Raw genomic sequence first — 72,089 nt, forward strand, 5'->3', positions numbered from 1 at the left:
CCATGACATGTGAAGCTCCCTGAAAAATAGATTGTAGAGGAGGAAGAAGAGAAATACCAGTAGAAGAGGGAACATGGGCAACCCAGTGCTATGGAAGTTAGTTGACCTGTACAATGTGAGAATTTCCTGGTCAGCTACTTTAAAGTAGTGGTAGAAGATGAGGACAAAGCCAGGAAATTTAATAATGAGTTGAAAATCATAAAAGAGAGGAAATGAAGCTTGGCTTCTTCCCTTACATCATTAGTGCATCAGGGAAGGAAACGGACAGCTGGTTTGTGTGACGCTCCATACTGTTCACTGCTCTGCTCTCCTGGGGCACTGCGCTTGCTGCTGTTTAGTTGCTAAGCCATGTCCCACTCTTTGTGACCTTACAGACTATAGCCCGCCAGGCTCCTCTGTCCATGGGATTTCCAAGGCAAGCATACTGGAGTGGGTTGCCATTCCTTCTCCAGGGGATCTTCCTGACCTAGGGATCGAACCTGCATCTCCTGCTTGGCGGGCTGAAGATGAATTCTTTGCCACAGAGCCACCTGGGTTTTAAGCTGGCTCTGATGATACTGGTGGTGGTGGTGAATGGGCACTTTTGAAAAGTTTGGCAATAAAAAGAAATCAGGAAAGGGTAGCAGATTTTTCAAAGATCTTTTAAGATAAAAGAATTTAACAGAATGCCCAAGTCATGGTATTATATGTGTTTAATTATTCCTATAAAATTTCCAAGATTATGTTATCAAGATCTGTGTATCAGTCCAAACCCCACCAGAAAAGCAGAAACCATCATGACTATTTGAAACTGGGGGATTTAATGTATATTACTTATGTAGGTGATAGAAAAAGTTGAAGAGCCAAATAAAGGACAGTGGGACAACTTAGAAATTAGCAACATCAGGAAGCCACTTCTTTGCCAAGTCTATGATTTGGAGGGTCAAAGAAAAGAGGCTGCTTTACTGGACCAGTAAAGCAGAGACCAGTTTGACCTGCAGAAACTGGTAGAGGTGGGCCTGTGGGAAAGTTCGACAAAGAGATGCAACTGCTTCCACAGCATCCCCGGAATGGGGGCGGGAGGAGCCTCTAGCGTTTCAATTCCTCCCACTCCAGTCTCCCTCTGGCACCTCCCATGACCAAGCCCAGTGGGACATTCACTGACGGGGAGCCTGGAAATTCATCCAGGAGGGGTCAGGCCCCAGGAAACAGAACAAAGCAGGGGACTGGCCAGGGGGAGGGGGCACCTGAGGGCAAAACCATCCCAGTCCTGACCTGTGCTCGTGTAACATCTGGCCCATCGTGGGGATGGTCTCTTCCTTACCAAGGAGCTGCAGCTCATCTGAGGGTGATGTCATTTCTGTAAGAAACAATTAGGCTCATTCTTCAGCTTCAATTCCAGAAGAATCAAGGTGCCTATTGGTGCTTCTCGTGTGGGCACACGGTTTCTCCCAGATGGAGGGAGGCGAGCTGAGAGGTAGAGAGCAAAGCGTCAGGGAGGGGATCCCATGAGCACTCCCTACCTGCTTTAGAAGCTGTGAGAAACATACTGTGATGGGGAGCAGAGTGGGACAAACCTGGGCGAGCTGGAGCTGAGTTGTGATAGAAATAGAGACCTCTACCTTGTAAGCCAAAAGGTTTATATGTATCCCATACTCTCTCTTTGGTTTTCTTTCTGTGTTTTGATAAATTAAGAAAGACATTTGAAACCCCTACATGTGATGGTGGTGTTGAGGAGATGGGTGGGGTGGGTGGAGTTTTGTTCAAGCTTGTGCCACAGCTTTAGAGGGCGGTGGATTCCTGGGGCTGGTGGTCATGGGAGCAGAAACCCAGGCGGAAGTGAAATCCAGAACAGAAGCTCCAGGCAGAGGCAGGCAGTTGGCTGTGTGCCTGACTATATAACCCTATGAGATGGTTGGAGAGTATCACCAACTCAATGGACAGGAATTTAAGCACACTCCAGGAGGTAGGGAAGGACAGGGAAGCCTAGCATGTTGCCATCCATGGGGCCACAAAGAGTTGGACATGACTTAGCAAATGAACAACAACAACAAGAAAGCTTAGTGATTTGGAGTTTTTTTGTTTCGTTTTTCTTGGCCACAGCTCCAACTTCCCCAAACAAGGATAGAACCAGTGCTCCATGCAGTGGAAGTGTAGAGTCTTAACTATTGGACTGTCAGAGAAGTTCTATTTGGAGTTTTCTTTAATAGCTAAGAGTTATTGAGCACTGTCTAACTCTATGCCCTTTTATATACACTGCCTGTATTAATTAACTTAACCCTAATAACAACCTTATGAGGCAGATTACAGATTGGGCAATCAGGCTTAAAGGTTAAGTAATTTGCCCCGGGTAAATTGTAGAGCCAGGACTGAATTTTAGGCAGGCTGTTTCCAGAGTCTGCATGTTTAACCACTTTGAGAAAATCTGAGAACCTTGAAAAAGAAAAGAGAAGATGTCTCTGGGAAAAGAGAGAAGATTCTGGAAAAGATAAGATGAGGGAGGGAGCTCCTAGAAGAAGATGGGAAGGGCTGGAGAGGACAAGTGAGCGGTTCTATGAGAAAGTCTACGCTGCGCTGAGATTACATCAGCCAAGCTGGAACACAGTCGTACAGTCTGTGTCTGACGATTCTAACAGCTAGACTCCCTGTGGATCTGTGGTCTGTTGTGTCTGTTGGTTCTTATTCAGGGCCTTGTCTCCTCATGTTTCTGGCACTCATTGAGAGGTGGAGTTGTACTTGAAAAAATAATTTATGAAAATATTTTTAAGTCTAGGCTTGTGTTAATTATCCTCAAAAAAAGACTTTTGTTTATTTCTGGGAAGTGCTGGCAGTCTAGGATCAGCTTACTTCAAGTTCAAGGCCTGAGGTTTTCTGAACCACCAGGTAACGATAAACCATGCCTGGTATAAGCTGGTTTATTTCTGATTTACTCTTTCTCTTGTGGTTATGGGAGAGGTCTTTGGGGTCTTAGGCCATAGCAAAGGACTACTTACCATGTAAAAAGTGTTATAAAAATAATAAGAAAGCAGTGAATGAATTGATGTACATTTATCACGAGTTGGTTCTGCATTTCCTCTCAGACCTCTGCTTTCTCTGTTCCTATGAACTTTTGTTGATTGTTGATTCTGGGCTGTGGACTGAGGCAGGTGATGTTGGGAAAGCTCAGGGTGGAGTCACAATCAGTAAACTAGACAGAGAACTATAGAAATGGTTGAGTGTAAATTCAATGCTGAACTTTTAGAAATACCCTGAACAATCTAAACTCAATCTCTGCTTCTCTAGAGAGTCAACATGAGTCATGAGGGTGCCAAGGGCTGTGACATCGCCCACATCATGAGGAGACAATGAGGTGGGGAGAGGAGGTTAGGTGGTCCTTCCTCAAGCACAAAAGGCCCAGCTCAGTGGGCTCCCTGACCTTGCTTTTCCCACCAGACCTTCTCTTGGCTGCAAAGGGGGGCTCCCAGGGGCTGAAGAGGGCAGACTAAGTGCCGTGACTCAAAACTGGAAGGGGCAGGGATGGTCAGGGTCTGGGATTTGATTTTATCCTGTTTTGAAGCTATAAGCTAGCTTAAGAAAGATAATTTGGATAAAGAACATAGGGGGTGTATACACACACACACATATACACACACACAGTAGAATATTACTCAGCTATAAAAGTAATAGCTTATATACACACACACACATACACACACACATACACAATGGAATATTACTCAGCTATAGAAAGGAAAAATGCCATTTGTAGCAATATGGATGGACCTAGACATTATCATACTAAATGAAGTAAGTCAGAAAAAGAAAGACAAATACAATATGATATCACTTTTATGTGGAATCTAAAAAAATCATACAAATGAATTTATTTACAACAGAAACAGATTCACAGACATGGAAAACAAACTTATGATTACCAAAGGCACAAGGTGGGGGAGTTGGGGATTGACACATACATTCACACTACCATATATAAAACAGATAATCAACAAGGACCGACTGTATAATACAGGGAACTCTACTCAGTAACTTACATGGGAAAAGAATCGGAAAAAAAGAATCAATATATGTATACATATAACTGAATCACTTTGCTGTATACCTGAAACTAATGTAACGTTGTAAACCAACTACACTTCAATATAAAATAAAAATTAGCAGAGGGGAGATGGTCATGATCTGGGATTTGATTTTATCCTATTTCTAAGCTAACAAATTAGCCTAAGTATTTCATGAATGCTGGTGGAAGACATTGACTTGTGTTTCACCGAGACGGGACTTCAGTACCCATGGCATAGCATGACCACTGCCACATTGGCAACGACTTCTTGCCACTGGCAAGTCCCTTGGGGGTAACAGAGGGGCCTGGGATGGCCATCTGCGCAGGCAGTGAGTGGTGTAACAGGAGAGAATGCTGAGCTTGGGAAACCTGCTGTTTAAGAACCAGCAGTGAACAGCCTCCCCTTTACCCCAGGGGGACACTTGATCTCATTCCTCAAGGTTGCCCTTAGCAAACAACCCTGAGAAATGAGCTGGGAAAATCGTGGCCCTGCTTCCTCCACATGCCAGCAAAAATGCCCAAGGGCCTTTCAGGTTTCATGGTAGATTCCTTTTCAGACAGAGGTGCTATAGGGGGATAACTTAAAATGTGTATAACCTTAAAAAATTCTTACTTTCCATTTGCAATCTCTAAACTTGGGGTTGAAAGCCCCAATTGTTAGGGTTCTACTACTTGTGGGATCCCATCTATCCAGTTAGCACGGCCTCCTGCACTGTTCTCTCCTGAAGTTTGCTGCCTCATTTCAACACTGTACATGTTTTCAATCATGTTCTTTGCATGCTCTGCTGATTTTGAAAGCAGTGTGCACTGTGGCATGTTTGCTGATCTTGGCATTAAGAAAGCTGGGTTTAGGTCCAAGATCTATCATTTGCCAAACAGGAGACCAACATGGCTGTCAGGCAATTCAAAGTTGGGGTAACATAATACCTTTCCTTTGTTTAGTGAAGTACACTTCAAGATGTTCATTTTGATAGTCTAACTTCTCCCAAAATGAGTTCCACTGCATTCTTTATCTCACTTAGGGACACCATCTATCTGTCCAGATTCTTATCTTCCATGCCTCTGCCTCAAGCTTGCAAGCTTAACCTTTTAAGTAGTATTGTTCTTTTCATCCTCTACTCTCTCTTCTCAGTGACATTGTTCATCATGATCATGTTTCACCTGGAATCCTTCAATAGTTCCCGCAGGAGCTTCTGGCCTCAGGTTCACTGTACTTCAATAGAACCATCTTACTACTTACTGCCTGGTCTTTTTATTTTGCTCACTGCAAATACCTCTAATCCTTGTCCAGTCACATCCCCCTACAGCATGTTTTTTCCTTAAGTCCTTCTGTACCTTACTTGTATTATTGTTACTTACTTCTATTTCTTAGCTCCCAGCATGGTGTTTTAAATCATTGAGTCTTTGATGTTCTTCCTACTTGGAATGACAATCCTCTCTATCTAAGCCCCATTCCTTTAAAAACTCTGGTCTTCTAACAGCCAATGACATGATACAAGGAAAGGAAATTAGGAGTATAAAATTGGAACTGCTATCATAACCCAGGAAAACTAAAAACAATCAATAGAAAAAACAACTATAAGCAATAAGAGAATCAGTAAGGTAGCTTGATCAAAACAGTACCCAGAAACACCCATCAAATGGGAGATGGAATGTTTCAATGTATTATGGTACACCCATATAGTGTGATGTGATGGTGTAGTAAGAGAACAAGGGCATTTCCTATATCTCGACATGGAAATATTTCTAAGATATGTTGTTTAAAAAAGTTGCTTTACAATGTATATAATATGCCACCTCTGTAAAGAAGGAGGAGGGATAAATATATTTGTGCAAGGAAATTCTGTAAGCAGGTCAAGAAGCAACAGTTAGAACTGGACAGGTGGACTTAGTCTGGAACAGACTGGTTCTAAATTGGGAGAGGAGTACATCAAGGCTGTATAGTCACCCTGCTTATTTAACTTATATGCAGAGTACATCATACAAAATGCCAGGCTGGATAAAGCACAAGCTGGAATCAAATTGTCAGGAGAAATATCAATAAGCTCAGTTATGCAGATGACACCACCCTTATGGTAGAAAGCAAAGAACTCAAGAGCCTCTTCATGAAAGCGAAAGAGGAGAGTGAAAAAACTGGCTTAAAATTCAACATTTAGAAAACTAAGATCATGGCATCTGATCCCATAACTTCATGTCAAAGAGATGGGGAAACAATGGAAACAATGACAGACTTTATTTTCTTGGACTCCAAAATACCTGCAGATGGTGACTGCACCCATGAAATTAAAAAACACTTGCTCCTTGGAGGAAAAGCTATGACAAACCTAGACAGTATATTAAAAAGCAGAGACATTACTTTGCCAACAAAGATCCCTCTAGTCGAAGCTGGTTTTTCCAGAGGTCAGGTATGGGTGTGAGAGTTGGACCATAAAGAAAGCTGAGCACCGAAGAATTGATGCTTTTGAACTGCGGTGTTGGAGAAGACTCTTGAGAGTCCCTTGGACTGCAAAGAGATCAAACCAGTCAATCCTAAAGGAAATCAGTCTTGAATATTCATTGGAAGGACTGATGCTGAAACTGAAACTCCAATATTTTGGCCAACTGATGAGAAGAACTGACTCATTGGAAAAGACCCTGATGCTGGGAAAGATTGAAGGCAGGAGAGAAGGGGATGACAGAGGATGAGATGGTTGGATGGCATCACTGACTCTATGGACATGAGTTTGAGTAAACTCTGTGAGTTGGTGATGGACAGGGAGGCCTGGTGTGCTGCAGTCCATGGGGTAACAAAGAGTAGGACGTGACTGAGCGACTGAACTGAACTGAACTGAAGGAAACTCTTGAATGATAATAAGAAATTATAAAAGTTATTGCTTTGGGGGATTTCCTTGGTGGTCCAGTGGTTAAGAATCTGCCTTGCAATGCAGGGGACGGGAGTTCAATTCCCAGTTGGGAAAATAAGATCGCACATACTGCACAGGAACTAAGCCCTCGGGCCACAACTACTGAGTCCATGAGCTCTGGAGCCCACGTGCCACAACTAAAGAGAATCTGTGTGCATGAGAAAGGATCTCACATGATGCAAGGAGGATCCAGCATGCTGCAACTGGGACCTGATGCGGCCATGTTAATTAAAATTAACTAAAAGTTTTTGCTTTTGAACAGGGATAGTGGAGAGGGTTGGAAGGAGACAGAACAGTACAGGGGCAAGACTTCCCACTGCACACTTTATATTGCTGAGTTTTTAATTAGATGAGCTTATTCAAAAGACTCAAAACAAAAACAAAAAACAAAACCTCAAGCAGTACCTCTGCTCCTTTATGTCTCCTTCACATGAGAGGAAGTCCAGTGCAGTGGCCAGGAGCAGAGGCTTGGTGTCCAACATGTCTGGATCTAATCCCATGCCTCCGCTTAACAACTTTTTGACCTGAGGAAAGTCATGTGTTCTCTGAGTCTCAATTTTCTCCCTTATAATTTGGGAATAACAGTCCTCAAAGCAACACTTTTAGACATATATTGTGATGATGTTTGCAGTGTAATTAACATGGTGCTTTAAATAAAATCAGCACTTGGCATTTTATACATACATATTGACATACGCCTACATAATATACACACATAGGACAGGGAGGCCTGGTGTGCTGCAGTTCATGGGTTCACAAAGAGTCGGACATGACTGAGCGACTGAACTGAACTGAACTGACTGATATATACACAGTTAACCCTTGAATAACACGGGGGTGAGGGGTGCTGAAACCCCCTGCACTCAAAAACCCAAGTACTGGTATCTCTGAAAAACAAAGGAATTGGTAAGTGGCTCATCTAAAGTTGTAACAGTTTAGATAGAATCAGGACTCAAATCCTAGTTCTGCTGATTCCAGATACGGTGACCACTATTTGAAAACAAACTTTCGCCCACATTTAAAGATATGTAGAATGGCCAAAAAACCCACTAAACTTATGGTTACCAAAGGGGGTGGTGGAGGGGCAAATTAGGAGTTTGCGACTAGCCATCTGCTATATATAAAATAGATGAACAACAAGTTCCTACTAATAGCACAGTTCAGTTCAGTCACTCAGTTGTGTCTGACTCTTTGCAATCCCATGGACTGCAGCATGCCAGGCTCCCCTATCTATCACCAACTCCTGGAATTTGCTCAAACTCACGTCCATCGAGTCGTTGATGCCATCCAACCATCTCATCCTCTGTCATTCCCTTCTCCTGCCTTCAATTTTTCCCAGCATCAGGGGTTTTTCCAATGAGTCAGTTCCTTGCATCAGGTGGTCAAAGTATTGGAGTTTCAGCTTCAGTCTTCCCAAGGAATATTCAAGACTGATTTCCTCCCCTGCTCCTCAAAACCAGGAAAGCCAGAGCACAGGGCAAACACCAGCACAACCAAAAATAAATATGCAAATAAACCCAAAAAGCCACCATCACTGTTTTCTGATCAGTTATGCCAGAGGGACTAAATTATCTCTCCCTTTTCTCCCTGGACTATGATACTGTTATAAAGAGAGACAATAAGAAAATGCAGCTGACGTAATTCCCTGGTGGTCCAGTGGTTAAGACCCAGAGCTTTCACTGCCCAGGGCCAGGGCTCAAGCCCTGGTTGGACCAAGGCTTGTAAGCTGCCCAGTACAGCCAAAAACACTTTTAAACCGTAGATGAGAGAAGAATCACAGTGGGGTAGCAGGCAGTTATGAGTAAAAGTTGTCTTTTTAACCAAGATCCTGTAAGCTGCCCAGTGCAGCCAAAAACACTTTTAAACCGTAGATGAGAGAAGAATCACGGTGGGGTAGCAGGCAGTTATGAGTAAAAGTTGTCTTTTTCTAGAAACAAACAAACAAACAAAAGACTGATTTCCTTTAGAATTGACTGGTTTGATCTCCTGGCAGTCCAAGGGACTCTCAAGAGTCTTCTCCAACACCACAGTTCAGAAGCATCAATTCTTCGGTGCTCAGCTTTCTTTATGGTCCAACTCTCACATCCATACATGACTACTGGAAAAAACCATAGCTTCGACTAGATGGATCTTTGTTGGCAAAGTGATTTATCTCTGCTTTTTAATATGCTGTCTAGGTTTGTCATAGCTTTTCTTCCAAGGAGCAAGTGTCTTTTAATTTCATGGGTGCAGTCACGATCTGCAGGTATTTTGGAGCCCAAGAAAATAAAGTCTGTCATTGTTTCCCCATCTATTTGGCATGAAGTGATGGGATTAGATGACATGATCTTAGTTTTCTGAATGTTGAGTTTTAAGCCAGCTCTTTCACTTTCATCAAGAGGCTCTTCAGTTCCTCTTAGCTTTCTGTCATAAGGGTGGTATCATCTGCATATTTGAGGTTATTGACATTTCTCCCAGAAATCTTGATTCCAGGAACCATATTCAATGTCCTGTAATAAACCATTATGTAAAAGGATATGAAAATATATATATAATTGAATTACTTTGCTGTACATTAGAAACAGAACATTGTAAATGAACTTCAATAAAAAATTTAAAAGAATAAGGATCTTTAAAATGAAAATGTAGATACTATATTTTGGGGAGAAAAAAATCCATATATATAAGTAGACCCTTGCAGTTCAAATCCATGCTTTTTGAGTCAACTGTACACACACACGTGTGCGCGTGCACACACACACATATACACAGATACATATAAAATACATACATATATGTTTCAGGAGAAGCATAGTTCATGCTACACAGCTTCGCTTCAACAGGGCACAGATGTTCTTTCTCTAGCCAGGATTTAGGCAGGTAAGAAGTAACATGGACTTCAAAACACGAGGCTGCAAACTGGAAGGCAATAGATCAAATGTTGCCCCTAGAAACATGTTACTAGATTCACATGTTTTCAAAATAGGAACATTTTACATCCAAACCAAGACTTCTGGCTTTTTAGAAAAATTAAGGCATACGGCAATACAAGGCCTGTATTGCGGCAGACATGTTTCCAAGAGGCAGTGCTGAGCGTCGGTGTCCCCTTTAGAAGAAGTGGGAGCCCCTCATTTCACCATAGGCCCCCAACTTCTAGCACTCACCACCCCGGCCCCTACCAGGCCCATTTACGCTACTTCTCTGTTTCATGAGGGCACTTAAATGGATGATTTCTCACCTAAAATGTTATTCCTCTCTCATACTTCAGCATCTATGTTTCACATTTAAACAATAGGTCTGCTCTGTACCCACCTCAGGTAAATTAGATTACTGGATTAGCACAAAGTTTTACCCTTGTGTTATAAAAAATGGCAACGCACTCCTAGACTGCTATGTTCCTTAAGTTCTCAGGGAGATAAATGTTCTATTTCAAACATATTCATTTCCCTTCCAACTTATTTCCTCATCTTAGAGACATTTGTTAGTGTGTTTTGATAGGTATCTTGGAGGAGTTAAGATACTGTGAAAACCAATCCTGAATAAATTTTCACTTAGGTTTTGTTTGGCAGTGTATACTTTTAGGTTTGCTTATTGGTTTATTTCTCTGAATTTTAGATTTTCCTGCAATTTCTGATGTCCAGGCAAAGGTGGATGAATGCAGTTCTGAAATGGCAATGAGATAAAAGCTTCATCAGAATTAATTGGCCAGAGAGATGGACACAGATGCTCTAGGGAGAGCCACTATGGTTTGAGGAACGCAAGGGCTTCTTTCAACAGGATGACTTTTTTCTTTCCTGAGCTAAAGGATGAAAATGGTAAACTCTTCCTACTTCTATTCAGGAACTGAATCTCACCATATTTATCCCAAACACCTCCTTTGATTCTCCTACCTAAGTTGGCTACTGGTCTCCTCGTATTATGCTTATATTTCCTATGTTGTTGTTCAGTCGCTAAGTCATGTCCAACTGTCTGAGACCCCATGAAGAGCACACCAGGCTTCCCTGTCCTTCACTAACTCCCAGAGTTTGCTCAAACTCATGTCCGTTGAGTCAGTGATGCCATCAAACTATCTTATCCTCTGTTGCTCCTTCTCCTCCAGCCCTCAATCTTTCCCAGCATCAGAGTCTGGGAAAGCACCACCAGCATCAGTTTGAAAGCATCAGTTCTTCAGCACTCAGTCTTCTTTATGGTCCAACTCACACATCCATACGTGACTACTGGAAAACCATAGCTTTGACCATAGAACTATATATTTTCTATTTGTTGTAGTCATTCAGTCATGTCTGACTGTCTGAGACCCCATGGACTGTAGCACACCAGGCTTCCCTGTCCATCACCAACTCCTGGAGCTTGCTCAATCTCATGTCCATTGAGTCAGTGATGCCATCCACCCATCTCATCCTCTGTCATCCCCTTCTCCTCCTGCCTTCAATCTTTCCCAGCATCAGGGTCTTTTCCAATGAGTCAGTTCTTTGCATCAGGTGGCCAAAGTATTGGAGCTTCAACTTCAGCATCAGTCCTTTCAATGAATATTCAGGACTGATTTCCTTTAGGATGGACTGGTTGGATCTCCTTGCAGTCCAAGGGACTCTCAAGAATCTTCTCCAACACCACAGTTTAAAAGCATCAATTCTTAGGCATTCGGTTTTCTTTATAGTCCAACTCTCATCCATACATGACTACTGGAAAAACCACAGTCGTGACTAGATGGACCTTTGTTGGCAAAGTAATGTCTCTGCTTTTTAATATGCAGTCTAGGTTGGTTATAACTTTTCTTCCAAGGAGCAAGCGTCTTTTAATTTCATGGCTACAGTCAAAATCATCTGCAGTGATTTTGAAGCCTGAGAAAATAAAGTCTCTCACTGTTTCCATTGTTTCCCCATCTATTTGCCATGAAGTGATGGGACCAGATGCCATGATCTTAGTTTTCTGAATGTTGAGTTTTAAGCCAACTTTTTCACTCCCCTCTCTCACTTTCATCAAGAGGTTCTTTAGTTCTTCTTTGCTTTCTGCCATAAGAGTGGTGTCATCTGCATATCTGAGGTTAATGATATTTCTCCCAGCAATCTTGATTCCAGCTTGTGGCCAGAGTTCCTCATGATGTACTCTGCATGCAAGTTAAATAAGCAGGGTGACAATATACAACCTTGATGTACTCTTTTCCTGATTTGGATCCAGTCTGTTGTTCATGTCCAGTTCTAACTGTTGCTTCCTGACCTGCATACAGATTTCTCAAGAGGCAGGTCAGGTGGTCTGGTGTTCACATCTCTTGAAGAATTTTCCACAGTTTGATGTGATCCACACAGTCAAAGACTTTGGCATAGTCAACAAATCAGAAATAGATGTTTTTCTGGAACTCTCTTGCTTTTTTGAGGATCCAATGGATGCTGGCAATTTGATCTCCAGTTCCTCTGCCTTTTCTAAATGCAGTTTGAACATCTGAAAGTTCACAGTTCATGTATTGGTGAAGCCTGGCTTGGAGATCTCTAGTCTTTCCCATTCTATTGTTTTCCTCTATTTCTTTGCACTGATCACTGAGGAAGGCTTTCTTATCTATCCTTGCTATTCTGTGGAACACTGCATTCAAATGGGTATGTCTTTCCTTTTCTCCTTTGTTTTTTGCTTTGTTTATAGCTACTACATATTTGTTGACTTCCAACATGAAATATTTCAATGTCTCCTATATTACTGCCATTAGGATAGCTACAGAGAATATAGGTGTGAACCAAGGATAACCTAGTCTGTAAGAACCATCACCTCAAACTCCTGGAATTTTCACTCTGAAATCCATGTAAGGGGGCAGACTGGTGATGAATCTGTAACACAAAGTGATTGATGCCATAAAACAGGTATAAAGAGAAAGCTGCAAGAACACAAGGGAAGGAATAAATTATTCTGCCAGGGTTGCCAACAGATGGTTCTTGGGAGAAAGTTAACAGGATTTCAAAGTATGATCAACAGTTGTGCTAAGCAGATTAAGACAGGTGACTACTCCAGGTAGAGGAAAGAGCCTGTGTAAAAGTCCCAAGTCTGGATAGGCACAGAGCCTAATGGGAATGCTAGTATGGCTGAAGTGGAAAGCAAATAATACCAGGGCATTTACAGTCCATGGCAGAAAGTGAAGAAGAAGTAAAGAGCCTCTTCATCAAAGTGAAACAAGAAAGTGAAAAGGTTGGCTTAAAGCTCAACATTCAGAAAACTAAGATCATGGCATCCGGTCCCATCACTTCATGGCAGATAGATGGGGAAACAGTGGAAACAGTGGCTGACTTTATTTTTCTGGGCTTCAAAATCATTGCAGATTGTGATTGCAGCAATGAAATTAAAAGACACTTAATCTTTGGAAGGAAAGTTATGACCAACCTAGACAGCATATTAAAAAGCAGAGACATTACTTTGCCAACAAAGGTCTGTCTAGTCAAGGCTATGGTTTTTCCAGTAGTCATGTATGGATGTGAGAGTTGGACTGTGAAGAAAGCTGAGCACCAAAGAAGTGATGATTTTGAACTGTGGTGTTGGAGAAGACTCTTGAGAGTCTCTTGGACGGCAAGAAGATCCAACCAGTCCAGGCTGAAGGAGATCAGTCCTGGGTGTTCATTGGAAGGACTGATGTTGAAGCTGAAACTCCTATACTTTGGCCACCTGATGCAAAGAGCTGACTCATTGGAAAAGACCCTGATGCTGGGAAAGATTGAAGGCAGGAGTAGAGGGGGACAACAGAGGATGAGATGGTTGGATGGCATCATCGACTCGATGGACCTGGGTTTGGATGGAGTCCAAGAGTTGGTGATGGACAGGGAGGCCTGGCATGCTGCGGCTCATGGGGTTGCAAAGAGTCGGACATGACTGAGTGACTGAACTGAACTGACAGTGAGAAATGAGCCTAAACTTAAGTGATGGTAGAATGGATGCAGTAGAGGGGTTAACCTCAGGACACAGGTGAGGGAGGGAGGAGCAGCAGGAATTAAATGTAACTGACTGTGTGGATCACAATAAACTGTGGAAAATTCTGAAAGAGATGGGAATACCAGACACCTGACCTGCCTCTTGAGAAACCTGTGTGCAGGTCAGGAAGCAACAGAACTGGACATGGAAAAACAGACTGGTTCCAAATAGGAAAAGGAGTACGCCAAGGCTGTATATTGTCACCCTGCTTATTTAACTTATATGTGGAGTACATCATGAGAAGTGCTGGGCTGGAAGAAGCACAAGTTGGAATCAAGATTGCCAGGAGAAATATCAATAACCTCAGATATGCAGATGACACCACCCTTATGGCAGAAAGTGAAGAGGAACTAAAGAGCCTCTTGATGAAAGTGAAAGAGGAGAGTGAAGAAGTTGGCTTAAAACTCAACATTCAGAAAACTAAGATCATGGCGTCTGGTCCATCACTTCATGGGAAATAGATGGGGAGACAGTGGAAACAGTATCAGATTATTTTTTGGGGGGCTCCAAAATCACTGCAGATGGTGACTGCAGCCATGAAATTAAAAGATGCTTACTCCTTGGAAAGAAAGTTATGACCAACCTAGATAGCGTATTAAAAAGCAGAGACATTACTTTGCCACCAAAGGTCTGTCTGGTCAAGGCTATGGTTTTTCCACTGGTCATGTATGGATGTGAGAGTTGGACTGTGAAGAAAGCTGAGCGCCAAAGAATTGATGTTTTTGAACTGTGGTGTTGGAGAAGACTCTTGAGAGTCCCTTGGACTGCAAGGAGATCCAACCAGTCCATCCTAAAGGAGATCAGTCTTGGGTGTTCATTGGAAGGACTGATGCTGAAGCTGAAATTCCAATACTTTGGCCACCTCGTGCGGAGGGTTGACTCATTGGAAAAGACCCTGATGCTGGGAGGGATTGGGGCAGGAGGAGAAGGGGACGGCAGAGGATGAGATGGCTGGATGGCATCACTGTCTCGATAGACATGAGCTTGAGTAAACTCTGGGAGTTGGTGACGGACAGGGAGGCCTGGCGTGCTGCGATTCATGGGGTCGCAAAGAGTTGGACACGACTGAGCGACTGAACTGAACTGAACTGAAGTTTCCACTTTGGGAGCACTTCTGTATTCTAACACTATCACTAGAGGAGGAAAACCCAGGGTGGGCAGGTCTGGGGTCAGCCAGCAGGTTCGGACACTTTGATCCCATTGAATGACCCTTTTGGCTAAATGCTAATGGATGTTCTTCATTTTCATTTTCTGATATGACTTTCCCCTTTTCTTCTGTGAATTTTTTTCTTTCATTTTCAAAGACATCACTCTCTTGTATTTCTTCTTACCTACCCAAACCCTCCTTTTCAAGCATGCAGACAAAATGTGGCGTCTGAAGGAGGCTATCTGGAATAGGCTATGGTTCCTATCTCTTGTCTATGCTCTCTAACTATGGTAATTTTCCATTTTACAGCTCCTCAATCACCACCTATGAACTGGTGACTTCCAGTTCCACGTCTGCATCCCTCATCTCTCTCTGGATTCCAGACCTTTTTGTGCAACTGCTTACTGACCATTTCCACCTGGTGTCCTACAGGAACCTCAAACTCAACATCCAAAACTGCACTCTCATCTTCCCAAGCCAAACCTGCTCCCACGTATGACTCATCTCAGCAGATGACTCCTCCATCCACTTGGTTGCCCAGGCTCCTCACAATTTTAAGTTTCACAGGACCATGTCAGTCTTGGTCACCACTAGCACAGTGAGTGGCCCACACATAGCAGATGTGTATAGGTACAATAAATGAAGGAGGCAGACTGGGTCCTTAGGTTTCCGACTTCTGTCAATCCTCTTGGAATAAAAGCCGTTCTCTACCCTCCTCCTATCCTGCGTTGGTCTGAATTGATCAAACCAAGCACCATTTGCTTTAGAAAGACTTCCCTAACTATCATCCTACCTCCCTCCATGATCTGCTAAGTGGTGTAATTTCCTGCATATGCCCTAGTCATAGTTCATAGCAGATGGCTTCCACGACAAGTTCATCCACCAACTCCCTAAAGGATGAAGTAGGTATCTTCTTTATATCCTACTGCCTACTTGCTTGATGGAAGGAAGCAAAGAAGGAAGGACAAACTGACAGGAATTCTGCATTTAAAAATGAGTATGGGGCTTGGAAGAAGTCTATGGCAGAGACAGATGTGGGTTATCCATGGTGATGCCACTGGGGTGACTGCGTCTGCCCTGGAGGATGTGTGAGGGACATACTCTTCCATGTCTGTAGGACCTGAGATGGAAGGTGGTCTCCAGTAATGAGTAATGAGGACTGGCAAGAATGTCCCTATCTAAAAAACAATTGCTTTGAAGAAGTGCTAGTCCAGGGCACCCAGAGCTTCTGATCTTTTAAAAAATTTTTTCCAAAAGAAAGCAGAAATAAATATATTTCTGGATAAATGAGAAATCTCCTATATTTTAAATGCCGGTCAAACTAAAGAATGTGAAAGTCACTCAGTTGTGTCCGACTCTTTGTGACCCCACAGACGATACAGTCCATGGAATTCTCCAGGCCAGAATACTGGAGTAGGTAGTCTTTCCCTTCTCCAGGGGATCTTCCCAACCCAGGGATAGAACCCAGGTCTCCTGTATTGCAGGCAGATTCTTTACCAGCTGAGCAACCAGAAAAGCACAGGAATACTGAAGTGGGATTGAACCAGGGTCTCCTGCAGTGCAGGGGTTTCTTTACTAGCTGAGCTACCAGAAAAGCTGGTCAAACTAAACATTAGGCCAGATTCAGACTTTAGCTTGACGAGTTGTAAGCTCTAGTACAAAACATTGAAGAATGTTGAATTTTAAACTATCGGATTGTGGGGAATTCCCTGGTGATCCAGTGGTTAGGATACCATACTTCCACTAAAGGAGGCATGGGTTCAACCCCTGGTCAGGGAATTAAGATTCTGCATGCCATATGACCAAAAACAAAATGAAACACTATCAATGTTTGTATATATTGAAAATGAGACAGAGGCCACAATTCAAAAGGGAAAAGTTAAAAAGCAAATGGGGAAATCTATCTATAAGAACAACCTTATTAGTCAATAGCTGAGTTAACTTAGGAAACACGTTTGAAGAAAATGGAAAATTTATAAAAGATGTCGTTGAATTGAATATTGAATCAGGTTCTTGATTTGATTTTGGAGTAGGAATGAGCTGTGTATTAAAGGGGTCCAGTACTGAAAAAGAAGGATTTGTTCAATAGCTTTTAGGTCCTTGTGTTATATTCAATAACACTGCAGAAGAAGCAAATAACATAGAATCCAAATACGAAAGTGTATCTAAGTCAGTCAGCTCTCTGCTCACCTCAGGAATGAATTGCACAATTTTGGGAAACTGATTTTAATTAAGAATTGGACTATGTTTTAAATTATATTAAAATTACTTTTATACTTTGAACATTATAAAATACCACACGAACTAAGTACCTCATTAAATCCTATTGCAAACCTATGAATTGAGTTATTTTTATTCTCATTTTTTCACACTAAGAAACAATTGATCAGAAAGGTTCATTCATTCATTCATTCATGTGACAAATATTTATTTGATTTAATATGCTGGTCATACACGGAGAAGGCAATGGCACTCCACTCCAGTACTCTTGCCTGGAAAATCCCACGGACGGAGGAGCCTGCTAGGCTGCAGTCCATGGGGTCACTAGGAGTCGGACACGACTGAGTGACTTCACTTTCACTTTTCACTTTCATGCATTGGAGAAGGAAATGGCAACCCACTCCAGTATTCTTGCCTGGAGAATCCCAGGGATAGGGGAGCCTGGTGGGCTGCCGTCTATGGGGTCGCGCAGAGTTGGACACGACTGAAGTGACTTAGTAGCAGCAGCTGGGCATACAACGGTGAACTAAGCAGACAAAAAATCCCTGCCCTCATGGAACTTATTCTCCTGGTGAAATCAAGTAGTCACAGAGATATAATAATTAGCCTTCCTTTCAGACACAGAGCTGTCCTTGAACCCAGGCCTCCTGTTAAATCTTTTACAAAACATCTAGCAAATAGTCAGTACTCTTTAGCAATAGCAGTTTTGAGGAGTCAGCAGGGGGCAGACCTATGACAGTGGAAGTTCTCAGGGCAACTCAGTAGCCTCTGGCCCTCTCCCCAGCTTCATGACCTCAGCAGAGAGCCCTCCATGCAGTCTGTGACAGTGGAGATTACATCTGCCCTGTTCATGGAAGAACTTCTGTGAAAATACACCAGCAAATAAGATTTTGAAGGATGGGAGTGCTTGGAAAATCCTATGTGCATGTATGTGTAATGCTTGATACAGTAAATAGCTTCTAAGTAAATTGTAAATGCAGTGTTTTATATAATATTATACAAATAACCGGATACAAACATAGATTAGCCAGCTGTGAAATTTTCAGCAGTCTCAGAAAATGTGGAGTGGTGTTCTAGGTGGTTGAGTTAGCTTTAATGTTGTTGCTTTAAAGAGGTGTCATTTGGGACTCCCCTCATCATTCAGTGGTTAAAACTTCACCTTCCACTGCAGGGGGTTTGATCCCTGGTCAGGGAACCAGATCCCACATGTTGCAACTAAGGATTTGCATGCCGCAGCTAAAGATCCCACATGGTGCAAGGAAGATGGATGATCCCGTGTGCCACAACTAAGACCTGCAGCCAAATAAATAAATAAAAATTTTATATATATATATATATATATATAGAGAGAGAGAGAGAGAGAGAGAGAGATCATGTCACATCATCTAGTTGCTCAGTGGTGTCCGACTCTTTGTGACCCCATGGTCTGCCAGGCTCTTCTGTCCATGGGATTCTCCAGGCAAGAATACTGGAGTGGGTTGCCAGTTCCTTCTCCAGGGAATCTTCCTGACCCAGGAATCAAACCTGGGTCTCCCACATTGCAGGCAGATTTTTTCTTTTACCATCTGAGCCACCATATATATGTACATATATGGGTTCCCCAGGTGGCATTAGTGGTAAAGAAACTGCCTGCCAAAGCAGAAGAACTAAGAGATGCTGGTTCCATCTCTGGGTTGGGAAGAATTCCTGGAAGAGGTCAAGCAACCCACTCCAGTATTCTTGCTTGGAAAATACCATGGACAAAGGAGCCTACAGTCCATAGGGTCACAAAGAGTCGGACACGACTGAAACAACTTAGCACATGCACATATATATGTGTGTGAGTGTGTGTGTTCACTAGCTTCATCTGTGTTTGAATCTTTGTGATCCCATGGATTGTAGCCCATCAGACTCCTTTGTCCATGGGATTTTCCATGAACACTGGAGTGCATTCCATGCCCACCTCCAGGAGATCTTCCTAACCCAGGGATCACATGTATATCTCCTGCATTGCAGGCAGATTCTTTACCGCTGAGCCACCGGGGAAGCCCATAAATATATTTAGCTGTCCTTAGAAACATTTAGTTTCTGCCAGCAGCTGAGAGGCACGGGCAAGTAGAGCCAGACACAGGAAGAGCTATTGAGAAGAGCTGACCTCCAGGGAGATAAGTGGACATCCCCTCATTTGTGCATTGAGCAAATATTTGTGGGTTTCCTCCCATGTCTGTTTTGTTCATTGCTGTATTCTTAGTACCTCCAAACAAACTTGCTGCCCTAAAAAAGGTTTACATTCTAACGGGGAGAGACAGTGACTATATTAATGTGTTTATATTAGGTAGTAAGTGTTATGATGAAAAGTAGCACAGGATGAAAGAAGGAGATAGGGAAAGGGGAGGTGGTATTTGTCGGAGTAATTGAAGCCAGGTGCCTCAATAAACAAACCATGCAACCTCACTAGCTTACCCAAAAAAAGGTTTTTTTCTCTCACAAAATCCAATTGCGGTTGTGACTCAGGGGCCCAGGCTCCCTCCGTCTTATTCCCAGGTTCTCCAAGGCAGGAGAAGAAAGGAGCAATGGAGGATCCATGTTGATTTGGAATGAAGTGAAGGTGCAGTATGGTGGATCTGGGGGGAGAGGAATCCAGACAGAGAAAACAGCAAAGAGAGTGAAGCTGAGCAAAGTGGGAAATCAACCACCCTTCTTAGATCTGTAAGAAAAGTGGGGTCACAGGGCAAACTCCCCAAACTGGAGAGACCCACAGGAGAATATAGAGAATCACAACTTCCTAGAGTAGAAACCTCTGCAGGAACCAGGGCTGGATAGGAAAACCTGAACTGTAATTCAGGAATTGCTGGAGGCTTACCTTGGACAACTCTGAGAGTCACAAACTCTAGGGAGACCCAGTCATCAGAGGGTCCCACACATCTGTGAGTTTTACCTCTTGGATCTCTACCACATGCTCACAGTGAATATCAGATAAATATTCTGGCAGGGAAAAAGGAACCATTTTGAAATATTCCAGAGCATTCTGTCCTTTTTAACAAGAACTTCCCTCAGGAGAAACTTTCACCAGAGCCTAAGCTGCCTGGGCTTTAATGCAGCCCAGCTGATCTGGGGGCAGGGAACTGCCCAACTCCAGCACCCTCTAGCCTTCTAGCCTCACCTATGAGAAGCCCAGAGACACAACCTCACTAAAAGTTTGAGACCTAATCATAGACTAAAATATTTCCCAGCCCCCTACACCTTACCATATATCACTAAAAGCCAGCACATCATGCCTGGCTAGCAAGAAAATATTACAAAGCATCCTAAAAGGCAAAAAATATAGCTGGAATAGAGAAAGATCAAGCATCAGAACCAGATTCATATATGGCCAGGATGTTGGAATGATCAGGTTGGGAAATTAAAACAACTATGATTAAAAAGTTAAGGGCTCTGATGAATAAAGGAGACAGTATACAAGTACTGATGGATAGTGCAAGCAGAGAAATGGAAATTTGAGGAACTAAAAGAAATGCTAGAGATCAAAACACTGTAAAGAAATGAAGAATGCCTTTGATGGACTTATAGTAGATTGCACATGACTGAAGAAAGGATGCATGGGTACAGCTCGTAGGAGGCAAAACTCTTCATGCCCTTGAACTTGGTCTGCTTGGTGGGGTTGTTGATGGTGCACTGGAAGAGGTAGGGGTTCTTCCTGCCACTTGGGGCCGTAGGGGCCGAGCACCATACACAACTTGTCCCCATCCTTCCTCCTCTCATGACTGCTTTTCAACATCGTACTGGAAGTCCTAGCTAAGGTAATGAAGAATAGGAAAAGTTATACAGTTTGGGAAGGAAGAAATAAAACTGTTTTTCAGAGGATATGATTATTTGTGCGGAAAAATCCAGTAGAATCAACAACAAATCCCACCCACCCATGAAATCCATAATGCATTATAGCAAGGTTGCAGGATGCAAGGATAATATACAAAAGTCAACTGTTTTCCTATACATACCAGCAATGAACAAGTGGAGCTAAAATTAAAAGCACAATGCCACTTATACTAGTACCCCCTCAAAATGAACCATTTAGGCAAACATATACCAAAACATGTACAAGATGTACGTGAAGAAACTACAAAAACTGAGGAAGGAAATGAAAGAACAATTACACAGAGAGATATTCCATGTTCATGAATAGGAATATTGAATATTGCCAAGATGTCAATTCTTCCTAACTTGACCTATAGATCCAATGCAATTCCAATCAAAATCCCAGCAAGTTATTTTGTAGATATCCACTAACTGATTCTCAAGTTTATACAGAGAGGTAAGAAATCTAGTATAACCAACACAAAGTTGAGGGAGAAGAACAAAAGTTAAGACTGCTGAAACTACTCAACTTCAAACCTTACTCTACAGCTGCAGTAATCAGTGTAGTATTGGTTAAAGACAAAACAGACAAATCAGTGAAACAGAGAGTCCAGTAACAGACTCATAAATAGACTCAAGTGACCTTTGAAAAAAGACCAGAGATAGGTTTTTCAATAAATAGTGCTGGAACAACTGGATATCCACATGCAAAAAAATGAATCTAGACACAAATCCTATACCCTTCACAAAAATTAAATAGATCAGAGACCTAAATGTACAAAATGCAAAACTATAAAAATCCTGGAAAATAACGTAGGCAAAAACCTAGATGACCTTGGGTATGACAATGACTTTTCAGATATAACTTCAAAGGTGCTATCCATGAAAAAAATAATAGATGTTGGACTTCATTAAAATTAAAAACTTCTGCTCTGTGAAAGATTACATCAAGAAAATGAGAAGACAAGCCACAGATTGGGAGAAATATTTGCAAAAGACACAGTTGATAAAGGACTGTTATCTAAAATATTCAAAAGATTCTTCAAAATAAAAAATAAGAAAGTAACCCAATTTAAAAATGGGCCGAAGACATTAATAGACACCTCACTGAAGAAGATATACAAATGGCAAATAAGCACATGCAAAGATGCTCCACATCATATGTCATCAGGGAAATGCAAATTAAAACAACAATGACATACCACTCCAAGTTTATTCAGTTCAGTTCAGTTCAGTCGCTCAGTCGTGTCCGACTCTTTGCGACCCCATGAATTGCAGCATGCCAGACCTCCCTGTCCATCACCAACTCCCGGAGTTTACTCAAACTCATGTCTATCTAGACAGTGATGCCATCCAGCCATCTCATCCTCTGTTGTCCCCTTCTCCTCCTGCCCCAATCCCTCCCAGCATCAGGGTCTTTTCCAGTGAGTCAACTCTTTGCATGAGGTGGCCAAAGTACTGGCGTTTCAGCTTCACCATCAGTCCTTCCAATGAACACCCAGGACTGATCTCTTTTAGGATGGACTGGTTGGATCTCCTTGCAGTCCAAGGGACTCTCAAGAGTCTTCTCCAACACCACAGTTCAAAAACATCAATTCTTCAGTGCTCAGCTTTCTTCACAGTCCAACTCTCACATCCATACATGACCACTGGAAAAACCATAGCCTTGAATAGACAGACCTTTGTTGGCAAAGTATTAGAAGGGCCAAAGTCCAGAACACTGATAACACCAAATGATAGTGAGGATTTACAGTAACAGGGACTCTTATTCATTGCTGGTGGGAATGCAAAGTGGTACAGTCACTGCAGAAGACCATTGGCATTTTCTTACAAAATTACACATACTTCAGTAATCGCATTACTTGATATTCACCCAAAGGAGTTGCTAACTTACAGTCACACAAAAACCTGCACAGAGACATTTATAGCAGCTTTATTCATAATTGGCAAAACTTGGAAGCAACCCAGATGTCCTTCAGTAGGTAAGTGGATAAACTGTGGCAATACCCAGGCAATGAAATATTATTCAGTGCTAAAAAGAAATGAGTTACCAAGCTATGAAAAGACATGGAGGAATCTTAAATGCATATTACTGAATGAAAGAAGTCAATTGGAAAAGGCTCCATAGTATGTTTCCCACTATATGACATTCTGGAACAGGCAAAACTTTGGAGTAGAAGAGATATCAGTGTTTATCAAGGATTAGGAGGGAGGGAGGGAGGAGGGAAAGGATTAGTAGGCAGAACACAGAGGAGTTTTAGGGTAGTGAAAGTATTCTATATGATAATATAATGGTGGATACATGTCATTATACATTTGTCCAAACCCATAGAATGTACAACACTAGTGAATTCTAACAGAAGATATGGACTTTGGGTAATAGATGTGTCCATGGGGAGGCTGTGTGTGGGGGTAGTGGTGTTGTGACGGGCTGTATACGGAAAAATCTCTTTACTTTCTGCTCAGTTTTGCTATGAACCTACTACTGCTCTAAAAAACAAAGTCTACTGGAAAAAAAAAAAAAGCAAGGCATATTTGTCTTGTTCCAGAAATAGCAAAGAAACCACTGTGGTTTCTCTCCAGTGGAAGAGAGGGATAGAAAGAGGGGCAGGAGCCCAGCCACCTAAGGCCTCTGAGGCCAAGGAAAGAAGTGTGAAAATGTGGTTGTTTGGAGCCATTTACTATTCCCTAGTGACTTGTTTTTAGAAAAGAATAATGAAATGGAAATAGTTGATGGAAATGATGATTCTGTAAATTGAATTATAAATAATATGCTTCATTTTCTAGAGAAATCTCTTTACAATGTACTACTGTATCTACTTCCTTGAGTGAACAGTTACAAGTTTTAAATACTTGAGTATATTTTCTAGCTATCCACGGCCTTTAAGGGGTGGTGTCTTTCCTGCTATTAGGGTGCCATGGGGCTAGGAACCATGTCCCTGTCATTTATGACCCCTAAACATTTGCTCCTGCACTGGTTCTGCAAACAACCTCTGGAATCTAGCAGTTCCCCAGCCATGACTCTACAGAGAAGCCCAACCTGTCTATAAATGCCATCCCCTCACATTTCAGCAACATTCACACCTGAAACAGATTTCCAGTCTCCCTCCCTATTTGAAATCCCAAAGCATTGCAAGTTTCATGATACTTTAATCACTTTTTAATCTAAAAAGTTAACTACCAGATGAATAGAAAAGGTGAAACAGAATATATTTATCTTAAATATTTTGGATTAGCTTCTCAGGAGCTGATAAGTAAAATAAATTGTATTCTTGATGGTTCATACCTGTTGACATCATGATTCTGACCACATCAATTGCTGACATCAAAAATCAGTGACCTCTGTTACTTCCTGTGAGAACTGTCCTAACCCAGAATTTTCAGCTACAAGTGGTGTAATTCAGAATTTGGTTACTGAATTGAATTAAGGGTTTGTATTAGGGATAAATACTGTTGGAGTAATTCTGGTATATTGGGTTGGTGGTTTTGTGCAGGAAGTTTAGAATACCACAGCTCTTATAATGATTGTATACTCTTCTGGCTCCTTTCCCAGATTTGCCTGAAAAGGGTCAGAGGAGAGGATGAAATTAATGACATATGAATGCTAACACCCAATTAGAGGTGTCTTCAAAGGAATAATTAGGCTAGACTTAATAAGAGGGGATTCTGAGAAGAAAAAGCTTTAGGCAAATTATACTCTGAAAGAAAAGAAGATGTGAAATAAGGCAACTCTAAGAGATTGGAGTTGATTAAAACTTCAGGAAGTGATTTTATCTACTTATCTTAAAAATAGTATAAACATAGTGAGACAAATGGATGGAGAGGGATGGTCACTGAGTCCAGGCTAGGAGCAGGGGTCTGAACACTGGTACCCTTCCTCCAGCACATATCCGGAGGCTGTAATTTTAGGACCCCTGTTCTCTTTATGATGAGAAGGAAATGGCAACCCACTCCATTATTCTTGCCTGGAGAATTCCATGGACAGCAGAGGCTGGTGGGCTACACAGTCCAGAGGGTCGCGAGGAGTCGGACACGACTGAAGCGATTTAGCATTCTCTTTATGAAGGAGGACAAGGTTTTTGCTTTTCAAAATAACAGCAGCAGCAGCAAACACTTGAACTGTGCTTCCCACCTATAATGCAAGTTCTCTGTTTCATTTTCCTCATCTGTAAATAGAGATTCCACGATTACCAAATCCCCACAACAAATCCAGGAGTGCAGAAAATGACTTGCTCAAGGTCATACAGGCAGGGATTAGCAGAAGACAGATTGACCCCAGTAGCCTGGAGCGGAAGCTTAAACTCTCATTCACGTGATTTAGGAAGGGGACGGGACACAGGCAAAATGCAAGCTCTCTCAACACATTTATTTTAGTGTAAACTCTCCAGTGCCTCCCTCTGCTACACCACCCTTAGCTCTTAATTGGTGAAACGCAGCGCCTTCCTTACTTTGCTCTCGTCACTCTCCTCTCTTTTTTGACCAACAGCCTCCAGTCAGGGAGCTTCTCCGTCAGTTTACAGCGCACCTCCCGGCATCCCGTCTTTCTTAGCCCAATAGCTAACATTCATTGAAAATCCTTCAACAGACGCGTGGGTTATGTCATTGTACGAGTATTCACTGAACGCTCAGAGTGGGAACGTTAATCAGCAATGAAAATATTAACTTACTTTCTAAGATACTTTTTTTTTTTAACTTAAAAGCCTAAAAAAGAAAGATCTCAGTTCACTTCTGAATAGAAACCTTCACCCTCAAGCTCTCATCCCTGCGCCTCACTGAACGGCATTGGCCACAAGGGGGCAGTGGCGGCCACGGAGTCGAACCTGGGGGCGTGCGCGGCGGCTCGGCCATCGCTTGCTCTCGCCTAGCGCGCGGCTCTCGGTCGTGGATTAGCGCAGCTGGGGACGTGGGAGGCCGCGGGCCCCGCCCCCGACCGGCGGCGGCGGCGGCCCAGCGCGGCAGTCTGCGCTGCTGGCGGAGCGGCGCGGAGGGCGCGACCAGCGGGTGGGGGCCCAGGAGTGTGTGCTGCCTTCGGAGCTCCTCTCGGCGCGCCAGGGCGCGGGCACGACCGCGGGCCCCTCGGGCGGGCGCCAGGCTCAGGGCGCCGGGAGTCGGGGGGCAGCCCGCCGGGGTGCCGGGACCATGGCGTTGCGCGCCCGGGCGCTCTACGACTTCAGGTCGGAGAACCCGGGCGAGATCTCTCTGCGGGAGCACGAGGTGCTGAGCCTGTGCAGCGAACAGGACATCGAGGGCTGGCTCGAGGGGATCAACAGCCGCGGAGACCGCGGCCTCTTCCCGGCCTCCTACGTGCAGGTGATCCGCGCCCCCGAGCCCGGCCCGGCGAGCGACGGCGGCCCGGGCGCCCCGGGCGCCCCGGCCCGCTACGCTAACGTGCCACCCGGCGGCTTCGAACCCCTGCCCGCCGTGCCGCCCACCTCCTTCAAGCCGCCGCCCGACGCCTTCCAGCCGCTGCTGCAACCGCAGCAGGCGCCGCCGGTGAGCACCTTCCAGCCGCAGGGCTTCTCGTACGGCGGGAGCGCCCTGCAGCCGTCGCCGCAACAGCTCTACGGCGGCGGCGGCGGCGGCTACCAGGCCAGCCAGGGCAGCGACGATGACTGGGACGATGAGTGGGACGACAGCTCCACCGTGGCTGACGAGCCGGGCGCACTGGGGAGCGGCGCTTACCCGGACCTCGACGGCTCGTCGTCTGGGGGCGTCGGCGCTGCTGGCCGCTACAGCCTGTCCACGCGCTCCGACTTGTCGCTGGGCTCCCGCGGCGGCTCTGCGCCCCCGCAGCACCACCCGTCGGGGGCCAAGAGCTCGGCCACCGTGAGCCGCAACCTCAACCGCTTCTCCACCTTCGTCAAGTCGGGCGGGGAGGCCTTCGTGCTGGGTGAGGCGTCGGGCTTCGTGAAGGATGGGGACAAGCTGTGCGTGGTGCTGGGACCCTATGGCCCCGAGTGGCAGGAGAACCCCTACCCCTTCCAGTGCACCATCGACGACCCCACCAAGCAGACCAAGTTCAAGGGCATGAAGAGCTACATCTCGTACAAGCTGGTGCCCACGCACACGCAGGTGCCGGTGCACCGGCGCTACAAGCACTTCGACTGGCTGTACGCGCGCCTGGCCGAGAAGTTCCCGGTCATCTCGGTGCCCCACCTGCCCGAGAAGCAGGCCACCGGCCGCTTCGAGGAGGACTTCATCTCCAAGCGCAGAAAAGGCCTGATTTGGTGGATGAACCACATGGCCAGCCACCCGGTGCTGGCGCAGTGCGACGTCTTCCAGCACTTCCTGACCTGCCCCAGCAGCACCGACGAGAAGGCCTGGAAGCAGGGCAAGAGGAAGGCCGAGAAGGATGAGATGGTGGGTGCCAACTTCTTCCTGACCCTGAGCACGCCCCCCGCCGCCGCCCTCGACCTGCAGGAGGTGGAGAGCAAGATCGAAGGCTTCAAGTGCTTCACCAAGAAGATGGACGACAGCGCGCTGCAGCTCAACCACACAGCCAACGAGTTCGCGCGCAAGCAGGTGACCGGCTTCAAGAAGGAGTACCAGAGGGTGGGGCAGTCCTTCCGCGGCCTCAGCCAGGCCTTTGAGCTGGACCAGCAGGCCTTCTCAGCCGGCCTGAACCAGGCCATCGCCTTCACCGGAGATGCCTACGACGCCATCGGCGAGCTGTTCGCCGAGCAGCCCAGGCAAGACCTGGACCCGGTCATGGACCTGTTGGCGTTGTATCAGGGCCACCTGGCCAACTTCCCCGACATCATCCACGTCCAGAAAGGTAAAGCCTGGTCTTAAGAGCGGACGGTGTGGGATGTGTTGTTCAGGCTGAGAGGGTCACTTTGACAGAAGTCCCATTGTCTGTTTCAGATTAATATCCCACAGGTCGGGATCCCAGCAGGGATGTGGGCAGCCAGGCGGTGCCCCAAGGGTAGGGCGGATGGTGGGCTGATGGCTTCCTCCTTAAAGTATTTCCAGACAGGCTTTTCCAGACAGGCTGCGGGTACACTCTTCAGAGGAGGCTGGGAGGGCACTTTTGACGACAGTGCTGTCATTTTGGAGTGTGACTAGTTGGGTAATGAGCTTCTGGGATCGGTCATCTTGTGTCTAGGGTAGAATCAGAAGGGGACCCAAGTCGTGTTAGGCATCCATTTGAACACTGGCAGTGTCATTTAGCCGTGGGTTTCGGGAAGTGTGGAAATCAGGGGCAAGAGTGGATATCTGCAGATAAAGGTAAGTCCTGCTTTCGCCCCTCTTCTCGTCTCAGCCCCTGCATTGGTAGAGAAAGTAGGGTCAGTTCTCTGTAGGTACCACTTAAATGGGGAGGCGTAGGAATTTCCTGCACAGGCTTCTTGCTTGCAAGCTTTGTAAAATAAGGTAAAAGACTCAGCCAAATTTCAGGAAGTTTTAAGAAAATTACTCTCTTTAAGCTTGGTCATTTTGAATTTGGTGTCTACTAACCGACTGAAATTAAGAATATTATTTAGGAAGATGGTGTAGGGAAGCCATGTAGAATGCATAGGATCTGTATTGTGTTTGAGAGCAGTGTTTCTGGTATCTCAGCGAGTAGCTGCCCAACTGTCAGAGCTATTTTATTTAGTCGTCGTTAGTGTCCCTAAAGACTGAAGTTTGCAGATTGTTTTCTTAGAAAATAAATTAGAGCAGAATTAGAGCAGTAATTCCTGCCTTAAGGTTACTCGCTGGCTTGCATTCTGATAGCATGCCTGGAGAGAGGGAGAGTGGGGAGGGGTTGGAATGGGGAGGCAGCCTTGCTGAGAAGGTCTTCAGTTCGCTGCGGGGGGAGGGGAAGGGGACGTCACCTAACCACCTTCCTGAGCGGGTGGAAACCTCCTTGGGCCAATGAGTCTGGCCCTGGGTAATGAGTCGCTTGCTGCCCTTTGAGGTGGGACAGCCGGTTTACAAACAGCCCAGATCTTTAACCTGTTCTTCCTGGTATTAAACTAAAGTTTGCCTCTCTTGATTGTCTTTCTGTTCCCTGGAAACACACAAAGTAAGTTTCTTCCTCGTCATGGCAGCCCATCAGACCTTTTGGGACAGCAGCTTCCTTCCCCTCTGCTGCACTCCTGCCTCTTCCGAGTAGGTGACAGGCTTCTAACTCCCCAGAGAGGGGTCCGGCAAATATGCTGATGCTGGGGTAGTCCCTGCTAAAATGCACTGCCCCAAACATCTGCAATTCTTTCAGTGTAACTATCTGCAATAGTTTCAGTGGAGAACAGTAACTTTTTTGACAATTTACATCTTGTAAGTGAAATATAAGGTTAAATTAGCTGTTTGGGCATCCATATCACTATTGACCTGCATTGAACCTGCGTCTTTGTTCCCTGTGACCCCCCTTTTTTGCATAAATTGCTATGAATTCTTGATATTTAGTCGGTGCTGGTGCAACTGACTCTTTGAGCCTTTAATGCAGGATCTGACATTTAAATCCACTGTTACATCATTCTGGATCCACCGCTGGGTGCCTTTTTAAATGTTTCTGTGAGTTTATGCAGATTGTTGGTAAACAGTTGAAAGGGTGGAGCCAGGTGCAGATCACGCAGTCACACAGGTGGCTGGCTACTACAGGGCAGCGTCAGTTCATTCAGTGGTTTCACTGTCTTCAGACCTCACACTCAGCCTTGTAGAGTGACTCTGCTGTTGAAGTGATTAGAAAATACTTGATGTTTGCTATAAAGTCTATTTTGAGTTTATATGTAGTCTGTCAAGCCATATACATAGTTTATTATTTTTTTTTAACACTAGAACTAAACTAAACACTAAACTGTTGGGATTTGAGAAACTTCCTTCATTAAAAGCAGTACCATTTTTACCTTGTTTAAACAGTTCAAGGGCCCTAAACATAATCTTCAGGAACTTCAGAAAGAACATCAGTTGATATTCAACATATCAACTTTTTGTTTGTTTCTGCTGTAGCCTTGGTGTGTGATGTACAGGGAGCCTGTGTCCCTGGAAACATGTCTTTAGAATGTACTGCCATTTAAAGCTATAGCGTGCAGTGCATAAAGCTAAAAGCATTTGTTTACAGCCAGCATTTATCAGGGATGCTAGTGTTGGCCGTTTTAGGAATACAGATGAGCTTTAAGCCCGGCTGAAGCTTTTTGAACATGTTCTGGATGTTCACATGATTGTACAGAGCAGAAGAAATAGCCCCCTCCCGCACCTACTACACAGTTGCTGTTGGAATGAATCTTTCTTCATCTGAGCACTTGGGAATTTTGTTTACAAGTTGTTTTTTCCTTCAGGATCTCAAAACATAATCATATTTTAGGCCTTACTGTGACTTTGGAGAGGAGAGTAAAAAAAAAAAAGTGAAAATCTTTAAGCAGTTTATGCGATCTTTTGTTGAAAGTATTTGGTCCAGAGTTTATATTAAGTCTTTGTTGTTTTCAGTAAGAGAAAAGTGGTTTTATCCCTTTTACATTTTACATGTTCTAATCATATATTACCCTGGAGAAAATCATGGCAACCCACTCCAGTATTCCTGCCTGGAGAATCCCATGGACAGAGGAGACTGACAGGCTACAGTCCATAGGATTGCACAGTCGGACACGGCTGAAGCAACTTAGCACGCACACAATCATATATTAGGAGACCCACATTCAGTTGAGTCAGAAAATGATTAGAAAGTACTTTTTAATGACTAAAGCAGTTAAGAAGGGGAGTTAATTAGTTCTTTTTCTCCCTTAATTCTTGGGGGAGAGGACGGGGCCATTAGGCTCCTCTGGAGCCTTTTTTTTTTCCAGGAGACTGCTGCCATCAGCCAGCTTTCCCACAGTTTTGGACCTGAGTTCTTCCATGCTGAGTCTGTAAGCCACACGTAACTCTTCAAGTTAGTTACAGTTCAATAAAATTTAAAAAATTCGGTTCCTTAGTCGTGCTAGTTATACTTCAAGTGCTTTATAGCCAGCGACTACCATACTGGACAACAGAGGTGAGGTCTGTTTCCATCCTTGCTCTAGGTTCTCATTGGACCGTACTGAGCTGGACTGTTGGCCAGAGTTTAACTGTCAACCCTGTCATGGGTTTCTCTGGCAAATTGATGATCTCTTCACATACTTCCAGATGGTTTTCTTTTCTCTCGATCATCACCTGGCATCCCCTCTCTGTATGAACTTAAGGGATAAAAAGTAGGCGGGGAAACAGGTCCTGCTAGATCCTTCTCTACAGAACATCCTGGGTACCCAACCATCGAGTAATACTTGTGCAGCAGGAGGAAGTCCACCGGCTTTGCATCCTGCCTTCATTCCCCGTTCAGAAAACCTAACTGGGTTCCGGATGGACATTTGAGGCTCATTAGGAACTGTCTCCAGAAAGAGGGTGGAAAACGTAAATACCCTGCAGTGTGGTCAGCTGGGGTTTACTGACCGTACTTAGTACTGAAACCACCACTTACACTTAATAATGGTGTTAGTATAAGTGCTTTCTGCAAAAATGAAGAAAGCCTTGCGTTTCCTTCAGCAGAAAGGGAATGTTAGAATTCTGATTTTTTTTTTTATGAAGTCTCAGATAAACAGACCTATTTTGGTTCATGGAGTTCAGTGTAGGAAGAAGGCAGTTTTCTGTAGTCTGAAGGACAGAAGATGGAATTCAGAACCTGTCTGAATTTAATTCATATTTTGCTTTGTTGTCACAGGAGCCCCTTAAATTCTTTGTTTATGGATGGTTCATTGATTGCTGACTAACCAGCCTACACAGGTCTTATCAGTGAGCTTTGTAACCCTGGGTCTTGATTTTCTTTTCTTGAAATGGCAGCCTCTTATCCCCTTCCTCTTCATCGTCCCTGCCTGCTGTATGCTTTTATAATGCCAGTGTTAGTGAGTTGGTGTGGTGTGTAGAATATATTTCACTATCAGTTTCTTAGCATATTCAATTCTGTTTCCAAAGATACGATTAATCTCTGGTATTTAATGAAGCTTAATCTGGAAGGCAGCGGGTGATGGTGGTTTAAAAGCTTTGGGCTTATCTCTTGGGGAATACCGTGAAAGGGAAAGACTATAATGTTAGATGATGAGAAATGTTGGTTTCATCTTTGTTGATGAATCTGGACTAGATAGCCAGAGGCAGTGACTTAAAAGGAAATCGTATTCCAGAGAAAAGGTATAAAATCATGTAAAAGTGATTGGTTGGTATAGTCTGAGTATGTGAAGCGGGGATGCAGAACCAGACAAACAGGCAGTCCTGTTTTCTGTGCTCGTAAATTAAACACGCAGGGTCTACTTCACTGCCCTCTGTAAACGTTCCAGACGGAGCTTTCTTTTGAACAGAAAACAACCCCAGGACCTCAGGAATGGTACACCGGTAGTGAGCCTGGCAGTCTTGTGGGTAGAATTTCACCTTTGTGCTTCCTGTCAGCACAGGGAGGGTTGGTCTTCTGTCCCTCAGACATTAATTAAAGATAGCCAGAGTCCCGACAGGGCACTCGAGGTGAGGCTGGGCCGCTGTGAGCCCTTCCCTCTCTGCTCCCCATTCTCCTGTGTCTAAACATAGCCCTGAGAAGGTGGTGCCAGAAGTACAGAGAAGAGGTCTGTTAAGCGGGCTGTTTACAAGCTCATCCTTACTTTGAAACCTCTGGACTAGCAACCGAGGTCATTCACCTTTTTTGCTTTAGTCTCATCTTTAACTGTACCATTCTCCTCTCCCATCCACTCCTAGCTGTTTTTTAAGGAGACTTCAGTTCCAGCCTTGAGATTTGGCCCAATCTGTATTTTCTTTGTGGAGACAAGGTTGTCTTTGGGGTTTTTGTTCAGTTCAGTTCAGTCGCTCAGTCGTGTCCTACTCTTTGTGACCCCGTGAATCACAGCACGCCAGGCCTCCCTGTCCATCACCAACTCCCTGAGTTTACTCAAACTCATGCCCATTGAGTTGGTGATGCCATCCAGCCATCTCATCCTCTGTTGTCCCCTTCTCCTCCTGCCCCCAATCCCTCCCAGCATCAGAGTCTTTTCCAATGAGTCAACTCCTTGCATGAGGTGGCCAAAGTATTGGAGTTTCAGTTTCAGCATCAGTCCTTCCAATGAACACCCAGGACTGATCTCCTTTAGGATGGACTGGTTGGATCTCCTTGCAATTCAAGGGACTCTCAAGAGTCTTCTCCAACACCACACTTTAAAAGCATCGATTTTTCAGCGCTCAGCTTTCCTTACAGTCCAATTCTCACATCCATACATGACCGCTGGGAAAACCATAGCCTTGACCAGACAGACCTTTGTTGGCAAAGTAATGTCTCTGCTTTTTAATGTGCTGTCTAGGTTGGTCATAACTTTCCTTCAAGTGTCTTTTAATTTCAAGGCTGCAGTCACCATCTGCAGTGATTTTGGAGCCCCCCAAAATAAAGTCTGACATTTCTTCCACTGTCTTGTTATAGATGACTGAATCCCTGGGTTAAAGCATCAGTGTGACTGACCACCGAATGTCTTGGTCACAATCTAGGTGGGGACACTGCTCACATCACCTCGTCATTGGTCTTTTCCGACTTCGTTTTTGAGTCGTGAAGCCCTCTGCAGAATTGTATCAGGAAGTCTGGTCTGTTAGGTCGGTCACTGTAGAGCCCAGAGGTGGCAGGGACCCGAACTGCCACTCACGGTCTTCTGAGGAATCTTGGACTCAGCTGGACTATCCTCTTGAAGTGTCATATGCACAGGCTCCTATCTGGTCATCTTTGAATTTTCAAAAGACTGTGTGGAACCCGAACACCCTTACCAACATGACACTTTTCTTAAACAGATTCCTTCTTTTCAGGCTAACTAAAAATCTGCTGTCTTCTCAAAGTGTTTTACAACTAAAGTTTCATATCAAATTAGATTTAATTTGCTATCTACTTATGATGATCACACACACACTCACACACACACACAAATAGCACAGTAATGCTTTCTGTTTAGAGAGACTGTGCCCAGAAGACCTGAACTGTTTTTCGTCCCAGACTTGATTTGTATCTGCAGGAGGAATGGACAGGACTCTGATCCTCATGGAGGTTTTTGTTGTTGTTATTTTGTTTCTTGGCTGTGCCTGGCAGCAGGCAGGAGCTTAGTTCTCTGACCAGAGATCAAACCTGTATCCCCTGCAGTGGAGGGCAGAGGAAGTCCCATCATGGAGTGTTTTGACTGGTGGCAGGGAAGCTGTGTGCCAGGGGGCTTCACAGAGCAGATGGGTCTGGTCTGGGTCTGATGGGGGGCTGGATCGACTCTGGGGCCCCACATCAGAGTCTGGTCACCATGGGCCAGCCTGACATCTGGGTGACCAGATGTGAGGGTATCCTTGGGCAACTGTTTTAACCTCTGTGAGCCCCATTTTCTCGCTGACAAGAGAGGGAACACTTCCTCATAAGGTCATCATGAGGACCAAATGTTACGGTTCTTAGTAATTGCTCACTAAGCAATTGATTTTGCAAAGTATAAGGTACTTTTAAGATGGGAGATACTCTCCCTTAAAAGACAGTTCCAGCGATCTTATCATCCCTTCAGGCGGCCTTTCACCACCAGAATTGCAGACAAAGTATAAAACCCCATGGAATCATCAGTACAGTATTTGAGTGCTGTATTTTAATGCAGCTGTTGTTTTGCACACCAGGAAAAATGGTGACAGGAATAATCATCAGTGTTACTGGAGTCAGCAGTTTGCTGTTGTTCACACTAAGGAGTTTATGTAAATTGTCTCTTGTCAGCCTCTCTCTTCCTCCAAATTCCTTGTGTCCTTGGACACACAAGTGTTGGCGTTTCTGAGCTTCAGTTCCATCACCTGAAACTATGTGGTTCATGGTTTCCTAGATATCATTTTGTTGGTTAACTCTTTTAATAGCATCGTTCCTGCATTGAAAATAAAATATCCCCCCCCCAAAAAAACCATGAAAATAAAATATTCCAAAGCATATAATGAACATTTTGACCTTGATTCAGGCTAGTTTCAAGAGCATTCTATTTGTTTATGTGACTCTGTAATCTAGGAGCATGCAAATCCTTTATCGGTTGGCATGAAAGAAGAGTCACGCACATTTAATTCAGATCAGCAAACTTGCACCCAGGGCTTCTCCCTGCCAGGTGCTGTGAATGTGGAAGTGATGACTCCCTGGCCTCCTGCCTGTTATGAGAGCTCCCAGGTGTTCTGACGCCAAGGCGTGCTGGGCCGCTGGAGCAGCTTCCCTCTGACCCAGACGAGGGTGTAATTAATAGGGCCACCAAAGAGAGAAGGTGTGATCGGCTGTTTTCCCTCCTACAAGCCGTACTTCACCTTGAGTTCTAAATACTGTCTCCTCTTCAGACGTAGAGCCAGTCTTGTATTGTTGATCTTGCATTTGTAGCTCAGTTAAACTTCAGTGTGGATGAATTTTAGTCCACATGTCATTTCTTCTCCCTTCCCTTGGAACTTTGTGTCTCTCACTGTGACATGACTTTTTTCTTCTGATAAAGAAGTTTTATGTGTTATTTAGCAGGTAGGGAGACAGTGGTTAGGGAGGGGAGCTTAACATCATTCAGTTTATTCATGGGATCCTCTGAAAGGTAAACCTGATTTTAGTCAACAAATATTTCAGTGCCCACATAGATCAGTCACTAGTAAAGATGCTACGGTTGCACCAGGAGTCAAAGCAAAGATCACCACCCTTGTAGAGTTTACATTCTAGCAGGGTGGAGACACAAGGAAAAACACACACTGAGTAATTATAATGTATGTCCAAGTACGGTATGTGTTCAGTTCAGTCACTCAGTCGTGTCCCACTCTTTGTGACTCCATGGACTGCAGCATGCCAGGCTTCTCTCTCCTTCACCATCACCCAAAGCTTGCTCAAACTTATGTCTATTGAGTCGGTGATGCCATCCAACCATCTCATCCTCTGTCATCCCCTTTTCCTCCTGCCTTCAATCTTTCTCAGCATCAAGGTCTTTTTCCAGTGAGTCCCTCTTTGCATCAGGTGGCCAAAGTACTAGAGCTTCAACTTCTGCATCAGTCCTGCCAGTGAATATTCACGGTTGATTTCTTTTAGGATTCACTGGTTTGATCTCCTTGTAGTCCAAGGGACTCTTGGGGAACCTCACCGGCACCCACACCAGCCTCTCTGGGACACCCCTCATGACCCAGGCTGGTCCCCACCTCCAGAGTGCAGTGGGAAAAACACCTCGGTCAGAAAGAATCTGACAACCGGGACCCAAGTGTGCCCACCACCTGCCCCAAAGCCACAGTCTGGGCCTGTCCCCACCTACAGAGCAGGTCACTGGGGGGCTTTGGGGCTGAGGGGGAGTGAATGCTCCTGAGGGCCAGACCGCCAAGCCACAGGCGCTCTGGGTGCAGAAGGCCTTCTTTCTCCCTGCCCACCGGGTGCCCGGCCCAGGTGAGGCTGGGTCAGTTGGTCTCTGCGGCCAGAGGGGCACAGGGAGATGCTAGTCGACCCGATCAGGCGACCCCAGAGCTTGGATCTGGAGCGCAGTGACAGTCACCCGCCTCATGATATGTGTTAGGGGGAAAATAAAAGTGGAACAGAATAAGTGGACTTGGGGAGGCCGGAGACGGAATGAGGTACATAATGAAAAGCATGATGATCAAGGCCTCATCAAGAAGATGAGATTTAAGGAGGTGAGGGGGTTAACCAAACCGGTATGGGGGAAGAGCTCTTCAGGCAGGAGATCCAGCCGGAGTAAAGGTGCTAGTATGCATGTGTGCTGGGCCTGCTGAGGACAGCAGGGAGACCAGGTGATGGGTACTAAGAGGGTCTGAGTAGGAGGTGAGGTCCCAGAAGGTTCCACTCACAGGGCTTCATGGGTCATTGTCAGGATTTGGAGTGAAAGCCCGAGTTTGACGGGAGCCATTACAGGTTTTGAGGGAAGGAGTGATGTACCAGTAGACCTTTTAACAGACTGACTCCAGTTGCTCTGTTGAGAAGAGAATGGACAGGGATGAGGCAGGGTGGAGGCCAAAGGTAGGAGCTGCTGCTGCTGCTATGTTGCTTCAGTCGTAGGAGCTAGGAGCCAATAAATCTGATAATGTGGCTGAGAGATGATGAGACAGTGAGGTCCCACTCTAGATTTATTTTAAAGATAGAATCAGCAGGTTTTCCTAAAGGATCGGATGTGGCACCTGAGAGGAAGAGGAGACAGAGTGACTCTGGTTTGGGCTTCACCAACGCTGAGAATGGAGTCTCCATCAGCTGAGATGAGGAAGGCTGCGAGTGACACAGAGGTGGGGATGGGCTATTAGGACTTCAGTGTAATCCTTGAGGGTGAACAGGCTCCTGCCTTCTGTTCCACATCTCCCCCACCCAGCACGTTCATAGTCAAGCCCCAGGTCAAGTTCCCGTCCTTGGAGTATCCCAGCCCTTTTCTAAGTCGTCTTTGCGGATAGAATGCTGACTGGTGTGCCAGAGACTGTATGTTGCTTGATTAGTGTGCAGGGATCATCTTTTTATGTTCCTCAAGTATAAAGTTCCACTGTTTCATACATACATAGTAAGTACTTAATGAATGCTTGTGGAATTAATGAAGTAGGCACTCCAAAGTACTTCTTGGTTAATTTTGAAATAGATTTCTTCTGTGATTTATAGAATGTTTTTGTTTTTCTATTTATATGATGATGGATAACAGGATTTAAAAGCATACAGGAAATAAAAATAGTATCTGGATGTGTTTTATGGGTGAAGTCATGAACATGTGAGCAGTTTAAGTCTTAAGTATCTACGAAATGACTTTCCAAAATTCATTGGAGTGGGGAGGAGGAGAGGAAATTTGAAAATGCTTCATTTTATGTGCCAGAAAAATTATGTATCTCATGATTAAACTTTATATTGATTCTTGGCGTTTAAACTTGTATATCGTATGTTTCTCTCCTCTTTGGTAAACTTTCATGAGACTACTCTTTCCCTGGGGTCCCTTTTGCTTAATTCACAACATGTGAATTAGAGCGTGTGTGTTCATGGTGTTGAGTGACTTGGATACACAAAGCGCTGGGTGTGGGTGTTGAGCAGGAGGTGCCTGCCCTCAGGGAAGATGCAGTTCCTTGAGGGAGGGAGGTTGTGTGTGCAGAAAACTGAAATCAGAGGTGGGTCTCACTTAGTGCCTGTATAATAATAGTGCGTGAGAGTCCAGGCTTGTGTTAGAGGTTTGGGTGGTAGCATTGGTTTTCCCTTTGAAAGATAGTTGTATTTTGCCTTTTGGAGGAACATCCATGGACAGTGCGTGGTTGATCCTGGGAATGCTTTAGGATAGGTTTGATAAGCATATAAGAGCTGATACGCTCCATGCCCAGAGCTTAGGTCACTGAGGGAGGCTGACAGGTGAGTTAGCTGTCACTGTACAGTGTGACCCGTACAGTCATGGTAGCACGTGCCATGGTGTGAAGTAGGACAGAGGAGGCGTGGTTAACTATGCAGAGTTCAAGGGTGGCTTCTCCCTGTCTCGGTGGAAGAAGAGTTTTGGAATGCAGTTGGGAGTTTGCCTGGTGGGCAGCGCTGGGAAGGACATTCTGGGCAGAGGGAACCATAAGTACAAAAATCAGGGACTAAACCCTGGCCACCTCTCACATCAGCCTTGGCATGGTTGCAGCTGTACAGAGGGCCCCTTCTGGATGCACTGAAGCTGAAAGGTGGGAACTTGTAGCCTAAACACTGGTGTTCTTAAGAAAGGTCCTCATGAGATTTTGATGCTGGAGGTGATGGAGGGAGCCTCATGGAAGATCAACGGGGGTATTGATGTGCTCGGGCCTGCAGGCCTGGTGACAGGTGTGAAGGGTGGCTCGGGGTGGGGCAAGATGGAAAGTTCTTGCAATAATTCAGGCAAGACATGGTGAAATACTAAACTGAGAACATGTCTGTGGGGGTGGGGAAGAGGAGACAGAAGGAGGTGTTGGCCAACAGGAGTGGGGCAAGGGACAGGGAGGAGAATAAAAATGCCCTGCATGCTGAGCCTGTGGAGCTGCCAGCAGAGATGCTGGAAGATGCAGTGGGGTCTGCAGCTGACTGGCAAACCCACCCAGGTGCCTGTTCATTTATAGCACTTGAGCTTAAGGATGCTTTTTATATTTATTTTTTAATGATTAGATAAGGCTCAATTTTGCCTCAACTTGCAAAGCATCAAATATTTACTCTCTGACCCTTAAAGAAAATGTTTGCTGACCCTTGACTTGGAGGTCAAGCAGGTTAGGGAGTTGGTGTATGTGTGGCTGTTGCTACCATTTTTGAGTGCTTAGTGTGTGAGCAGCAGTATTCTGGACATTCACATCCATTGCATCTGACTCTATTCAGGGGTTGGTGTGACGGCAGAGAGGTCTTGAGCCTGGACCTCAACCATCTGGGGCTGAGTTGCCACTAGCAGCTTCACTCAGCCTCGGTTTCTTTGTGTGGCACCTGGAAAAAGCATTTTCTACGGCAAATATGTCTCTAAGCATTAATGATAGGCTATTGTACTAGTTTGCCAGGACTGCCATAAGAGATTACCACCAACAAGGTGGCTTAAGAAAAGTACAAGTTTATTCTCTCCTAGTTCCGGAGTCTAGAAATCTGACATGAAGACATTGACAGCGCCTCTCTCCCTCCAGAGGCTGGAGGGGAGGATCCTTCCAGCTTCTGGTGGTTGCTAGCAACTCTTGCTGTTCTTGGCATGTAGACTCATGGCTCCAGCCTCTGCCTCCATCTTTACCTGGCTTTCTCCCTCTGCGCTCATCTCCTCTTCTTTTAAGGCTACTACCACATTGGATTGAGGGCCCATTCTTCCAGTACGACCTTGGGCTTACATGCTCACTCAGTCCTGTCCGACTCTTTGCAACCCCATGGACTATAGCCCGCCAAACTCCTCTATCCATGGGATTTCCCAGGCAAGATCACTGAGGTGGGTGGCCATTTCTTCCCCCAGGGATCTTTGATCAAACCTGCATTTCTTGCATTGGCAGGCGGATTCTTTACCACTGAGCTACCTGGGAAGCCCAATCCAGTATGACCTCACCCAAACTAATTATGTGGGCAAAGACTCTGTTTCCAAATAGGTCACAGTTTCTAGGTGGATGTGAATTTTTGTGAGGAGATACTGTTCAACCCAAGATAGCTGTTTAACTCCCCAGCTGGGTGCCAGGTGAGGCTCAAGGAAGTTGAGTGATTTCCAGAATCACACAGCTAATAAGGAGACCTAGGATTTGAATTCACTTTTAGCCTTGACCTGAGATCAATACTCTTTATGCTACCATTTGTAGGATGCCTGCTAGAAAATTGTTTTATCCTATAGGCAGTCAGCAGCAACTAACGGTTTGAAATTGAAGAGTGACTTCTGAATTGAGATAAAAGTAGCAAATATAAATTGAGGGTTTTTGTGTGCCAGGCATGGTGCTTTGCACTGGATTATATCTATTTAAACCTCATGGAAGATTTTGAGGTAAATTCTCTCATTATCCCCACTTTGCAGGCAGGAAGGTGGTGAGCCACAGAGCCTAACTGTGAGCTCTTGGCGTGCGTCCTTCAAGTGCAACCTATTTCCCAGGAAGCTGCTCCTGTTGGCTGAGTGCAGACCTGCAGAGGCTTGTTAGTAGACCAGGCTCGAGGCTGGCTTTGAAAGAGCAGGTGACCTGAAGACACCTGTCAGGGAGAGTGGTAGGACTGGTGAGGAGGGGCTCTCTTAAATCTAGAGTTATTGTTTCGTTGCTAAGTCGTGTCCAACTCTTTTGTGACCCCGTGGACTCCAGCCTGTCAGGCTCCCCTATCCAGGGATTTCCCAGGCAAGAATACTGGAGTGGGTTGCCGTTTCCTCCTCCAGGGGATCTTTCCGACCCAGTGATCCAACCCACGTCTCTTGCGTCTCCTGCATTGCAGACAGATGCTTTACCACTGAGCCACCAGGGAAGCTTGAGTCTAGAGTTACCTTTGAGTGACAGACTTTAAATTTGAGTGACAGAAAGTAGTGATGCCAAGAATAGAAACAGGTAGGTTTAAGAAAAGAAGGATTAGAGGGAAAGAGAAGGAATGGGGCTGAAGGGATCCTTAGAAAATCCCATTTTCTGGACTTTTATTATATTTCATTATATTGACATTTGTGATTTTCACAAAAGCCCACCTATTGCCTGCAGTGAGAAATCTTTATACATGCTAGTAAATGTCAGCATGGGTAATCTATAAGTTTTCATGTTTTTTGAGTTATATTTTATGTCTGTTTTTAAAATACTGTATTTCTAGATTTTGACTTCAGTTGTTTATTTATGATTGGTTCAGGGAGTCTAGATGTGGCCAGAGTAAAGACTCATAGCCAGTGGAAACCTGGTCCCCGCCATTGGCAGAAAGCAGGGACACCCCAGGGCCAAGAGTGTTCTTAAGTTTAAAACTGTTGGCTTAGGAATCATCCCTAAAGTATAGTCATTGTAAAGTGATGTGAAGTGCCGGTCGTAATGGCCACAGCGAACAGCACTGAGGGAAGCCATTAATGCTGGGCTGCTCACCACCTAGTACCCCCCGTAGCTTAAGGAGCAGCTGGTAACACTGGGGTTTACAATTACATTTCTAAAGTTAAAAACCAGATATTATTTAGAAAGAATATGTGAAAGAAAGAAAAAGGTCCTTTGAAAATATTGTTCTAACTGTAGTAGTAACTGCAGCCCTCTCAGAAGCAGTCCTGGGAATCACGGATCTGGCTTTGGATGTGTACCTCGTGTGTCTGTTTCTTTTCTAAAGGGCCAGTGCCACCTCGCTCTATTCCTGCCCCACAGAGAGGGGCCTGTCTGCTCAGCAGCTTCTATTAGATTTATGTTAGTCTGTGTGCGTGTGTGCTCGGTCGTGTCTGACTCTTTTGCGACTCCGTGGACTGTAGCCCACCAGGCTTCTCTGTCCATGGGATTCTCCAGGCAAGAATACTGGAGTGGGTTGCCATTTCCTTCTCCAAGGATCTTCCCAATCCAGGAATTGCACCTGCATCTCCTGCATTGGCAGGCAAATTCTTTACTGCTGTGCCACCTCTTAGCTTGGGCCTCCCTTTATCTTCCTAGAAAAAAAGAAACTAAGGTTTTACCTTTGGTTAAAGGTAGTTTCCAAAGTCCATTTTAGTCTTGGGTGTAGGTATGTTTTGTTGTATGTCAAAGGTCATTTAAATCCAAAGTGCTGGCAGCTTGCAAATATCCCTAATGTTGCTTTGTTTGTACAGACCAATATCCATGCATGTATATCAGGAAACAAAAGGATTAGGAATTAGGAACTATCCACTGTGCATCTCAGGCATCAAGTGTATTCTCTGAATTTTAACCACACTATGGATTCTGTTTTACAACATCAGTTGTTTTATTCGAGTTTTATTGTATGTTCATGATTATCAAAGATATTCCTTCTACCTTATTTTATTATGGTTCTGTGAGTAGAAAACCTTTAAGAAAGAAAATGATACATGTTTTTCTTATCCTCAAATTTTGGTCTTTGCCTGTTTGCCTGACCACAGGCACATCAACATTTTCACCATTGTATCCAGAATCTTCTGAAATAAAAACACTATTTTTACAGTATTCTCTTGAATCTATCATCCTAGTATCTTTATCACGTATTTACTACTCAATATAAGCTGAAACACAAGAACCTTTATTATCTATCACATTTCCTAGCTGTGAACAGAACAACCTATGCTACCAAATGAGCCACAAGAGATGTAATCACGTGATTTCCATCTCCATTTCTGGAACAAGGTGAGCTGTATGGGTGTATGTACATAGTGAGTAGAAGTAATCAAATGTTTTAAGATGTGGTGCACTCCAGTGAATGTTTTCATTCATACTAAATGTCATCCTGCCTGTACACTTCTGGTGATTGCTGAATGGAGCTAAAAGGGCTGCTTAATTAGGAAATAATAAGGCGTTTACCAGAAGAAACAGCTTCTTATTGTACCTTCATGACCAAAACTTAGAGGCCTGAGTTCTTTAAGTGATTTTTTCATCATCAAATAATCAGGTCTTTGTTGTTGTTGTTGTTGTTATTTTATTTATTAATTTTTTTGTAATTTATTATCCTGGTCCTGACCCTCTGTTTCTTTTTTTTTTTAAATGACTCAGAAGTTCTCTTTGTGAATTGACAGTGAATTTTAAATTACTTATATCTTTGAATTTTGATAGTTCTTGGCTCTAGGGACATTTTGTCCCTTCAAAAAGTTGCTCTCACTGACTTGAGTTCAGTGGTACTAAACTCTCAAGTTTATTTATGTGCTCCAAATCTGGAGCCCACTCAGTCAGACTTGCTGCAGGAATAAGCAGAGTTGTGAGGGCCTGGAGGCGGTTCGTGTATGCGGGCTCGGTCGCTCAGTCGTGTCCGACTCTTTGCGACCCCATGGACTGTGGCCCTCCAGGCTCCTCTGTCGATGGGATGGGATTTCCTAGGCAAGAATACTGGAGTGGGTTGCCATTTCCTTCTCCATGAAGGTAGATCATGGGTTGCTTAGCCCTCCATGAGGTTCCTGGAGGGCTTGGTGTGGTGTGGTGCCCCGTGTTCTGGGCCTGGTCCGTGGGGCCTTGAGATCTCAGGCAGGAGGCAGCCCCAGTTGGGCAGGTACAGGGGACGGTGTGGGTTGGGAGGCAGACCCAGACGCACATGTAGCTGACACATTGTAAAGTTATTTCCCTTGCCTCAGCCTCTGGTCCACCTCTGAAAACAAGAGTCATCCTTGCTTTTCTTTCCAGGTTAAAGATTAAAAAAAAACTAGACTGGCGGGGTACAGACCACAGCTTTGCATAGAGCAGGTGCTCACTTGGGACTCTTTTACCTGGATGGATGGCCATCCTATCCTGCCCCTTTTATGTGGATGTCAGCCTTTGTTTTGGGAGCTATTTTACTAATTAAAAAAAAAATTTTGAAAAGTAAATATTGGAGCAGAGAGAGGGGAAGGAGGAATCAACAAGTGGGTGGATGGAAACCAAAAGGAGGGAGGAAAGTGGAAGGGGAAATAGTTAATGGGGAGTTAGCTCCCCATTAGGAGGTTCCATTAGGTTCCATAATAGGAACCCAGGGGGGTGGGTACCAGTGATGAGGGGATAAGGGCAAAATAGGCCAAGTTGGCCAAATTAGCATTTTCTTTCAACATTTTACAAGTACCAGGGAATGAAGAAAAACAGGTCTAGTTCACCCAGCTGTCTCTGTGCCCTTCAGCCGGTCTCCTGTTCTGTCCTTCATTGCCTGGGTTTTCTGGGGCAGGGCCCCAGGAAGACAAAATCTAGTTAATGTTTTTGGCATATTTATGATTTCAAAATTAAATGAAGTGCTTACTTTTTTCTTCTAATTCTTTTTTTTTTAAAGGAAGAAAATGTAGCCTTTGGATCCCCTGTTGCTTAGTGACTGAACCTTTTGTATAATTGGTCCGAGAGAGAATAAGAGATTTGGTTAAGGAAAGGAAGGCAAAGTTCAGGTGCAGAAACTAGTGGGTTAGGAACTTTTGGAGCAGCCAGCAAGCCTGGGGGGTAGGGTAGGGCCTGAGAAGGTGAAGGTGGAGGAGAGGGCCTTAACCAGAGAAACTGAAGGGAGGCCAGATAACTTCAACTGAGTGTAGAGCCTCCCTGGTGAAAATGTCTGAGGCACTGCAGTATGCGAGTGGGTTGGGTTTTTGTTTTTTTCTTTTTGCCCCCTTTCTGGTTTTGCTGGGTCAGGCTTTGCCAGGGCAGTGCTTTCTTTCTGCAAATCAGAAGGAAATGATACAGCAGAGTTTAGTGTGGTGTAACTGTATTTGCTAATGTGCTTTATAGTTCAGCTCACAGAACTGATCAAAGCTGATCAAGTGTAACATGGAATGATCAAATCTCTGAAAGCAGGGTTGAGCAGCTGTCATTGTTTGAGGGCAACAGAGAGCCACCTGGTCGACTGCCCCTAACTGCCATCCTGTTCTCTTTTGCCCTGGCATCACTGTTCGCTCTCTAGGGCTCAGACATCCCTTCCAGAGCAAGGCAGTCTCTGGCCAAGCCTGAAATCCTACCGCATTTTCTACATGTATGTGTATTACTTTTTAAATTGCCAGGGAAAAAAATAAACATTATCTTTAAAAAAAAAAAACTGGGTACATTTTCCAAACACATTTCCCTAAGCGATTGCTCTCAAAAGTTAAAAGAAGTGGAAGACTGTTCATGACTGTTGGCTATTCTTCACATGTTCTCATTGACTAGATGATACCAGAGCTTTGGTGCTCTCATTCTAGAAAAACCAAAATGGCAATGAAATGCTTCCTGAACAGTTTTACTGATGTACATAATTTAATGGCATTCTGTGTAAATAATGTGATGCTTTTGAAATGGTGTTGACTTCCTGGATTGTAATTAATATATGAGTTTGAGCCCTTTAAGGTTATAATAATAATGAACTTAGTCATGTGATTGAATTCTTTTATATGTAATTATTTTGTGTTCCCCACAAACATGCATAATATCATTCCTCTAAAATTGAGTGCATGTGGGTTATGAAGCAGGATGCTCCTTCTGGCCTGAGCATGCTTTAAAATTATTCTTACATTGGTAAAATACCGAGAACATGGGAGGAGAGGAGTGGGAGTGAAGTTAGGACATGAGTTCTGCTGGATTTGGTGATGGGGAAGTGGGCAAGATGCCTTTTTCTGAACCTGGGTAATTTCAATAAATATCATAATGAACACAGTTAGGAATTTTGCATGTACAGAGTCAGTTAAGAAGGCCAAAAAAGTCTGGGAGATTTATTAACAGCAGGTCCTAAAGCAAAGTTGAAATACTGGTTTAGTTTTCCTTTTATGACTCCAAATGTAAAAGGGAAGGACCCTTTTCAACAGAGTGGAGCAGAGGCCCTGACTGGAATGTTAAGTGGAAAGTGGCAGGGCTGGCAGGCAGGTAGGAAGGGCGAGTTCTTTGCCAGGAATTAGCTGTGGGACTTTGGACAAGTCACAGCCTCTTGCTAGAGAGACTGAAAAAAACTGTACCAAAACCTCATCTAACCTTCACAACCTTATAGCTCATTGGGGGAAAAAAAAAATCGGAGACCTAACTCTGCCCTTCTCACCAAAGGCTGAGTTCTCCTGGCTTCCCCAGCGGGTACCTTGCCAAGGTGGAGTGGTGGATGAGGAGGAAGTCTGTCATGGTCCTGCTCCGTCGTTTGGAATAAAGACTTAGGGTGATAAGTTCCCGAGTGAACTTTCTATCCTGTGGAGATCCTTTAATAATGTCCAACTATTTTAATAGTTGGATTAAATGTTAATAACTTAATTATTAAACTATTAATAACCATTTTAATAGTTAGATTGAGTGCTCAGTCGCAAGTTCCTTCTCAGCCTGGAAGTCTTTTTAGGAGGGGTATCTCTGTATTATGAAAAGACTCTTTGTGGCCCTTGGACTGTAGCCCGCCAGGCTCCTCTGTCCATGAGATTTTCCAGGCAAGAATACTGGGGTGGGTTGTCTTGCCATCCTCTAGGGGATCTTCCCGACCCAGGGATCAAACCCGCATCTCTTATGTCTCCTGCATTGGCAGGCAGGTTCTTTACCACCAGCGCCACTTGGGAAGCCCATCTCTGTACTCTTTTCTGCCTCCCCGCCATAGAGCTTCCCTGAGGAAGAAACACCTGAAATGTGTCCAACTCAGCCCAGTGCCTGCATGGGAGCTAGATTGCTTTTGCCTGTTGGGCAGCACAGTCATGGGTGTGATGGAAATAGACTGCCCACTTTCATGAATACCTTTTCCTGTTCTTCTAATACCCTTTAAGAATTTATTTTTAAGTTGTGTAACTTGGGGAGGCTGCACCATTTTTCATGTATTACCTTCTTGTTATTTTGTCTTATTATTGGTTATTAGTATCTTAATGAAGAGTGTGTTCATTGTTCTGTAATGTCAGCCTCTTCTTATTTAATGTCAGAATTTAATAATTACCTCTATTTTCCTTTCTTGATAAAATCTTATTTTGTCCATATATTACCCCATATAATGTTTGTCTTTTAGCCTGAGAAATAATTTTGTAGTTCTGTACTTGTGTTCCTACTCTGAAATGTGTTTCCCTCTGATCCCTCCTATTTTTAATTTTCTTTCACCTTAAAAACAGTTGCCCTACCCATGAGCATTATGGGTCTTTTGTTTAATCCAGAAGCAACCACTTTTCACGTTAGACTTTATTTTATAAATTCTCCCTCTTATTGTTTGATTTTCCTTACTGTTACAAAAGCAGGGTGACAGTGTGATGTTTGTGACAGAAGCAGCCTGGTAGAGGTTAGGTTCCCCCTAAATTAGCCACTATGGAAGCACAGCTTTTGGGGGAGGGGAGTTTGGGGGACCGCGGGTAGGTGTATGTGTGCGGCTGAACTCCTCCCCTCTTCACCTGGAACTATTGAAACGTTGTTAATCGGCTCTACCCCAATACAAAATAAAGTTAATAAAAAAATACAGGTTTTGAAAACCTTTGCCTGTTTTTGTATTGACTGCATGATAAAAGTATGCGTTCCTGTTGGTCTTTAGATTCTGGGCCATGTTTCTAGCTTTTATTTACACTCCTCTTGGGTTTGGTACAGCTGAGAGAATACTTAAAATATGCTGTAATGTTTGTTACAGCTCTGCAGCTGGTTACATTGTACCTCTGCAATTGATTCTTAGGCTACAAGTTAATATTTTAAGCTATCCTAGAAGTAGCAAGTCTGTAGGGATCTAACCCTGCCCCCAATAGTTTTCTTTTCTCCAACTGCTCCCTCTTTAGAAGCTAAACCTGATTGAAAATGTGGCTATCTCTGCCTTGTGATGTTCAATATTTTAGATATGGAAATATGGGAAGCATAGATGTGTGTACAGATAATTCCCAGTTTGAGAATTGGCAAATAAACTGCAAGAATACACCATCTGTGACAAAAATGCAAGTCCTAGTTCTAATAGTAAAACTATTTTACTTATATCTGATGGACGTTTGTAATATCATTTCTATTGGAAAAGTATGTTCCCATTTTGACCTTGAGAGAAGCCAGAGTTTAGAAGTGCAGTGGGTAGAAGCAGGGTAGAGGGGAGCTTCAGGGAAACTCCAGAAAGTAGTTCTGTTCATCAGTTCCCCCGTGGTTTTTTCTTTTTTTCTGTATACTCTCAGACAGTAGACTAATTAACTTCCATAATTAGCTTATTGAATGGTTTGGCTTTATCTTTCTCATAAGAAAACACACTAAACCCTTAGTATTTGTTAAAAATGTGTGGGAAAAACTAATCAAGAGGCTTGTGAGGTGAATATTTAAACGCAGAATGGTTTTCTTCTTGAAGGAAATAATTTTTTAACTGTGAATAATATTTTACAAAAGATAACTTACTTTTGGGGGGGCTTGGGGTTGAAGGTTTTTGGGTTGTCGTCCTGAAATGTAACAGCCAGATGCCTAGAGAACTGGATTGCTGTCAACTTGGAAACTCTTTCGATTTTTCAAAAAGTATATTGCTGTCGGCCTGTTTTTTGTTAATCATCTTTCTTCAGAAGGTGAGTCTGGAGGGAAACCAGTTTAACTAGATTGTAGTTTAAAGAGGTTGTGATTTTAAAATTTGCTCCAAATTCATGGGTCCAATTTTGTGATGACATAATCTTCCTTGATTACACCTAGCACTCCCTCTTCTGCCAGTTTGTACATTTACAGAATGCTGTTCAGTACCTTCATTTTCTATCTTGTATATGGTTTTTAATGGTCTTTAATGGTTTCAGGCATGTAAATCTTGTCACCTCAAAAAATAATTCGAGTCCCTAAAATAGGAACCATGTCTCTTCCTAATAAACATATTTCACCTGTTTCCTTGCTCCTTGCAATCCTGATGCTTTATGCTAATAGATTTGAATTGTATTAAGTGCCTTAAACCAAAATTCCAAGTGAAATTGTCCTTTGGGTACTTACTGTCTTCAGTGGTTTGTTCTTTTCTTCCTATTTTGCAAAATAACTTTTGGCTGGGCTATCCAACTGCACTAGAGCAAAGAAAGGCAAATCCTATCCAGGGAGTGTATGTTACTAGTTTTGGTGATAGTTCTTGACTTATATAATTTTCCAAAAGGATCTAAGTCGGTAAGAAGGGGGGAGGTGGGGGGAAGACAAAACCCCCCACCCCCCATGTAAGTTTGAGTTTAAAATTTCAAAATAATGAAATACATGCTGCCTTTTCAATGTTTTTTTGTGGCACCCTAATTGTATGCTACAACGATAAGAAAATCAGACATCTTATAAATATTAAATGGCTTTGCAGGCACAATTAATGAGTTGAATGAGGTTACTAAGATTCCAGAGGGAAATTTTCAACACCTACATGGTTTATTTTACACACTCACAAGGTCTCCTGATGTGTATGACAGCATAAAAGCCAGAGAGCAGCGAGGAAGGTGAAAAGAGACAGGAGCAGGGCAGGAGCCGCTGCCCTTATCCCCAGCACCCTGCTCACCAGGCCACTGTGCCTTTTTGCCTCTTCAGGCTCCAGTTTCTTTTCTGAATATTTGTGGTGTCTGCTTTGAAGTCAGTTCTGCATTCAGATCCCATCTCTCCCACCTCTTACTGGGTTCCTGCTGACTTTGGGGCTCAAAGAATGTGGGTGACTTTCTCAGTTTCCTTGTAAAACAGCGGTAATGTCTGTAGCAGAGTTGCAGCAGGGTTAGACTTGGTACGCAGAAAGTGCCTCGAATATATGATGACTGTCTTAGGCAGCTACCATTTACTGTTCTCTATGCTTATTCCTGCCCCCACCCTGGCACCCTTTGTCCTCAGCACTGCCTGGCACAGAGCGGGTCCTCCAAGTGTTTTCCCTTGTGGCATGATTCCATGATCTTGGAAGAAGCCATAGTCAGCTCCCATGCAGAATTCCGTGCTTCCCGGCGCTGTTTGACTTCACGTCACGGCTGTGTGCTTGTCCTCAGTGAGCTTTCTCGAGCTGTCTTCTCGAACTCTTGAGAGTTCTGGAGGGTAGGGACTTGAACACTTGGTGTGAGCTCACCCCACGTGCGTCCCCCTTGCCAGCTCTGTGCTGTCCTTGTGTGTCTGTTAAGTTGCTCAGTCATGTCCAGCTCTTTGCAGCCCCATCGACAGTAGCCTGCTAGGCTTCCCTGTCCTTGGGGATTCTCCAGACAAGAATACTGGAGTGGGTTGCCATGCCCTCCTCCAGGGGCTCTTCCCCACCCAGGGATCTAACTCACGTCTCCTGCAGCTTCTGCATTGCAGGTGGATTCTTTACTGCTGAGCCACTGGGGAAGCCAGGCCCTCCACGAATGTTGGTAAATGAGCTGAGATTATTGTCCCAGAAGCCCAGCTGTTCAGGACTCTGTGTTATTTACAAAGTAAATTCACAGCTGGGAGAAAAGTGAGTCTTCAATTCACAGCTCCTTTTTAGTATGTACACTCGGAAAGCTTCAAGGTGACAAATGCCAAAAGGTCTTTAGGCCTTGGAGAGATGTAATACTTGTACTGTGTCCAGGAGTTTCGAAAATGTATTCTGATGTGATTCAGGTTGTGAAAACTTCAGGCTTGTTCATTTGTAAATTGGTTTTTATGGATGCACGTCTGCAGGTCTGTGTCATAGAAGGTTGTTTCTGAGAAGGTGGTGATCTCATCTGGAGGCTGACGAGCTGCGGGTTCATTGACACTGGCACCGCTCAGGGCCAGGTTTCTGAGCTCCTCTGTGCTGGACTCTAGTGATTAGAACAAGTGACACTCACAGCATATTCCCGGTACCCAGCTGCTTCACGACTGCCCAGGGATCTGTGCAGGGCAGGGCGCCAACGCCTGTCCTCCATGCTCAATAGTGGCACCTCAGCCCTGAATCACACCAACAGTCAGATCGCCTGAGACTTTGCTCTCTTGAAGCCTTGTTTGGGCTTCCCAGGTGGCTCGGTAAAGAATCCACCTGCCAAGCAGGATACGCAGGTTCCTTCCCTGGATCCGAAAGATCTCCTGAGGAAGGAAATGGCAACCCACTCCAATATTCTTGCCTGGGAAACCTCATGGACAAAGGAGCCTGGCAGGCTATAATCCACAGGGTTGCAAAAAAAGAGTCGGACACGACTTAGCAACTAAACAATAACACGTTCTCTCTCAACCATTTTCAACATAAATTTTATGGTTTCACATTCTCAGTCATCTTTTAGGTAGTTTTTTCTTTTCTTTTTGTTTTCTGTCTGATGCTTTCCTAGTTTATTCAACTTCAATTTTTATATATAAACGATGACACTTGTACAAATATAATAAACCTAAGTTCGCTCTAAGAAATTATTCTTTTCTGTCTCTAAGGAGGAGGAGTGTTCTCTGTTTAATGTAGACCATAGGCAGGCAGGTTGCATTGCTTCTTGAGTCTTGTCTGCTGTGGGGGAAATGTTAACAGGGCCGCGTTTTGGAGGTGATGGCTACTTAGGGGATTGGGTAGGGGTCTTCTTGTAGCCTTGTTACCATGGACGACATCTCCACTGTGTGGTCATGGGGGAAGCAGGGTATTCTCTCTGCTCCAGGGCTCTCCCACTCTTCAGGTAAAGATCTTCTTTAGAATAAATAAATGAAAATATACAAACATACATACATTTATATCTGTGACATTTGTTGTTGATGAGTTTTAATTTCTCAGGTTTTTGAGTTGTGCAAAAACAGAACAAAACAAGACAGTGTTTAAGGATTTTATTTAATAGTAGGTTTACTCTATTTTGTAGATTTGAAGAAATTTAGATACAGGGCTTTTCCCCTGTATATTTCACCATTGGCTAAAACAACACATCCACAGCAAAGTTGCTCAGCTTCCGCACTGCCTTCTAAACAGGCTACCTTTCCCTTCACTTAGCGTCATCACGTCCTCAGACCAGCAAGCCAGGAGTCCTGAGTGTTTCATCATGGTTTTCATCATGGTTTAGTAGAACGGATGCATGTGGAGTCAGGAATCTGGATTCTTGAGCTGGCTGTGCTCAAGTGATTTGAACTTTATCATCACTCATTTTTAAGTAAACATGAATAGTCTTTATTTTTCCTGCCTCCAATGCATCCTCAGGCTTTTGTGCTTTTGTTTTTTATGACTGTTCTTCTAGGGGAAGATCTGCCCTCATGTGGCACTTGCCACAGAAACCATCCTCCGCCACCCCCCCCACCCCCACCAACCCCCAATTCCTGCATCCTCTGGTGATGTTTCTTGGCCAGAGGCTGACACCTCCGGCTTCATTCCCAGGTCACCGTTAGGGCAGACTCCACACTCACTGATCTTTACAGCCTGTAAAGAGAAGGAGGCATATGTTTACTGCACAGGACCATTATGCTACAGGTATGGATCTCCTGATAGAACTTGGAGTCAGAATCAGGCATGCATGCAGTATGCTCCACTTTAGAGATGACCTTTTTAATATATGTGTATATAGCGGTGTTGGTGGCTCAGACGGTAAAAAAAAAAAAAAATCTTAACCGCAATGTGAGAGACCCAGTTTTGATCCCTGAGTTGGAAAGATCCCCTGGAGAAGTGAATGGCTACCCACTCTAGTATTCATGCCTGGAGAATTCCATGGACAGAGAAGCCTAGCGGGCTAGTCCATGGGGTTGCCAAGAGTCAGATGTGACTGAACGATTAAGACACACACACACACACACACTCACACACACAGAGTGGTGTTACACTTTGTCCCTTAAGAATGTTAAAATTGCAGAGTTTCTTTTTTGTCTTTTTAGGAAAAATTCCTTGCAGTTTTTTGTCTGTAGTATATAGTATCTTTGCTGCTGGAAGAGATGAAACATACTATTTGGTCAATGGCAAAGGCTAGTTTTGATAAGTGAATTTGTAGCAGTAGAGGTGTTTTTAGAAACTTTACCAGATTTCTTCATTTTTAATAAATAATTATAGTCACCCCTTTAAATGCCAAAGGACTTCAAAATAGTTCAGGCAAGTATTTATAATGCCCAACATTCTGTTTACTGTGTAGCTGTAATACTGGGATACATATGTATTTTTTTTTATATGTATTTTTTAATTAATTTTTTTTTTAAACTACAGGAGCTCTTACCAAAGTAAAGGAGAGTAGGCGACACGTGGAAGAAGGGAAGATGGAAGTCCAAAAGGCTGATGGCATTCAGGATCGCTGTAACACTATTTCTTTTGCTACTTTGGCTGAAATTCACCACTTCCATCAAATTCGAGTAAGAGACTTTAAATCACAAATGCAGCATTTCTTACAACAACAAATAATATTTTTCCAAAAAGTGACGCAGAAGTTGGAAGAGGCTCTTCACAAATATGATAGTGTTTAATGACTGGACGTTGGATTGTGGACTTTTTTTCAGTTCAAGGATAATTTCTATAGCAGAATACAAACTGCTATCAAAGAACTATTGCCAACTATCAGCAGTGGTACAAGGATGGTTTTGTGTTCAACTGAAACTGGGCTGAATATATAATTATGTAGGAAAGAAGCAGTTAATATGGTTATATAATAGAAACAGTACCACACATTGTAACTAAATTATACTATGTATGCCTACACTACCATTGTAACTTTTGGAATAATGAGTATACTATTTGCCTTATTGCTTTTTGAAGTATGGGTATTTTAGTGCATACTTTGTAGACCTCAAAACCCATGAAGGGTCTCAAAGAAGCTGGCTGGTTAAAAGCCTGCTGTGGATGCCTTTTTACTCTCATAGATTGGGATTACCTAAATTCAGCCTATTCTCTGTTTACAAACTCCAACTAGAGCAGCTATGCGACTTTGTGCCTTTAGACTCTTGGTTTTTCATTTCTCCACCCCCCCCACCCCTTTTTAAAGTAACCACAACTTTTCTGATGGAAAGAGTGAAAGGCCAGTGCACATAATGACAAACTGCTGGGAACCTCCTGTTGGCACGGGGGGCAGGGTGGGAGGATCATCTGTCATCAGTTTGCCCAGCGAGTTTTGCCTCCGGGATCGATGCTGGCGAGCACAGTGGAGGGAGACTCATGTTCGCCTTCAGAGAGGGTGTCTGTTATCGAAGATGGTGCCACTCTGTTCCCTTAGATGCTGCAGTAAGCCTAGTCTCTTCACTCAAGTGTCCTGGAAACTTGACGTGGAGATTTAATCGAACATGTCTTACAACCCGGAGAAGGGGTCTAATCTGTTGGGGACATGAGCACAGAATCAGTGACAATACACACTCGGTTTTAATTCTTAAGAGAGTTTTCTTTTGTTTTTCTTCTTTTTTAGCTTGAAATTTTTCTTTTAATATTCAGTGTGTGTGTGTGTGTTTTTTAATGGATCTACACTGTTAACTGGTTGAGACTCCACTGTGATTCACTTGTTTACTTAATCAAAAACTTTTCAGGGATGTCTATAAAAATCAGTGTTATACGTGATGAAAAGTAATGTTGGTTGATCTAATGAGGGACCAGAAATAATTTCTACTATTCCAAATGCTGATGGAAAAAAGTAATTTTTTTTAAAGTATTGATAAGCCCCCAGGACATTTAACCTTAAAAATTACTTTAAGTATATTGTTTTATTACTGTAAGGGAAATACAAATGACTGATAAGTACCAAAAATATTCAAAAGCAGCTTAATCTAAAAAGCACAAAGAGATTTTGGTTTGAAATACCAGAATCTCAATGTTTTTATAGTTGCTGAGCTCAATAATGTGATTCTTGAGTTTACAGGTTTAAAAACTGTCACTGAAAGGTTAAAGTGTCTACTGTTTTTAATGAAGTCAAACTTATGCTGCCTCAGAAATCCCTGGGTATTCAAGTGGTAACATAGAAGTAAAGAGGTCAGTTTGAAATGTTGGTGAGTCACATTGATTAAAAGAAAAGGGTCAATTTGCAGATAGTCATACAAAGTGAAGGTTATTAAAATGATTTCTCAATAGCACATTTACTCGAAAAAGTAATCTCACATGGGTTGATTTTTAAGATCAGATTTGATCAAAATTTTATACGTTAGGTAACTTAGAGCCAGATTTAACATCATGTGGCTTTGTCTCTACTACCAACATGTGGAACTGTAACCAAATATATTGTTCTCTAAAAAAATAACTTTCTCCTGTTGATTGCAAGATACAGTTCTATAAATGAAACCCATATATACATATATATATATGTTAATTTTATTGCAGAAGTTTAGAGATGATAATGATAGCATTTAATTTAAGTTTGAGTCTGTACTGGACAAATAAGCACTATGCTTTTCAAATGATTGGAAAATCATTTTTATTTGCCTCCTTTTTTTGACAGTGGTTTGATTTTTTGTTTGTTTAAGTAAAAATCACTAAACTTGTGCAACGGTAGCATGGAAATTATCTGAGGTGTCTTGTATGATCGTGCTTTGGCCAGGGTGGACATAGTTTAACTTGTAAGAGCTAAAGATTAAAGAGCAAGAAGGTATAGGTTCATGCTGCCTATTTAGAAGAGAACTTTCATTCTTCAGAACTACATAACACGATAATGCCACTGATGCATAAGGGGTTTAAATTAATTCTTTGGGCTAGGACACCAGGATCATTAGTGTTCATTTTCATCTAAGATTTTTATCTCTCTAACGTTCTTGGTCCTATTGAAACATTTCAGTATACAAAAATACTGCAATGTTAATACCCAAGAGAAAAGCCATCATAATGTGTATGCTGGTCATTATGATCAGTGTGGTACAATTTTTTAAAAATAAACTATCATGCCCTTCATGCCATTATTTGTCTTTTTTTCTATAATTCATAATTTATGATTAAATATGTATTTAGAAGAGGGTGTGCACTTGAGCCTGGCTTTGCTGTTGTAATTAGAAACAGTTGTAGTTGTTTATGTGCTGTAACTGTAATGCAGCAAGACTGGTTCTGCAGCTATGCACTGGAGCTCTGTTCCTCTTCTAGATCCTCTTATCTGAAGGTATATTTCAAACCTGGAATAAGGGAACACATTGGAAAGTGAAATGGAAAGCTAATGCCCATTGGCTTGAATGGAGTTGTAACTGGGATTTTCTTGGGCTTCACTAGTACTGTTGTCTTACAGTTACTTATCACAATATAGCAGTTTCTTAAATGCCAGTTTTTAATTGTCTTGAATTCTGCTGCTATTCTCATCATTAAGGACTTAAAAAATGTTTTGGTCCCTCAAGTGAAGCATGTCAAGTTTATATATAAACCTTTAAATGTCATTCTTTCCTAAGTTCATTTTTTCCTATTAATTTACTAAGTCAGTTTTTCCATTTATACTTTTATTTCCTCAGAATTGAATACCATGGTTGATACTCTTAAATCCATAGGCATTATCCAATATCCTCATTTCCAAACTTGTCTTTGGCTTACAGAATAAGCAAAACAGGGTATTATTTATTTGTAGACTAAAAATATTGAATATTATTTTATTTCCTTCAAAATATTATGATTAGTGCAGATCAGCCATGTTTATCTTTTAAAAAATAAACAAAGGTTGCTTTATTTCTCAGCTTCAATGGAATATTATAATTATTTTTTTCTCTAGTAATCAAGGAGGCATTTATTTAATGTGAAAGACTTAAACAGAAAAATAGAAGACTGAATTCACTGTCTTAAGCTTCCATCTGCAGTTGCCATATAAATTGTTCATGAAATTCTGTACTGTTTGATTAATTTAAATCCATAAGCCATTTGGAAGTCCCACTGAATATCTGCTTGTGTTAGTAACTTCAGTAACTATTGACCTTATAACAATAAATTGTGAGTGAGGTGTTTTGAAATAGTAGCTACTGTGCATCTAGCACCTGACACATAGTAGGTGCTTAAGTAGTTCATGTGCTTTCTCTGTTGGGAATAGTCACTGTTGGTTGCCAGAGGCAAGCCAGCTCCAACAAGCCTAATCCAAAATGTGAAGGGTCGTGATGGGTACAGGGACCTGGCAAATCCCACACAGGGCCAAACTCCCGTCTAGAACTAAGCTTGCCATCCATGTGGGACTTTGTAATCTGTCAGGTTCTTATCGTTATGGGTCCATTTTATTTATTTATTTTCCTGTGGCTTAGCTTTCTCAGCCTCTTCTGATACATCTAAAATGGCCAAGCTATCTTGCAGTTCACAGATTTCCTTAGGCCAGTGGTAGAAATCTGACCCAAGCTGGAGACATCACCTGTGGCCCAAGATTGGGGGGTGGGTCATGAGAAGGAGAGGGCCTCTTAAAGGGTGTTTGAAAGAAAAAAGGAAGCCACAGGAACTACTGTGAAGTTCAGCATTTAATTCCTCTTGGTCAGGGTCAGAATCAGCCATGACGAGTTCCCCTTGGTCACCGGTAGAAGCAACAGACGATGTTTCCACGTGCTAAGTTCTGGTGAGTCTTAGGAGTGGTGGAGTAAACTTCTAGGCAGAGTAGGGAAGGGTGCTATGCTATGGGTCTGGGGGCAGGCCCCTGGAAAAATCTGGCTTGGGGATTTGCCTCTGTCCCAGGCCTCTGACTTTGTGGGCAGTTAATCTAGGATTGAGTCATAGCTAAAGCCTTTCTAGGGATCACGAGTTCCTCCTTCTTGGTCTTGATTTCCCAATCCCATTATTCCTGTGGCAGAGGTGGAGCTTCCAAAAGTGGCTTGTTTTATTAAGTCATGTTTAGTCACTCAGCCTTGTCCAACTTTTTGTGCCTCTTTGGACTGTAGCCTGCGAGGCTCCTCTGTCCATGGGATTCTCCAGGCAAGAATAGTGGAGTGGGTTGCAATTTCCGTCTCCAGGTAATCTTCCCAACCCAGGGATCAAACCTGGGTCTCTTGCATTGCAGGCAGATTCTTTACCTGCTGAGCCATTGAGGAAGTTCCATTTCCTTGGATGAACTTGTCAGAAGCCAGCGTTACCTGTGAAGCTATCTTAAAAGGGGCTTAGAAAGACACAAGATGTGTGACATTCTTTTGCTGTGCGTCCCATCAGCATATGTGGAAATGATTTCTAAGTTTGCAGTGGCCAGATGCATCAGATCTTATTTTTCTAGTGGTTTGAATTTTCAGTTACCCCAAGAAATATCCGTCAGGACTTAATAACTGCTGAGTTGCTGGACTTCTCTGCCAACATAGTGGGGAAGCTGACCCAGCATATCTGTGAGAAAGAGAATGCGTTGGAGCCAGGGGTCATGTCATATATCCTACTCTGAATGACCTCAGGCAACTCACCAACCCATCTCTGAGCCTCCGTTGTAAGATAGGCCTATTTAGAGTTTATTGAATTATTGAGAGTATTAGATTAACCAATATGTACAGTCCTTCACCATTCAGCAGTATTCCCTCTCTAAATGACAACCATGGGAAGTGATAAAAATTCCAGAAGTAAGTACTTAGTAAATGATAGCAATGTTCCCAAATGCTGTGTGACCTTGAGGTAGTCACTTAACTTCTCTGAGCCAGTTTTCTATCTGTGAATAGGATAGACTGCTTCACAGAAATTGCAAGAATTGAATGACACATAAAGAGCCCTGAGCCCAGTGCATGGCAAGAGTAAGAATGATAGGTTGTGATTATGTGAGAAGGGATGAGATGTTATAGGGACCTCGTATAAGCTATAAGGAACCCACACCCGGGTCCCCATCAGACAGGACTTCCCACTGTCACCTTGTACCTGTCTTGGCCAGCTCTCCCCCATCCAGCTCTAGCTCAGGTCTGAACCCCTCTCCAGGTTCCCAGAATCCTAGCACAGCATCCTTGCATATTCTGCCTAGAAGCCCAACTCATTGCTTCTCAGACTGTAAATTCTTCCTGCTGGGTGGACAGGGGCTCAGCTCTCTAGAGAACAACCCTTTTCCATAAGGATCTCCACTTGGTTTTAAAGAGTTTAAATACCAGTATGTTTACAAAATTATCCTGTAGCTCTTACTAAGATATCTGAAGAAGACGGCTCAGAATTCTGCTTTTGTTCACCAATCACCAAGTTAATAATGGTTTTATTGATGTCTGCTGTGTTCACACCCTAAAATTAAGTACTTGAGGCCTAGGATGAATGAAGAGGGGCAACATGCTCTGTGTTCAGTGTCTCAGCCCTGACCTCATGAAATGCACATTTAGACACGTTTCTAAATGACTATCATTGTGTTCATTCTGGGAAGTTGAATTTAACACCTTCGAATGACTTTGGGAGCAACCATGCCCTGTATCAAAGAAGTCATACATGTAGGCCAAGTTTGGTTAAGACAACGTGGTAGCTCAGCTTTTGTTCAACCTCATGGCTTTAGGAAATGCAAAGTTTTCGTTTTTAATTCAAAATGGTTCACTTGGGGAGAAAAATGCTTTTTAAAAGTTGGAGTATGGTTTAGTATCTCGCAAATGGAGTATGGTTTAGTATCTAGCAAATTAGTTTCAGCTTAAATCCTGCAGTGTTTCAGTGTATCTGTTGATGTTCAGAGTCTGTAGTTTTGATCACTTATGTCCTGGCCTCTGTTCGTGAACTCATTTTGAGTCACCTGGAGTAGCGAGGTGCTAGCTGCATATTTAGTACAAGGCAGCAGCCACATGAGACCAAGTCCATGTCCTTTATCTGAACCCAAATACCTATGGGAAAAGCAAAGCCTTCCTTGGGGGGAAGGGGGAGCTTTCTTAACAAGTGGTGCTTTAAAATAGCTTCTATTCTAGAATCCATGGAAAGAAAATTCGACGTTTTAGATACCCATGCTGATAGGTGATCCCATGATAAATTGTACAGTTACCTAAAGAATTAAGACAATAGGTATCAAACATCTTAAAAAAAAAAAAAAGAAATATCTTCATATACTAATATAGAATTTTCCCAAGAAAATTATTTCTGGAAGTAGTGACAAGCAATTGGTAACAAGAATAACATTGTTTGCTTTGGGGTCTGGGAACTGGATGACGGGTGGGAGGGAGATTTTTTTATTGTATGACTTTTTATATCTTTGAAAGGTTGAATGTATTTTTTATTTTAAAAATAAGGATAAATTTTAAAGTTGACAGAGGTACTAGTCAAAAAAAAAAAAAAAGATATACAAACAAGATTAGAGCCATAACTCTGTGCCAACACTTCTGAGACCTGGAAGCAGATTGTCCAAATGTAGAAGGAACAATCTGTGGACAATGGACTGACAATAGTGACAAATTAGGCTTCATTGTGATATTCCTTGTTGAAATCCAACAGCATTACTAAGTGTACTGTTATCAGCACGGGTAAAGTAAACTGTAAAGAGAGAAAGTGAAGTGAAAGTCACTCAGTCATGTCCAACTCTTTGCAACCCCATGGACTATACAGTGCACGGAATTCTCCAGGCCAGAATACTGGAGTGGGTAGCCTATCCCTTCTCCAGGGGATCTTCCCAACCCAAGAACCGAACCCGGGTCTCCTATATTGCAGATGGATTCTTTACCAACCAAGCTCTTAGGTAAGCCAGACTGTGAAGAGAGGTAGGACCAAACCATAGTCTTGTTTTCTGTAGTCCAGTTTACTCTCTTGCCCTCCTCCCTGCCCAGTGAAACCTTCCACAATGCTCCTTTGTGTCTGGTCCCTTCCCTGAACCCCTGTCACTTTTGTGATGACATTTAGCAAATAAGCACACATGGCTCCTGGGCTGAGATGGATTTCTTTTTCCTACTGCTTACATCTAGAGTGTGTGTTATGCTTTAGGTGTGGTACTCTCACTGGCCATTAAGTACATTATCTATAGAACTGACTTAAACAAAACCATTTTGCAAACAGGATACAGGCTTTTAGACTTTGTGTGATGGTTACACTAGCCAGAAAGAGACAGTTGGGATCTGAACCCAGGTCACCTGATTTCAAGGCTGCTTCCAGTGGCTCAGAAATAAAAAACCTGCATGCAGTGTAGTAGCTGCAGGAGATGTGGGTTCAATCCCTGGGTTGGGAAGAGTCCCTGGAGGAGGGCATGGCAATCCACTCCAGTAATCTTGCCAGGAGAATCCCCATGCACAGAGGAGCCCAGTGGGTTACGGTCCATGAGGTTGCAAAGAGTCGGCCATGACTGAGGCGACTTAGCACGCACACACGCACCCGACTCTGGGATCACCTAACCCCACAGCTCAGTCCTATTTGAGCACAGAGGTGCAAGTGCTTGAGCCTGGGAAGGGGAGGCGTGACATTCCCCTGGGCCTGCCCTGTCCTCCTCCTGGGGGCCCAGCAGGCAGCATGCAGGGCCCAGGCAGTAAGTGCAGGCGGGGGGCACTATGCTTAGAGAACAAAGGATGTCTGGGACTTGCCTGGTTCACGAATTACACCTAATTGCATTTTAGGAAAAAAGGAAAGGCCAAAAAATCTTAGCCCTCTGCATTCACACTAGCAGCACAAGTGGTTAGCCTTCTTGTGAAGGCCGTTTTCCACAAAGACAGACCTGGGTTCTGGTTCCAGGAGGAAGGAGCCTGTGGCCGCAGGAGGAGGGGGCTGGGGAATGGCAGTGCAGTTAGCCCACAGCAGTGATGAGCCGCCGTTTTGACTGTCAAATCCACAAACGCCAGGTTGCTGCTTTGTGTTTTCCCTAAACACAACTGGCAGAGTTTGCCTAAACACAAAGGCGCAAGCTGAGCTCCAGAATCAAGAGGAAAACTGGCCTCCTGGCCTCCGAGTGTTGGGGCAGGGGTCTCATGGGTCAAGACTGGAAACTCACCACAGTGGAAGCTGTTTGGAGTCTGAAGCCCTAAATAAGATGAGGAAGTCACCACTGCCCTGCTGTTTTTTTCACTCCTTTAATAGGAAAACTTTGACTGGAACTAGACTGCATATCCTCTCCTGCTTTACTCTGGAAACCAAACCCTCATCAAAAGGTTGCTGTGAAAATGTAGTCACCCCAACGTCATCACTTACTTTTTGGAAAGCTTGATGAATCTGTTGGCACAGTAGAGATATCCTGACTGTTTAATAAATATTTACTGAATGCCTGTTTTCTAGGTATTGTGATAGGCTCTATCAGCAACCCACTCCAGGACTCTTGCCTGGAAAATCCCATGGACAGAGAGGAGCCTGGTAGGCTACAGTCCATGGGGTCGCAAAGAGTCGGACACAACTGAGCGACTTTACTTACTTACTTACTAGGAATATAGCAGTTAACAAAACCAATCAAAATCTCTGCCCTCATGTATTTACATTCTAGTGGGGAAGACATAATAATCAAATGTATTAGTGAAATACGGTATATTTAGATGATGATAAGTGGCATGGAGAAAAATAAACTGAGGTGGGGGTGGGGATAAGTAGAGAGAGGTGGGAGAATTTGTTATTTTAAATAAAGAGGACACGACAGGCCTCCCAACCTGAAGTAAAGACCTGAAGGACTTGAGAGTGAGCTCAGGGGACACCCAGGGGAGGAACATTCTAGAAATTCAGCAGCAAATGCAAAGGCCTCAGCATGTTTGAGGATTTGACAGTCAAAATGATGACTGATCACCAAGGGAGGCAGTGTGGGGTGGGAGTGGGGAGTGGGGTGAGGGGTAGAGGTAACACAGGGCTGCGAAGAGGAGATGAGGCCCAGAGGTGTGGGTTCAGGGTATAGATGGTCATATATAGGCTGTTGTAAGGACTTTGGCTTTTCCTCTGAGATGGGAGCCAATGAAAGGTTTGAGGGAAAAGAGCATGACCTGCCTCATATTTTGACAGGGTGACTTTAGCTGCTTGCTGGGAGCAGCAAAAGCAGAAGCAGGGAGACAAGTTGGGAGGCTTTGTGATAGTCCAGACACAATGGGAGTCAGACACGACTGAGGCGACTTAGCACGCATGCATGCATTGGAGAAGGAAATGGCAACCCACTCCAGTGTTCTTGCCTGGAGAATCCCAGGGACGGAGGACCCTGCTGGGCTGCCGTCTATGCGGTCGCACAGAGTTGGACACAAGTGAAGCGACTTAGCAGCAGCAGCAGCAGACACAATGGAGGCCACACTAAAATGGAGGCAGTGGGAGATAAGGACATTTGGGTGGAGACCCGTGACCAGGGTGCTGTGTCCCCACTATGGAGCTTACGAAGCACAGGTACAGTGCCTTCCTGGTTTTCTGTGTCTCCATGGCTGACAACCACTCCTTCCAATTAGATAACTTCTTACTCTGTAATTTCACAGTCTGACTTGCTCTGATTCAAGAGCCATTCATTCTCCGTACCATGACTCTTCCCATTAAGTACTGATTTTGTGACTAAACTCTCAGAGAATACCCTATGGAAGTCCCTATGGGCCTCTTCATCACTGTCCCCAGGTATAAGAGCCTGAGAGCTCTGACACACAATATTAACTTCCATGGTTCTGTATGCCCGAGTCTGTATTTCAGCAGTAGATTGACTATCCTGGTCACAGCCTGAGAATCTTGCCTCTCTGTTGGCACGGTGATATCTGCCTGGTTGCCATGGAGGCTACCTCTGACCAGTGCTGGGATCTCCAGCATAGGGGTTGAGGGCCCAGTGCTTGCCTCTCCATCCACCCTGGGGACCTCCCAGTTGCTTAGTCAGGGTGTTGCCACATGATATTTGCAAACTGAATTGACAACTTTAACAGACTGTTCACAGTCCTTCTCACTATACTACTGCAAATGCATGAAGCTGCATTGCTGTTCATGGTCAGGCCTGCACCATGATCAATACCCGCTGGGCGCCCCGGGTGCCCCTGTGGTACCACTGTCTGTCCTTCGTGAGACTTTTTATTGAAACTTCCTTTGGCTCCCATTTGTTCATCTGTGTTTTGTTTTGGTTTTTTACCATTTTCTTTGAATATCACAAATGGATTGATAAAACTTTAAGGGGTTCCTGCGTCAGTCTCTCCTACTTTCATTTATGGTATTTTTTGACCCTGGCTTTACATTGGCATCACTTGAAGAATTTTAAAAATATATATATATTAAAATGCCTGGACCCCACTCTAGATCAATTGAATCGAAATCTAGAAAGTGGGTCACAGGCTAGAGCCTATTTTAAAAGCTCCCGAGATGATTTTGAGGCACAACTTGGCTTTCTTTCTTTCAGTCAATATAAACAGGGCCTGGCAGCGGCAATCTGTTGCAACATCTTATTCACTAGGCTCTCAAATGTTCCCTCTATGTGAGGCCTTACAGAGAGTCAGATACAGGGAAAGGATTGAAAGAAGAAAATGTTCATTATATAAATTTCAAATCTGTTCCATTCCCAGAACACATGGTGTGTCATGAACTGTGAATTAATACATAATGTTATTTCATTGTGTTTTGTATGTGTTAAAATGAATGATCTGTTAAATATAGAAAATACCATAAAATGTTTTTCCTTCTTTAATGCATCAGGGCTTTAGAGAACTAGGAGTGACTTCAGCCTGCAGAGCAGAGTGCAGGGGAGGGACTTCTGGGAGCCAGGTCTTCCTTTTTCCACCCAGGATTGTGCAGATCCGTTAATTCTCTTTTGAAAGGAAGATTTTGTGATTCTGTCATGAAGGTGGGGATACTGAGGTTCAGAGAATGTAACAAAGCTAATTATGTGAAAGTCCTTGTGTAGGGTTTTAAAGTTGACTGGTTTTTTCAAATGCCACCCAGGTCACACACCCACAGTGGACCTCATACCAACCGGCCTTTTGTAAGCTGTTTCCTCTACTGGGATGGGCTTCCAAGTCTTCTTTGTCTGGCTGAATCTCACTCCTCCTGTGGGACTAGATTCAGGCATTGCCTCCTCCTGGCGACTGTCCCTGTCCCGCCTTCCCCCCTGACTTCCTGCATGAGAACCTCCTGTGCCCCCGAGGTACCCAGGCTTCGCTCTGCTTTGCCGTGTCTTGGACTGAATGATAGTCCTTTTGCTCCTTCTCTTCCTCCTCTAGTCAGCTTTTCTCTGTATTTTCCAGTGTTTAACAAGTGCTTGGGTGGATTTACAGGTCGGTTATAAGAAGGAAATAAGACCGGGTGAGCCCAGAGTACTGTAATTTCCGTGTTGTGTTCTATTTGTTATGCATTTACAATTAACTGGAATCTCTTTGCTATGTTTTACCTCTCTTCTATTTAAAATTTTTTTAAAAGTTCATTTTTGGCTGCACTGGCTCTGCGTTGCTGTATCGGCCTTTCTCTAGTTGCGGCGAGCCGGGGCTGCTCTCCTGTGGCAGCGCATGGGTGCATTAGGGTGGCTTCTCTTGTGGATCACAGGCTCTAGGGCATATGGGCTTAGTCACCCCGCAGCATGTAGAACCTGTGTCCCCTGCCTTGGGAGGTGGATTCTTAACCACTGGACCACCGGGGCAGCCTCCTCTCTTCTGTTTTAAATTGATGGGCAGGCCCCCGCCAAAAACAGAAGGAGAGAGTACCTCCTGGGGAGCAGCTTGCTCTTTGGTGAAAGCCCAACATCCTCAACATCCATGAAAACAATGCAATATTTTGTCAGGCTTTTATTAATGGGTGTTAAGTTTGCTTACAGTTTTTTTTTTGGTCACAAGTGATGCTGCAGTGAGCATCTTTACTCACTGTATTAATTTCCTGTTGTTGCTGTAACAAATTATCACACACTTGGCAGCTTAAAACAAATATATTGGAACTTCCCTGATGGTCCAATGGGTAGGATACATGCCCCCAGTGCAGGGGGCCCAGGTCTGATCCCTGGTTGGGGAACTAGATCCCATATGCTGCAACCAAGGAGTTGAGGCAATAAATAAATAAAAATAAATGAATATGTTATCTTACAGTTCTGCAGGTTAGAAAGCAAAAATAGATTTCGTTGAGCTAAAATTAAAGTTATTGGCAGGGCTGCATTTTTTCTATGGAGACTCAAGGGAGAATCCTTTTTCTTGCCTTTTCTAGCTTCTGAATATCACTGCCTTCCTTGCCTCCTGGCTTTCTTCCATCTTCAAAACCAGCAGACATTGAATGAGTCTTTCCCACACCAGCATTGAATCACTCCTATATTGACTCTTCTGTCACCCACCCCTTATCCACATTTAAATAACCCTTGGGATTTCATTGGCACACCTGGTATCAACCAGGAGCATCTTATATTAAGGTCAGATTATTAGCAACTGTAATTCTATTTGCAACCTTTATTACCTCCTGCTATGAACAGGACATACTCACAGGTATTCAGGTTCTAGGGATTAAATTGCTAGGCATCCTTGGGTGACCATTATTGAGCTTAACGTAGCCACATCTTTGAACATTTATATGACTGTCTTTGTTGAATAAATTAACTAGAAATGAACTTGCAGAGTTGGGGATTGGGGGGAGACACACAAAATTTTTCTTGAATTCTTTCTCTTTTTTTTTGCTTGTAGGATCTTAGTTCTCCAACCAGGGATTGAACGCAGGCCCTTGGCAGCGAAATCCCCGAGTCCTAACCACTAGACTGGGAATTCCTAAGTCCTGAATCTTTAATGCTTTAAACATTTGCCAATCTTACTCTTAAAAGTCAATTAGTACTCCGGAATTTGAAAACTGAGGAAATCTGACATGTACATCGACATTAAGAAGCTGATGAGACACAAAAGTGTGATCCAAGACTTGATTGAGTTTGCGCTTTGAAGGTCTAATCAAGTGTTTTTTTCATCTACTTAATCTTTGACACTGTGTTTTGCTTAGGTTAATATTTAAATAATTTTGCATTTTCTAAGTACCATCAGTTGATAACTAAAGATGTGGCACAGAATCAGTGAGAAGGGAAATACCCTGTGTTGAACATTTTCTTGCCAGCAATTCATAAAATAGAATCCGAGTCCACTGGTTTATTAATTTATTAATTAGTCCATTAATATTTGATATATTCTTAATGCACACCAGGCACTGCCTGACCTCCAAGAATTTCCAAAGCAGTGAAAGGGATAAGATACAAGTGCCAGTACATGGCAGATGATTTGAGGATGGACTGTACTTATGTAAAAGTCATCCACTGAAATTTATATGATCTAACATTATAATAGATCACCTTTATTTTGGAAAATTTTATGATTTTTAACTAAATAGATAAATGAGCAATATATCAATATAACATGTAGTGGCCAAAGTTTTGTCTGAGTATAAAAATTTAAGTCTCAAAAAATAATCTGAAAATTTGATTATCTGAAATAAACCAGTCACAAAAAAACAAATTCCACTTATAAGAGGTACCTAGAGTAGTCAGATTCATAGAGATGGAAATTAGATTGGTGGTTGCCAGGACTGAGGAGAGGGGAAGATGGGACTTCTTGTGTGACGGGTATAGAGTTTCAGGTTTGCTGTTAGATGAAAGGATTTCTGGAGATCAGTGGTAGAACAATGGAAATATACTAATAACTACTAAGCTGTACACTCAGAAATTATTGAGATGGTTAATTTTATGTGTTTTACCCATGATTTTTAAAAATCTAAAAGATGATAACCTACTAAGCAGTCATAGGAAGAAGTTACTGCAAACATTTATTGAGTGCCAACTGTGTTGGGCAATTCCATGCATCATTTTGTTTGATCCTCTAAACAGTCCTCTGTGGTAGGTTTTATTTGATCTGTTTTGTAGGTGAAAAAACTTGAGTAACTTGCCCAGAGTCACACAGACTGGGATTTGAACAGGATTTATCTTTCTCCTGTGTCCTCATGCCTAATCCCTGTAGGTGCATGAGTGAGATGAAAGTGATTTACACTGAGAACGCTATCCCAAATATTCTCTAAAGTTGTTGTTCAGTCACTAAGTTGTGTCTGCTTCTTTGTGACCCCATGGATTGCAGCACGCCAGGCTTCCCTGTCCTTCACTGTCTCCCAGAGTTTGCTCAAACTCATGTCCATTGAGTCAGTGATGCCATCCAGCCATCTCATCCTCTGTCGTCCCCTTCTCCTCCTGCCTTTAATCTTTCCCAGCATCAGGGTCTTTTCTGATGAGTCGACTCTTAACATCAGGTGGCCAAAGTTTGGATCTTCAGCTTCATCAGTCCTTCCAATGAATATTCAAGGTTAACTTACTTTAGGATTCACTGGTTTGATCTCCTTGTTGTCCAAGGACATGGTAGACATGGTCATATTAAAAGTGACACAAGGATACACACTTAGCTGGAATATAAAATTCCTAGAAACAGTCACTGACTTCCCCAGCTAAGGTTTATCTTACTAAGTAATAGGATGTTAATTCCTTTTCTTTCTTCCCTCCTTTCATTCTTTCAGTATTAGAGTAATGTCTACATCATGGTCACACAGAGCAGTATAATAATATAATATAATATATATATATATTATATATAGTATATATATAATTAGAACTGCCTCTACCCATATCATTCTTTCATCCAGAGAGGGCTGGGAAAGATCTGTAAGGGACGAAGGGCTTGCCCCTCCTGTTCCTCTTCTGACGCGGGCCCTGTATGACATCATATAAAAAGTTATTTCCTGCTTGGTCCTTATCTTGAATGCTGACTAAATTATTAGCCTTACTTCCTTTACTTACGTGTAATGGAATTTAGAAATAAAAGTAAAACCACTTCCTATTGGAGTTTATACTTAGGTTCCTTAAAGTTCATGTACTTGGATGCTTTTTCCATCTCTGGGGACCATTAAGTTGTTTGATGTAGACAAAGAACAAGCCATAAAATGTCATGCTGAAATTCAGTGGGAGTCCTGGATTGCCTACTACTCATGTACTAGTGAATTTCTTTATGACCCAAAAACTTGCTGAAGACTGGAAAGGAGTAAAAGTATGGAGGTTTTAAAATTAATTTTAAAAGACAGCTATTATAAACTAAATCACCCCCATGTAGTTCTTGGATGGTACCCTATGCAGTGTGAAGTAGTAGAAAAGGCACCAGACTTATATCCTCATTTTGGCAAGAGAAGATGGAGCTGCTGATCCCAAAGAGAGGCATACTGAGTGACAAATCTATGTGAAAATGTAGGGTCCCTATCCTGTAAGGAGAGATGGTGATGTCTGAATTTGTGCTCTTCATTAGAAGACCGGCTGGGTATCGAGTAGCCACTGTCAAGAGGGTGAGCTCTGAGAAGTTTACATTTTATCAGTTATTAGTGTCCATATTAAGATGGCTCTATGATAAAGATTCAAGCTAGTAATTCACTAAACCAGTTGTCTACTTTAGCCCTTTATATGAGCAGAAATTTCCCCCTTGTCCCCCGAAACTTACTTCATTCATTGTCAAATGCTGAAATAGGGTACTTTTATGAAACACATATGGAGAATGTCGTTTGTTGAATTCATGGTCTTAAGAATGAAAAATACTCCAGGTTTTCTGACTATTGACTTTTAAATAGAGCTTGTGTGTCATTATTGTTCCACTTATCAACAGGAAGCAGATATACAAAGGACAAAATCTCATACAAAGCAACAAGTTTTAAAAATTTATATATATATATTTTTTCATCAGACCATGATTATTTGGGGGAAGCTTAGCATTCAGTTTGGATTTTTCTGAAATGAGGTTTTTGTTTTTCTGATGATAAAATTAATACATGATAAGTAATACCTATTAAGTGTAAGGAAGTGTTATAAAAACAATTGCTCCCATTAATTGAGCAGTGTTCCTTTACCCATGGAACTCCCTGCCAAGTGCTTGGCTTCCATGAGCTCATTCCATCCTAAGAGCCCTTTCCTGACAATGGTGCTCAGGCATCAAGAGTGAGGTAACTCTCCAGAGGGGTTTAAATCCAGGTCATCTAACTCAAGGGACACTGCTTTATACCTGGGTCGGGAAGATCCCCTGGAGGAGGAAATGGCAACCCACTCCAGTATTATTGCCTGGAAATCCCATGGATAGAGGAGCCTGGAGGGCTACAGTTCATAGGGTCACAAAGAGTCAGACACAACTGAAGCGACTTAGCATGCACGCATGCCATCTAACTCCAGAGCCTGTGTTCTTAATGATAATATAGTCTTCACTGTTTGTTTCTGGCCTGTTTTATAAAAATATGATAATATATAGGCAGATCAATTGTGATATTTAAATATTCTTTGTATCATTTGAGTAGAATGTGGTGGTTATGAGAAGGGACTGGTAAGAAAAGGGACCATCTCTTCTCCTCTGCCTTTTGGATGCAGGCTCTGAGGCTGGAACTCCACCTGACCCTCCCTCTACTTTATGATCCAAGCAGTAGTAGCTCTAACCCTGGCAGGACTGGTTTGATGGTTCAGGAGACCCCTTAAGAGCCACTCCTACAGTTTTTTGTATGGATCTGATTCTTTATATTTCCCTTTCTGTTTGAATAGCTTGAATAGTTTCTTTTCTAGCACTGAACCCTGGACTAATAATGACATATCTGTTACATGCATTTTATAATACATGCAATTTTTATAATTGAAACCAGATACAAGTTATTTTTTCAAGTTAATATTTTCTCAGAAATATTGAATAAATTTTACAATGAAGTATTTACTTTTTGGTCTGAGCCACCAGGGAAGCCTCGATATTCTTTTATATAAATGTAGCATCACTTATCTTCTATTCCTTTATTAATGGACATTTAGATTCTTTTCAGATTTTTACTGTTATAAATGAGTCCTTTTTGGACATAGTGCATTAGTTTTGTATTACTGTTGTGACAGATTACTGTAGACTTAATGGCTTAAAACAGCATGAAGTTTGGGGAGCCAGAAGTCCAAAACTACTCTTACTGGGCTGAGTTCCAGGTGTTGGGGAGGACTGCATTCATTCTGGAGGTTTTAGGGGAAGAGTCATTTCCTTGCCTCTTCCTCAGGCTGCCCACATTCCTTGGCTCCTGGACCCTTCCGTCTTCAAAGACAGCAATGGCTGGTTGAATCCTTCTCATGATGCATCACTCTGACACTGACTCTCCTGCCCCTTCTTTTACTTATACAATGCTACTGATTACATTGTGTCTACCTAGGTAATCTATGATCATCTCTCCATCTGTAAGTCATCTGCTTAGCTCCCTCAGTCCCACCTGCAGCCTGATTCCTCCCTGCCATATAGCATAACATATTCACATGTTCCAGAAATCAGGATGTGGGGAACCATTTGGGAGAACCATGATTCTGCCTACCACACGCAGTAATTCTGCTCTGAGGAGTCCATCCAGCAGCAAAAAGCGGAGATGCAGATAAAGGAAAATTTTAAAGCCTTCTTACATGTCAAATATAATTGTACCAACTTATATCCCATTGGAAAGTTTTAAAAATTCCCAGCTCATTCTCATCACAGTGCTGCTAGCCTGGAATATTACTGTTCTTCAATATCTGTCTGGCATAGAAGATTAATAAACACAACACCTGCACATCATGGAAAATTCAAAAGGTACAAAAGAATATACAAAGTAAGTCTCCTGCTTACCTGTATCCTCCAGAGGCTACCACTGATGCCGGTTTCTTATATGTCATTGCAGAGATATTCTGTACATATATAAGCATACATGTAAACTTGTCTCTCCTTTTTATATACATGGTAATATACTATGCACATTCTTCTGATCTCCTCATAGATTTTTGAAATAGGATTGGTGTGGGTAAATAAATATAATATCTCTGATCTAGAAGTTACTATATATTCTAAAATAACCACAATTAAGATTTATTTGGGGACTTTCCTGGTGGTCCAGTGGTTAAGAAACCACCTTGCAATGCAAGAGACACAGGTTCAATTCCTCGTTGGGGAACTAATCTCACGTGCCACAACTAAGACCTGATACAGCCGAAATAAATAAAATTTTTTTAATGAAAAAGATTTATTTCGGTCAATGATGGGGCCCTCTCATCTCTTCCTTACAAGCATGAGTGCATTAGGATTCCATTTTTTGTAGGTACAAAGGCATATGGAAGGAAATGCAATCTCTGAAGAGACATATGCAATTCCATCATTAGATTTTAATGTTGTATTTATGCTGTGAAAATGGATGGTGTATTCTGTAATGAGAAAACAGTAGCTGTTTCAAGCTCAGAGAAACTTATGGTATAATATATAAAAATGTGAAATAAAAAAGATTTCTCTACTATGAATTCATATTTTCATAAAGAATTATTCTGTCACCATTATGTAGTAATCTCTTTCTGAAACTCTCTGTAACATTCCCCAATTATGGTTTGCTGCTGCTGCTGCTAAGTCACTTCAGTAGTGTCCGACTCTGTGCGACCCCATAGACGGCAGCTCACCAGGCTCCCCCGTCCCTGGGATTCTTCAGGCAAGAACAGCGGAGTGGGTTGCCATTGCCTTCTCCAATGCATGAAAGTGAAAAGTGAAAGTGAAGTCTCTCAGCCGAGTCCGAATCTTAACAACCCCATGGACTGCAGCCTACCAGGCTCCTCTGTCCATGGGATTTTCCAGGCAAGAGTACTGGAGTGGGGTGCCATTGCCTTCTCTGCAATTATGATTTAGAAAG

General features: G+C 43.2%; 1 protein-coding gene across 1 annotated transcript; it reads left to right on the top strand.

Annotated features, from left to right (window-relative positions):
* The first annotated feature begins 26,028 nt into the window (after positions 1-26,028).
* SNX18 (sorting nexin 18) lies at positions 26,029-56,629 on the top strand. Its single transcript, XM_065905128.1, has 2 exons — positions 26,029-27,839; positions 52,950-56,629. The coding sequence occupies exons 1-2, from the start codon at positions 26,204-26,206 to the stop codon at positions 53,201-53,203; spliced, it is 1,890 nt and encodes a 629-aa protein (XP_065761200.1). The 5' UTR covers positions 26,029-26,203; the 3' UTR covers positions 53,204-56,629.
* The last annotated feature ends 15,460 nt before the right edge of the window (positions 56,630-72,089 follow it).

Source organism: Muntiacus reevesi, chromosome 14, assembly GCF_963930625.1.
Source record: "Muntiacus reevesi chromosome 14, mMunRee1.1, whole genome shotgun sequence".
Lineage (NCBI taxonomy): Eukaryota > Metazoa > Chordata > Mammalia > Artiodactyla > Cervidae > Muntiacus > Muntiacus reevesi.

What these genes read in the sequence shown, in the direction of transcription:
- SNX18 (XM_065905128.1), top strand. Translation starts at nt 26,204, where the DNA reads ATGGCGTTGCGCGCCCGGGCGCTCTACGACTTCAGGTCGGAGAACCCG. An exon ending in CATCATCCACGTCCAGAAAG is followed by an intron (nt 27,840 to 52,949) that starts GTAAAGCCTGGT and finishes TTTAAACTACAG; the next exon opens with GAGCTCTTACCAAAGTAAAG.